The sequence below is a fragment of the Loxodonta africana genome, chromosome 4 (assembly GCF_030014295.1).
Source record: "Loxodonta africana isolate mLoxAfr1 chromosome 4, mLoxAfr1.hap2, whole genome shotgun sequence".
NCBI classification, from domain to species: domain Eukaryota; kingdom Metazoa; phylum Chordata; class Mammalia; order Proboscidea; family Elephantidae; genus Loxodonta; species Loxodonta africana.
Window position 1 is genome coordinate 82,758,452 of NC_087345.1, and position 72,089 is coordinate 82,830,540.

At 36.0% G+C, this 72,089-nt stretch overlaps 5 protein-coding genes across 5 annotated transcripts; 3 read left to right on the forward strand and 2 right to left on the reverse strand.

The window, feature by feature from the left end:
* The first annotated feature begins 5,882 nt into the window (after positions 1 to 5,882).
* On the forward strand, positions 5,883 to 6,821 carry LOC111749375 (olfactory receptor 6C70-like). The gene has a single exon (XM_023542715.2). It carries the CDS (start codon positions 5,883 to 5,885, stop codon positions 6,819 to 6,821), a length of 939 nt encoding a protein of 312 aa, XP_023398483.2.
* A 4,248-nt stretch (positions 6,822 to 11,069) lies between these two features.
* LOC100658639 (olfactory receptor 6C2) lies at positions 11,070 to 12,115 on the reverse strand. The gene has a single exon (XM_003405087.3). The coding sequence runs from the start codon at positions 12,048 to 12,050 to the stop codon at positions 11,070 to 11,072; it is 981 nt and encodes a 326-aa protein (XP_003405135.3). The 5' UTR covers positions 12,051 to 12,115.
* A 21,173-nt stretch (positions 12,116 to 33,288) lies between these two features.
* Positions 33,289 to 34,418, reverse strand: LOC100662443 (olfactory receptor 6C74-like). Its single transcript, XM_003405525.3, has one exon. It carries the CDS (start codon positions 34,249 to 34,251, stop codon positions 33,289 to 33,291), a length of 963 nt encoding a protein of 320 aa, XP_003405573.3. The 5' UTR covers positions 34,252 to 34,418.
* Positions 34,419 to 45,410: 10,992 nt separating this feature from the next.
* Positions 45,411 to 46,351, forward strand: LOC135231304 (olfactory receptor 6C76-like). Its single transcript, XM_064285138.1, is given in 2 exon segments — positions 45,411 to 45,495; positions 45,498 to 46,351. Coding segments are annotated over 2 exon segments (939 nt in total).
* A 6,244-nt stretch (positions 46,352 to 52,595) lies between these two features.
* LOC135231364 (olfactory receptor 6C70-like) lies at positions 52,596 to 53,244 on the forward strand. Its single transcript, XM_064285234.1, has one exon. The coding sequence runs from the start codon at positions 52,612 to 52,614 to the stop codon at positions 53,242 to 53,244; it is 633 nt and encodes a 210-aa protein (XP_064141304.1). The 5' UTR covers positions 52,596 to 52,611.
* The last annotated feature ends 18,845 nt before the right edge of the window (positions 53,245 to 72,089 follow it).

The following is a 72,089-nucleotide window of genomic DNA, read 5'->3' on the forward strand; positions in this document are numbered from 1 at the left end:
TAATTTATTAGAGTGTTGACAATTTTTAAGCTTCTAGTATAAAATCCAGCCAGAAATTTATTGAAACATGCTTTAGTTCATAAAATTTCTTCTAATATATACGGTTACTAGAAATACTTAGTCATCCATGATGGGAATGATCATTATGGAGAAAAGATTATTTATTTTGCACCAAGCATGATCTGTCTTCCTTCCTCCCGCTTTCCCTCCCTTCCTTCCTCGGTTCCTTCTTTCTTCCCTCCCTCTTTTTGTCTCTCTTCTTCCCTTCCTTCCTCTTCCTTTCTTTGTTCTTCATCAATTTACTATAATGGAGCAAAGAACATCTAAGAATATGCTTCCCAACCAAATACCCAATAACTTATACATACCTATGTGTAGCTCTTACATTTCAGTCACCTGGCAGTGTTCAGAGATATTTAATGTTTTATATTTTCTGTTTATCATTCCATTGTATACACACACACACGCCTCATTCTCCCCATCTCTGTCTCTATCTGTATTGTATGGTATATGCAGAAGTATTGTATATATGGTAGCAAATTTATATTGCCCTCTAGGATATGCTTTTTGGACTTAATATTATATTTCTAGGAGTCCTTGAGTGATGAAAATGGTAATGTGCTCATCTGCTTAACTGAAAGATTGGAGGTTGGAAGCGTCTACCCAGGGGTGTCTTGAAAGAAAGGCCTCACAGTCTACTTCTGGAACATCAGTCATTGAAATCCCTACAGAGCACAGTTCTACTCTGACACTCATGGAATGACTAAGAGCTGGAAATGACTCAAAGGCAACTGGTCTAGTACTGGTATTATATATCTCAGGTTTATTTATATTACATGTGTAGATATAGTTTTAACATTTTTGTTGCTGTGCAATAGCGCATTGCAACTGAATATACCACAGTTCATTTACTTATTCTTTATTTTAGTGTTTTATCTAGTAAATTTGCATCTACATTACAAATGAAATTTACCTTTCAAGTTATTTGTGCTTCCTTTCTAAGGTTACCTTTTTGGACATAGCCCTGGTGGTGTAGTGGTTAAGTGCTACGGCTGCTAACCAAGACGTCAGCAGTTTGAATCTGCGAGGTGCTCCTTGGAAACTCTGTGGGGGCAGTTCTACTCTGTCTTATAGGGTCGCTACGAGTTGGAATTGACTCGATGGCAGTGGGTTCGGTTTTTTTATTTGGGTTTTAGTACCATTTAAGAAGCCCTGGTGGTACAGTGGTTAAGCACGTGGGTGCTAACCAAAATGTAAGTGGTTCAAACCCACGAGTTGCTCCAGGGAGAAAGACGTGGCAGTCTGTTTTCATGAAGATTACAGCCTTGGAAACCCTGTAGTGCAGTTCTACTTGTCCTATAGGGTTGCTAAGAGTCAAATTTGACTCAAAGGACAATGGTTTTGGGTTTTTATTAGTAACCTTTAATCTTTTTATGTAATTTACATATTTAAACAAAATTAAAATTATTTACTCATAGAATATACTATTTAGCTTGTGAGAAGCCATTTAGACGGTTTTGAATTTATTGAAGCAGAAACATAGTAGTTGACCACTCTTAGTGTTCTCTGTAGTTATTTTTTTGTTTATGTTGTATAAATGCTAATTTATGGTTAGCTATTTACTCAGAAATTTTTTACTTTATTTCACATTTTCTAAATTCATTACCATAAAGGTGACCAGAGTATGCCCTTATAATTTTATTTTGTTTCAAAATGGTGGCTTTATTATTTTTCTCCCAAAAAAGTATTTCTTTTTTTAGAATTAATGGAAGTTTGTCTCTTTTATTAATCTTTTTTCAAATAATACAAACTTCTAAAATTACTAGAAATCTTGCTTTTACTACACAAAGAGTTATTATTAGAGCACTGCATTAGGAATTTGCTAGCAAAAGTTGTAAATCAGCTGACTCAACCATGTTTGCGTGCTACAGTAACTGATTTTTCTAGGAATTTAAAACAGACTTGCATACATTTTATAAACAACATCATTAAATTTTTAAAATTACAACTGAACCTGGATGATGAGATCAATTAGAAGAGCACTAATTCAGCATAAAGCACCCTGTAATTTAAGTAAATTTGAAAAGTTGTACTACAATTATTAAGCTAATGGAAAATAAAAACTAGCACTACAGTTTTATAATTTCAATTTATTAATAGTATTTTTTAAAACAAAATAATTGTGAAAACATTTCTTATAATTCTGCCCTACAACTGCTTTCCTTCACTGTATCTTAAAAGCAAATCTGAAGAAAATTTATTCAGCCTTTTGATTTTCCAAATCTTAGAAAGTGATTCAAACTCAATACTTGTTGGATACTGCAATTTGTACATAGAAAGTTACATTTAACTTCAAAAATGTGTTCTTTTGTAAGTTACATAACTTATTTCCTAATAAAAAGGGGTGTCTTTCACACTATCCCAAGGTTTCTACTGGCCTGAGCAGAGTGCAGTGATTAAGGAGCCCTTGTCACACCCATGGAGCCATGGGTGCTACAAACAGCTTTCGGCTGCTAACCGAAAGGTTGGAAATTCGAGTCCACCCAAGGGTGCCTTGGAAGGAAGGCCTGGTGACCTATTTCCAAATAATCAGCCATTGAAAACCCTATGCAGCACAGCTCTACTCTGACCAACCTGAGTCACCATGAAAGGAATCAATTCTACGGCAACTGTTTTGCCCTAACTGTTTGAAGCTTGGAAAAGCAAAAGAAGCTCTGACTACATTTATAGAGTTTTTTTGTACTATTTTCTTTACTAGTTATTAAGCAATAACCACGGAGAACCATGTGAATGTGGAAATTATTAAACAATATCATTACTATCACACATAAGTAAAATTTTGCTGAAGATAATTCAAAAGTAGCTGCAGCAGTATGTAGACAGGAAACTGCCAGAAATTCAAGCCAGATTCAGAAAAGGACATGGAACCAGGGATATCATTGCTGATGTTAGATGGGTCTTGGCTGAAAGCAGAGAATACCAGAAAAATGTTTGCCTATGTTTTATTGATGATGCAAAGTCATTCCACTGTGTGGATCATAACAAATTATGGATAACATTTGCAAACATTGCAAAAAACAGCTCATTGTGCTCATGAGGAACCTGTACACAGATCAAGAGGCAGTTGTTCGAACAGAACAAGGGGATACTGCATGGTTTAAAGTCAAGAAAGGTGTGTGTCAGTGTTGTATCCTTTCACCATGCCTATTCAATCCATATGTGGAGCAAATAATCCAAAAATCTGGGCTATATGAAGAAAAACGGAGCATTAAGATTGGTCGAAGACTCATTAACAACCTGCATTATGCAAATGACACAACATTGCTTGCTGAAAATGAAGAGGATTTAAAGAACTTACTGATGAAGATCAAAGACCACATCCTTCAGTATAGACCACACCTCAACAAAAAGAAAACAAAATTCCTCACAACTGGATCAATAAGCAACAAGATTAATGGAGAAAAGATTAAAGTTGTAAAGAATTTCATTTTATTTGGATCCACAATCAACAGCCATGGAAGCAGCAGTCAAGAAATCAAAAGATGCATTGTGCTGGGGAAATCTGCTGCAAAGGACTTCTTTAAAGTGTTGAAAAGCAGAGACATCACCTTGAAGACTAAGGTGAGCTTGATTCAAGCCATGGTGTTTTCAATCACTTCATATGCATGCAACAGCTTGGAGATGAATAAGAAAGACCAGAGAAGAAATGATGCCTTTGAATTATGGTGTTGGTGAAGAATATTCACTATACCATGAACTGCCAAAAGAATGAACAAAACTGTCTCAGAAGAAGTACAACAAGAATGCTCCTTAGAAACAAGGATGGTGAGACTATGTCTCACATATTTTGGACTTGTTATCAAAAGGAATGAGTCCCTGTAGAAGGACATCATGCTTGGCAAAGTAGAGGGTCAGTGAAAAAAGAAGACCCTCAATGAAATAGACTAACACAGTGTCTGCAACAATGGGCTCAAGTATAACGATGATTGTGAGGATGGCACAGGAATGGACAGTGTTTCGTTCTGTTGTATGTATGGTTGTTATGAGTCGGAACCCACTGGAGGGAAGCTAACAACAATAGCTATGAAGACACTGATAATTTCTATACACATCTCATTTAATCCTTATAACTGAGGTTGAAAAAATTTTCCTCCTTTTTATAGATGGAAAACTGAAACATAAGGAAATCAAAAACCAAACCAAACCCATTGTCATCAATTCAATTCTGACTCACAGCAACTGTATAAGACAGAGTAGAAATAGGTCGCATAGGGTTTCCAAGGAGTGGCTGTGGATTTGAACTGCTGACTTTTTGTTTAGCAGCCAACCGCTTAACCACTGTGCCAAGGAAGTTAAGTAATTTTTCAAAGACCATATAACCATCAAGTGATGCAGTGAAAATTCCAGAAAGGTTTCTGCTTTGGGATTCTAAACTTCTAGCTTCCTAGCCATTTTCTCTCTGTTATATTTTTTGCTACAGTTTAAGACTATTAATTATTAAACAATAAAAGTCCTGCCCAATCTTTGATCTGAACAGTACATTGCCCGTGGTGTCAGTATCCATTCCTACGGTCTTTCTTCTAAGATCCATAACTAGATTTTAGTGGATTAGCAGCTTTAAGCCCAATATCTAATTTCTAACAGTTTCCAACTGTGGCTATACTTCTGCTCTATTGAGACAACGTCTTACTTTTGTTCACTGTTTTTACTATTGAAAGTCCCAGACTATAGTGCATGAAAACCTACTATTACAAACATAAAACTCAATTAGAATACAGTTTTTCCATCACTATTGTCACAGACTTCTTACACCAATACTTCCTAGGAATAACAGTCACTGATTAGATGTATGAGTGATTGTTGAGGACATGAAGGTGTAGGCAATGTGGTAAGAAAACAAAGATTTTTCATCCTTATGGAGCTGCATGTGAATATTAAGTACAGGTTTTGGATACCCATCACTGGGCAGAGACTGTCAAGAGATGCAATGCATTTTCTGTAGGCTCCCTTTTATCCTTGTGGTCTTAGTTACAGTGGCAGAATGTTTAAGTTATAAACAGGGTTTTTTTTTTCTTTTTTTTTTTTTTTGTAGATGTGGCTATAAAAACCCAAAACAAAGCTGTTGCCATCGAGATGATGCCATCGAGATAATTCCTACTCATAATAACCCTACAGGAAGGAGTAGAACTGCCTCATAGGTTTTCTAGTGAGCGGCTAGTGGATTTGAACTGCTGACCTTTTGGTTAGCAGCGGAGCTCCTGTGCCGCCAGGGCTCCAATGTAACTATATCTGATTAATAATCAGTTTATTTTTTTCCCCAGATTCAGTCAGTGCTTGTTCTTTTGTGGTATTACATTGCCTTTTCACCATTTCTGCCTTCATAAAGTACAACATTGTGCAGTTGTAGGAGGCTACAGATGAAGTCCTAAAAATGTCACTTTAATATAAAATCTAAGCTTCAGAATTTAATTGTAGGTCTCAATTTATCAAATAGGCAATGTTTTATTTTGATAAACGTAAGAGCTTAAAAACGAATTAATTACTTTTGACTCCTGAACCCAGCATTTTAATTAATTTATGATCTGGCCGAATTTGGAATTATATACAATTGATCGGAAGTTTGTAAGAGAAGAAAAAAAAAAAATCATCTATCCCTGGTTTTGTGGGTCAATGTCCAAAACTGGTTTCACTTCTACAGTTCATTTAAACTCTTAGTTTCTGTTGCAGAGCTTTGGATCATACATTCAACTTCCATGAAGTATTACATGGTAAACGGCCATGAATATGGGTCTTTTTATATATCTTTTTCTGGAGGTATACCTACTCATATAATTTCTGATTTTTGTACATTTTTATTTCTAGAATTTGATTGAAGTTTAAAAATGAAGAATCATACAAAGAACATAGAGTTTATTCCACTGAGACTGACAGATAATTCTCAGTTACAGATTGTCATTTTCTTGTTTCTACTTCTCAGTTACATGTTGAGCATGATAAGGAACCTAACCACCATTGCCCTCACTCTGCTGGATTCCCATCTCAAGATCCCAATGTATTTCTTCCTTTGTCCTTTCCCTTTCCTGGAAATCTCATTCGCAACTGTTTTCATCCTCAGATTCCTCATCACAACTGTAACCAGGGAAAAGAGCATTTCCTATAACGGTTGTATGCCTCTGTTGCTTTTTTATATGTTTTGGGGGGTTACAGAGTCTTTCCTTCTGGCTGCTGTGTCCTATGACCGCTACGTTGCCTACTGCAAACCCTTGCATTGTACATCCATCATGAGCAGCAGACTTTGTCATCAGCTTGCACTCAGCTCTTGGGTCACTGCATTCTTGGTCATTTTCCTGCCACCGTTTTTGTGTCTTCACTTGGATTGTTGTGCTTCCAATATCATTGACCCTTTCATTTGTGACATTTCTCCTATCTTCCAACTTTCTTGCTCAAACACACATTTACTAGAATCCATTGCTTTTTTAATAGCTCTGATTACAATCATTGTCACATTGGTATTAGTAATCATTTTTTACTCCTATATCATGAAGAAAATTGTAAAATTCCCTTCAGCTCAGCAAAAGAAAAAAGCCTTTTCCACCTGCTCTTCTCACATGATTGTTGTCTCCATCACTTATGCTGGTTGTATCTTCATCTACATAAAGCCAGCAGCAAATGAAAGAGTTACTTTAAGCAAAGGAGTAGCTGTGCTCAGTACTTCAGTTGCCCCTTTGTTGAACCCATTCATTTATACTTTGAGGAACCAGCAAGTAAAACAAGGCTTCAGGGCTGAATTCAAAAAGATATTTTCTACTTCAGACAAATAAGGTTATCTGTTTAAAGAAATTAACATGATGACATTAAAGAAACATTGAAAAAGAAACTGATGCTTCCAGTTTATGGAATTATATTTAATATTTAAGTCCTTGGATTATTTACGGTTACCTGATCATAGAAACTTTTTCCATTCTGTGCATCATGACTTTAACTTTCTCTTTCTCTATGAACTGTTTTAATATCAAATGCATGAGAGGTTTGATTGCATTAGGGAATATAAATACTTGGAGAGTACAAACCTGTTTTATAAATAATGAGTCTGTTTTGTTTAGAAACCATGTTCTTGGAAACTTAATAAATTTAATTTTGTCATCATAAACTGTGTTTAAAATGTACTAAGAGAGCATAATCTTCAAAAGAGTAATATAGAGAATTATTTTCTAAGAGATTTTTTTTGAAATGTCAACAGTCAACATAATAAGAATGCATAACTTCTTTAAAATGAACCATAAATTTCCTTTGTGTGATATTTAGTATTTATAGTGGATGTATTTTAAAGTTGCACAAAAAAACAAAATATGATTAGAACACAAGTAACTTATTCAACACACAATACTTTCAAAAATACGTGAAGTAAGTTTAATCTCTTTGAACATGCCAATGAGTATATTAAATACATGGGAATATATGAGTTTTATGACTTATACCATAATGATTGCTTTTTAATCTTGTACAAGAATGCCAAAGTCTTAAACTTTTAATGACTTGTTTAAAGATAAAATTATGTTTCATTCCTTCCAAAGTATGAGTATGAAATTATCTATTTTTTTAAACTTAAAGTGTTAGTTCTTAGAACACATAAATTCCACAACTTTATAGTTGTCCTATTGAATGTGCAGTATACAATCTTTTTTTTTTTTTCACTTTGGTACTGATTAAGCTACTAGCACAAGATTTTTCTCAAGTTGCATCAGTTGACTATGCCAACAGTTACCATACATTTCTTGAGCTAATGTTCCTGAAAATATTTGCCTATTAAATTTAATTGCCAACGGGAAAAGTAAACATGAATAGACCAGTGAAAGTCTATTATTAGGCTATTGATGGACTCTCTGGCCTTCAAGATAAATTGTAGGAAGTTGAAGGTTTTCAGGAAGGGCCACAGAAATTTAAAAAGATAAATGCAAGTTTGCCTAGGATAAGGTGAGGAGATAAATTTGTAGGGTAATGTGCTAGAGAAACTCCCCATATTGTTTCATCATCTGTACAGCCTCATTGAATAATAAAGCAGTATGCTCTGCCCTTCACCTTCACTTCTTTGGCAGAGCTCTTCTTCTAAATGATTGTACCACAACATGACCACCCATCCAACATGCTCTTAAAAATGACTTTGACACTTCCCTGAAGGAGAGGTGGAGTCTAAGTTTCCTTTCCTTAAATTTGGGCAGAAACCAGTAACATCTCTGATTAGTAGACTTCAAGTCTAGGTCTTAAAAAGACTACAATTCCTTTCTAGGTCCCTCTATTTGGAGATTTTTACACTTGGAACCCAGACACCATGTTGTGAAAAAGCCCAAATGAACCTATGAAGAGTCCCATAGAGGAATGAAGCTAGCCCTCAAACTTACAACCAGCATCAACTGCCAGATGTGTGAGTGAAAGTATCTTCAAGTAATTCAATCCTCTAGTGTTTAAATCTTCTGTATGAGGCTCCAGACATCCTTAAGTAGAGACAAGCCTTGCTGTACTCTGAATAAACTCCTGACAACAGAAAATGTGGGGCCAGTACATGGTTGCTTTAAGCCACAAAGTATTGAGGTAATTTTTAATGAAACCCTGTTAATCAGAATATGGCCAGAATATGATTAGAAACCGAAGGTACTGAAGGAAGAAGTCTAAACTGCACAAAAGGCATTGGCAAAAAACAAGTCTCCAGGAACTGGTTGAATACCAACTGAGATGTTTCAACAAAAGGGCACTGCACTGAAAGAACTCTCTCGTTGATGCCAAGAAATTTGAAGACAGCTACTTGGCAAATCAACTGGAAGTGATCCACATTTATGCCTATTCCCAAGGAACATGATCCAACCAAATACGAAAATTATTGAGCAACACCATTAATATCACACACAAGCAAATTTTTGCTGAAGATCATTCAAAAGTGGCTGTGGCAGTGCACCCATCAGGAACTGCCAGAAATTCAAGCCAGATTCAGAAGAGGATGTGGAACCAGGGATACCATTGCTAATGTCAGGTGGATGCTGGCTGAAAATAGAGAATACCAGAAAGATGTTTATCTGTGTTTCATTGATTATGCAAAAACATTCAACTGTGTGGGTAATAACAAATTACAGATAACATTGCAAAGAATGGGAATTTCAGAACACCTCATTGTGCTCATGAGGAACCTGTACATATATCAAGAGGCAGTCATTCGAACAGAACAAGGGGATGCTGAGTGGTTTAAAGTCAGGAAAGTAGTGCGTCAGAGTTCTCTTGTTTCACCAGGGATTATTTTAGTCATCTAGTCCTGCCATAACAGATATACCACAAGTGGATAGCTTCAACAAAGAGAAATTTATTCTCTCACAGTCTAGTAGGTTAAAAGTTCAAATTCAGGATGTCAGCTTCAGGGGAAGACCTTCTCTCTCTGTTCGCTCTGGAGGAAGGTCCTTGTCATCAATCTTTCCCTGGATTAGGAGCTTCTCCACACAGGAACCCCTGGTCTAAAGGACTAGCTGTTCTCCTGGCACTGCTTTCTTGGTCGTATAAGGTCCCCAACTCTCTGCTTGCTTCCCTTTGCTTTTACTTCTTGTAATATAAAAGGTGGTGCAGGGCACACCCGAGGGAAACTCTCTTTACATTGAATCAGGAATGTGAAATGAGAAAGGGTGTTACATCTCACCCTAATCCTCTTTAACCACAGACAGAGATTATGATTTATAATGCATAGGAAAACCACAAAATGGAGGACAACCACACAAAACTGGGAATCATGGCCTATCCAAGTTAACACTTATTTTGAGGGGACACAATCCGATCTGACAGGGACCTCAAACCACCAAGAAACAAGAACTAGAATTGTGTGTCCTTTGGACCTGGGGTCCCTGCACTGACAATCTCCTGCACCAGGGAAATTTGATGACAAAGACCTTCCCCTAGTGCTGACAGAGAAAGAAATCCTCCCCCTGGAGCTGGCACCATGAATTCAGACTTCTAGCCTTCTAAGCTGTGAGACAATACATTTCTCTTTGTTAAAGCCATTAAATATGTTTTAAAGTTGATGGAGAGTTGGCAATTACAATTTGATTTCATCCTGCTTCTCCCTTTTAATATATATACTGGAATAGAAAAGATTATGCTACATGAAATCTGTTACATAAATTGCAAACTGTTCAGTTAACTTTTTTCAACAATGTTAAAAAAGCAATTAAAAAAAGATATAAACTGACACACTGATAAACTAAGAGTTTATTATGGAAGACAGAGAGATCAGCCACCATCTCAGCTTACCCATCAACATTGATTCAATTCGAAATCACAGTCAGACCCTATAGAACCCTATAGGACAGAGTAGAACTGCACCACGGGGTTTCCAAGGAGCAGCTGGTGGATTAGAACTGCCAGCCTTTTGGTTGCCAGCAAAAGTCTTAACCACTATGGCACCAGGGTGCCACCATATTGGCTTATATACTTCCAATTACTGTATCTTTGCTCCCCACACCCACAATACTATCCATAGTGTTTCTGAGTAATCAGAATTGAAGAAATAAAAACATCTTTGCAATCGTCCTGTGGATATCTCCTTTCCCCTTTACACATCATCATTTTAACCTGCCTGGAATGCCTTATTTGGTTGAATTTATTTTTTAATATGTCTCTGTTGTTGTTTTTATTGATTATTTTAATTCTTGGATTTGTGATATAAGCTGATAAATTTGCATTAGAGGAAGCAACTAGTACTACTATTGCACAATTTATCTGGTATATGCTTTGTATACTTTTAAATATTATTTCCTTCTTTCTCTTGAGTATTGAATAAAAGAATAGGTCAGGAGTGAAAACCAACTTTAATATCTTGGAAATATAAAGATTCATAAAGAGGGAAAACATCACGTATGATATTAGTTTCGAAGAAGAAGGAGTAATTTGATTATGATGAGATAAAGATGTAATGTTAAAAGTCTTTGAGAAGGTTAATCTGATTAAATTACAGACAGGAAGCAATGAAATTAGGAGTTGTAGTAAAATATTTATGGGACATTATTCTTTCCTTTTACTCTGATTCATCAGATAGTTTACTTCTTTGACAGAAATGCAATCTTCTTTACAGAGTCATTGAAAGCTAGTTTCACTTGCTTGTTCCTCAGGGTGTAGATGAAGGGGTTCAACAAGGGAGCAACAGAAGTCGTGAGCACTGAAACTCCTTTATTGATGGCCACTTCTTCCTTCGCTGAAGGCTTGATGTAGATGAAGATGCAGCTTCCATAAGTGATGGAAACCACAATCATGTGGGATGAGCAGGTAGAAAAGGCCTTTTTTCTTTGCTGGACGGAAGGAAATCTTAGAATTGTCTTGATGATGTATGTGTAGGACAGAAAAACACACACTAGGGTGATAATGAGTGCAAATACAGCCACAAGTATAATCAGCTGCTCTAACAACCATGTGTCTGAGCATGAGATCTTTAGGAGGGGACCTGCATCACAACTAAAATGATCAATAGCACTGGAATCACAGAATTCCAGCTGGAGACCCAGGCTCAGGGGAGGGAGAATGATCATCAAGCCAGCTACCCAACAGCAGAGAACTAATAAGACACAGACCTTGTTGCTCATGATGGTCATGTAATGAAGGGGTTTACAGATGGCCACATAGCGGTCATAGGACATGGCTGCCAGGAGAAAAAATTCTGTTGCTCCAAAAAGAAAAACAAAAAATATTTGACTTGCACAAGCATTGTATGTAACAGTATTGTCCCCAGTTGATATGCTGTACAAGAATCTAGGAATACAGACAGTGGTGAATGAGACTTCTAAGAAGGAGAAATTTCTGAGAAAAAAGTACATAGGAGTTTTAAGGTGGGAGTCCACCAATGTGAGGGTAATAATAGTCAGGTTCCCTGTAACACTCAATATATAGGTGAAAAATAGAAAGGTAAAAAGCAGAGCTTTCATTTGTGGGTCATCTGTCAGTCCCAGCAGGATGAAAGTTGTTATAGCTGTGTGATTTCTCATTGTTGACTTTTGATGGCTACCCAATCTGTATGTAAAAATCATAGAGATTTTGTGAGGAGGTAGATATTTGGATTCTACAGTAAAGGGCCTTGCTTTTAAAAGTCAAGCAAATTTAAATATATTTATTTTCTCCCTTTTTTTTTTATCATAATCAATACTGCCACTATTCCAGTAGCCTTCCTGAATTATACATGTGGTAGGGGCAGCAGAGATTTTTCTTTAGGGTTCATCCTATTGTAAAAGAATCTAACTTTTTCTAAGATCATCCCTTGACCCTCAGAATTTATAAATGTAGCTCAATATCTGTAATTCAGTAAATAGATTGGATTTACAAAAGGCATGAGTAAAGATGATCACATTTCATGGATACTTAAGTCTTTTTGTCCAAGATAAACCCAGAATATAGAATATATAGTTGTAGGTAATAAAGAATGTGAATTCTCTTCAATTGTTAATATCAAAGGAGTATTTTAAGAATAAGATAAATTTCTCCTGGAAAAGAATCAAAAAACTATGACAACAGCAAAACATAACACTGGATCTTGAGACTTTACCTTGTCTCTTTATCCACTTCTGCTTGTATTCCTTATTCTTAAGACTATAAAAAAAAAAGAAACCAAACCTGTTGCCATCGAGTTGATTTCAACTCATGGCGATCCTATAGGACAGAGTAAAACTGTCCCATAGAGTTTCCAAGGAGCAACTGGTGGATTTGAACCACCGTAGCTCTTAACCATTATGCCACAAGGGTTTCCTCTTAACACTATATAAAAAAAAGTACCTATAAAAACAAACAAACAAACAAACAAAACTAATTGCCATTGAGCCAATTCTGACTCATAGTGACCCTACAAAACAGAGTAGAACTGTCTCATAAGGTTTCCAAGGAGCAGCTGGTGATTCAAACTGACAACCTTTTGGTTAACAGAGAAGTTCTTAACCTCTGCACAACCAAGGCTCCATACTACCTATAGATGGATTGATACATGACTATTTTACCTATAGTGTAAGAAAATGTCTTCACATATTTACAAAAAGGAATAGCCTCATATGCTTTCATCTTTTATTTCAGTTAATTGACACTGGTCCCTTTTCTCTGAAATCCTCTGAAGCTAAAACTATATATATATATATATATTCTTTCAGGCTGTGATTTTTTTCCATTTTGTTTTTTATTCCATTGAAAATACAGTAGTGTCTTTACCTTTTTATCTTATCCCTACTCAATTTAGTCTTTGAACCACTGTAAACTGACTCTCATTTCCAGTTCCAGCCCCTGCTCCTCCTACCATCTGAAGGATTTTGTTTTTCTTGAATTATCTTGCCTGGTGTCATGAATTGAATTGTGTCCCCCCAAAATATCTGTCAACTTGGCTAGTCCATGATTCCCAATATTGTGTGATTGTCCACCATTTTGTCATCTGATGTGATTTTCCTGTGTGTTGTAAATCCTATCACTATACTGTTAATGAGATGGATTAGCAGCAGTTATGTTGATGAGATCTACAAGATTAGACTGTGTCTTAAGACAATCTCTTTTGAGACATAAAAGAGAGAAGCGAGCAGAGAGACTGGGGGACCTCACACCACCAAGAAAGAAGCATTGGGAGCAGAGTGCATCCTTTGGACCTGAAGTTCCTGCACAAAGAAGCTCCTTGACCAGGGAAAGACTGATAACAAAGTCCTTTCCCCAGAACTGACAGAGAGAGAAAGTCTTCCCCTGGAGCCGATGCCATGAATTTGGACTTCTAGCCTACTAGATTGTGAGAGAATAAATTTCTCTTTGTTAAAACCATCCACATGTGGTATTTCTGTTATAGCAGTACTAGATGACTATGACACCTGGCATCCCCACAGAATTTTTTTTTCCTTTAAAGTTTAGTCATTTGTCAAATGGGTTCCATGCCATCATTCTCATTTTCTTCCTAACTCTGATCTTTTTTCAGTGACCTACACAGTCTCCTCTTTGTTCATCTATGAAATATTGAGGTTCTCAAGCATTCTATCTTCAGACCTCTCCTTTCTTGCTTTGTTTTTTTTGTACTTCTTAAGGAAACCTGGTGGTAGAGTGGGTAAGAGTTTGGGTGCCAACCAAAAGGTCAGCAGTTTGAATCCACCAGGCTCTCCTTGGAAACCCTGTGGGACAGTTCCCCTCTGTCCTATAGGGTCGCTATGACTTGGAATTGACTCAACGGCAACAGGTTTGGTTTTGGTTTACTCCATACTATTCAAGAATGATTTCGTCCTGTCTGGTTGATTAGATTATCATTTATATGATGGATTCCAGAGACCAGATCTTTTCTACTTAAAAATATTGCTAAGTGGACACCACCAATTCAATGTTCATAGCACCCTCGTATTCCACATTCTCAAAGTGAAATCATGCCTCCACCCCTCCCCTCCAAGCCTTCTCTTCCAGTGTTCACTATTTTTTGTTAAAGCGCCATGTCTTTTTTCACAAGGCTTGCAAGGCTCTTCATGGACAGGACCTTCTTTGATTTTCCTGCTTCATCATTTGGCAGTTCCTTACCTTTTTTCTTCATACTTTAAGTTCCACTAACACTGACTACTTGCAATTATTCGTATTTTCTGTTTGTTGTCTCCTCTTCACAGTTGAATTCTTCTATCCTTCTGTGACTGCCTGATGTCTGTTGGTCCTGGATGATTCCCCATAGGTATCAGTTCTTCAGGGAAGTCTTCATTTACCCACCGTGACTATGTGAGATTATGTACCTGTGTTCTCTTAAAGCACCTGTTGATTACCGTATTTTATAATTTATTGTATCATATTATAATTTGCAGTCTGTTTTATGTATATTTCTCCAAAGTAGACTCTATGTTTTATACATTCTTATATCTCCTATGTCTGACACACATGGGGACTTTAGTAAGTGTAACCTGAAAAAATGGAACAGAGTCTGCAGACACTCTTGTGCATATGCTATTGGTGAATCACAACTGCACTTATTATCACAACGATATAATTTAGAGAACAGACTAGAGTGCAAATTCACTGTTTTTTCAAGATAAAATTTACCTCAAGTATTCCACCTGGAGTTTGACCTTTTTCTATCCTTTGTACTTCCTAACACGATCTTTTCACCAAACTTTTAATTAAGCAGCCTTCTTTCTTTTTTTTCTCTTCAGCAAAACAATTATCACTTTTAATCTTTTTCCAGTCTTCAAATTTTATTGAGTAAGGGATGATATAGCTCCGCTTCTTTCAGAAGGCAAGGAGTCTCTCATTCTCCTAATTTACGCAGGTCTCATCTTCTCCAAACTTTTTCCACAGATGCAGGGTAGGTAAAATTTAGACAAAGGGGTCATTTGCCCTCATAGGCTTTGTTCTCATTAGTCCTTCACCTAAACTCCCAGCCTCTTTTTGCCTGACTACTTGACATATACTGGCTGTGTGCCCTGATCACATGGAGTGCTCTACTCTGACACTCTATTGTTTGCTCTTCAGAAAGCATGAAGCCCCTATGGAGCCTTCTCCTTCCTCCCTCCTATTAGAGCACATCTACTTAACTGTGTCAGGACTTGCTTTCACATGGCTATCAGAAAATATCAGGCAAAGTATTTTAAATGTAATGATTTCACCCAGTTTCTACTATGTGCCAGGTACAGGGATAGGCTATGTCTCATAAAACACAGTCAATTCATACTGAAATTTTCACTGTAGCACTTTATGTAATGTTTCTTCTCCTCCTTTTCCTTCTCTTTCTCCTCCTTCCCCTTTCCCTCCCCCAACCCCACCTTCAACCCCTGCGTGCTCTCCTTCCCTCTTCCTCCTCCTCCTTCTTCTTTTTCTTCCAGAAACAGTTGCATTGAGCTAAGAAATTTAGTGGGTGGCACTCTCTAAATTGGAATTATCAAGGATACTTATCACAAATATATGTTGCTGGGGCTTAGACAGACCTAATAATGTCTAGCCAGGCAGAGTGGAGTGCGATGGGTGCTGGACAAAAGAAAAAAAAAAAAACCTTGCCGCCATTGAGTCGATTCAGACTCATAGTGACCCTGTAGGGCAGAGTAGAACTGTCCCGTAGGGTTTCCAAGGAGCACCTGGTGGCTTTAAACTGCTGGCCTTTTTAGTTAGCAGGCATAGCCCTTAACCACTACACCACCAGGGTTTCCCAGATGGGTGCTGGTGGAGAAATATTTTTAATATTCATATTAATGTGTGGGAACCACCTTAGCTAATTAAGGAAGTTTGTTTCCCAACTCTGACACCACCACCTATATTCCCCATAAGTGCTGTCCCATCCCTTATATCATATAGCATAACGCAATCACTTAAGTTATATTTACGTTATAATTTCAGACACATAGGATTGTTGAGATATTAACTGACTTTTTTCCTTGCATTATGGGTCTTATTTTATTAATGTGATTTGTGGCCATTTTATGTATACTTCAGACTCTTTCTGCTTATGGAGCAATAACGGGTGCTAGTCCTCAACCAGCATTAATTGTTTGTAATGTTACCTATGAACATATGTCCTATCTAAAAACAGAGTCTCTAGAGTCCCTACTATTTCTCCATGATTGCGCGAGGTTATATCTCCCTGGAAGACACAAATTAGTCTGTTATATGAATGATCTTTCATTCAATTTGTTTTAAAATACTTCCTGCAAATAACACGTGTCCTCTGGGTCTGAAGAGAAAAAAAAAATTTTTTTTTTCTTTTTTTATGGATACGTGCCTTATAAAATGGCTTAAAGGATATTTGGAAATGCCCACCTTGGTTTAATGGAACCATCACAGGAAAATGGACACTTACATAGAAAAACTAATGAAAAATACCGTTAAGGGAAAGGGTCCAGGCCTGGCATAGCTACAGTGATGATGCTAAGGAAGTACACTGGCCAACATTGTACAGCTGCTGCTTGTTAGGTACTTACTTTATAATAAAACTCTGACAATTTTTCCGGAAATCCATAAATAACCCAAACTGTTGTCTGTAATGAACTTTCTACTCCCAAAGACTGCCTGTTAGCTAGCCTCGCACACTAATAAGCAGCTGATACAAGGAAAGGAAAACAATTCTTTGTTTGCAAACTTTTGAGATTTGCCATCTCCCCTCAATCATTTTTCGCTTATTCTAATTCTAATTTTGCCATTGTTAGATAAAATTAATGTATTGATGATTTCTCTGTTATATGAGTAAAATAATGTGTTTAAAATTTACAATACCTTTTTCTTTGGTTTTGGTTTATTAAGAACCAGTTCTCACCCAACTACTTCAGGGTCACAAAAGGTGAAACAAGAAAGATTATGAAGTAACAAAGAATTGGCACCCTCGGTATCATTTTCTAACTCCACCAAACACACTGGGCAAAAACTCTTACTGAAATACTTTGTCAGTTACGTGAAGTGCCTCAAGGAAAAAAAAAAAAATTCCGTTTCCTTACTCTTCAAAATACTCTCATTTAAGAGTAATTTCTCTCATTTGAGTATTAAGAGGGCATTTTTGCTGAACTAACAGCAACTCTGCTGGCATCGTGGTTAAGTGCTATGGCTGCTAGCCAAAAGGTTGGCAGTTTCAATTCACCAGGTCCTCTTTGGAAACTCTGTAGGGCAGTTCTACTCTGTCCTATAGAGTCACTATGAGTCAAAATCGGCTCAAAGACAATGTGTTTATAGCAACTCAGGAGGGAATGAATTATTTACTCTCTATTTTTTCTTCATAAAAGTAATATTTATAACGTAGAAAAGGATACGGGTTTATAATGTTGAAATTTTAAGCCGTGGACTATTTTTTTGGGAATACATTGCAGAGACTTGGAAGATAATATTATTGTATGTCCTTCACATTACAGTACATGGATGACTACTTATGAATGTATAAATATAGCCCTGGCAATGACCTCAGTCCCATCAAAAGTCTGCTGCATAGTTGAATAGTTTCATTAACTGTCTACTTCAATTTTTTGTATTAAATAATTGAAACTAGCTTAACTAACCACATTGCGGAAGAAAACACTAATAGATATTTCTTTCCCTTATCTCTCAAAAGAGAAATTCTTTCTCGTAGCTACCTTATGGTACTTACAGTTTTGATAATTTTTCATGGTTTCAGCTGGCAACTCCTTAATGTGTTAAGGGAGATAGGACTCAGCACAGGTCAAATATGATATACCTACACTTAATTTCCAGGCATCTCCTGGAGGGTCTGCAATTCTCACATCATATAAAGGATTTTCTTAGAGACTTTTCCTTATTTAAAGTTTTGGAATCACTTTCCTTTTTTCTGTGTCATGAAGGGAGGAAAGTCTAATGTAGGGGAGGAGACCATAAGAACTTCCTCTGGCTTTGAAAAAGCTGATGCTCTGATCGTTCGGAGCAGGGAGTTCACTTTCTTGCTCTAACAATAATGATATTTATGTTCTTCCGCTCAGTCTCCTGTAGGTGCACTGGGATCACCTGAATAAATAAAGTAAATTATCCTTGATGACCCAGGTTCAAAGTCACTAATGAGCCCTTGTATAATGAACGTTGGCAAAACAACAAAAATTGGCAACAGCAACACTGTCCGTTGAGACAGTAAGATGAAATAACAGCACCAGACAGAGGCCTGGCACCCATCATAACATGGAGGAAAAAAAAAAAAAAAAAAATTTTTTTTTTTTCTCCATGTAGAAGAAAACAAAAACCAAAGAAACACACACACAAGTCTGATTCAATTTCCTACTGTTTTTCTAAGGGTAGGGGTAAGAGAGATTTTTTTTTTTTTTTTTTACTTATATTTTGCTTAACTTATTTCTGTGTGATACAAAAAAAAAAAAAAGTTGCCAAGGAGTTGATTCTAACTCATGGTAATAATGTCCTGCACTTGACTACTAACTTAAAGATTAGCAATTTGAACCCACTCAGCGGTGCCACAGAAGGAAAGCCTAGAAATCTGTTTCTGTAAAGATTACAACCAAGATAGCACTATGGGGCTGTTCCACTCTGTAACACATGGGGTGCCATGAGTTTGTGATATAATAGCTGGTAAAATACCTATTGAATATGAAAATAAACATTGAGAAAAATTACTATGTATTCAGTGATATTGTTAAATGAATTTATATTTCATTAACCACAAGAGCAATTATCTACATTTGAAAAACAGGAGAACATGCATATATCAGACATATTATTTATTCTGCCTACAGGCAATGCTTCCTAGGAACGTGGCTACATGAACGACTTTCAAAAACTAATTGCACGACTAAGAACCATTGATTTAACATATTCTTGCTTTGACATATCTGCCTCTGAAATTTTGAAATCACTGTATTTAAAAGAAACATCTTGATTCAGTTGAGAATGTTTTCAGAACAGGTAAAATTAGATTTTGAAGGGCTAGTTAAAAGAAATGTTTCTTTTGGTCATTAAAAAGGGGAGATGAAAGTCACAGAGACCTGAAGATGAGATGATTGTTCAGAAGTTTGGAGAAACCTTGTATGGTCACTAGAGCTACTCTAGGGTTTTTGATTTGACAATAGTACTACAGTGCTCATGATTAATAAATTTGTCATGATTAAGAAAGACAGCTCCTGTGGTATAGAAAGCAGAAAAAAATGCCCTTGATGCCCAGTGCTTGGGTAAGTAAAGCTATCCTTTTCTTTATTGGTTTTATTACATCCTATTATAGTTTTGGAAACTCTGGTGGTAAAGTGGTTAAGAGCTATGGCTACTAACCAAAAAGTCAGCAGTTCATATCCACCAGGTGCTCCTTGGAAACCCTACAGGACAGTTCTACTCTGTCCTGTAGGGACGTTGTAAGTTGGAATGGACTCAATGGCAGTCGGGCTTTGTCATAGTTTTTGTGAATTTCTTTCTGTAGTTTTAATTTTATATTTTAATTAAGGCAATATATTTGTTTTTTATTATTATAAAAAATTTCATGTTTTTATACTTTCTGTACTGTAAAGTTTTAGTTATTAGGATTTATGTTGTGGAAGACAATGTATTTTAGGTGTAGACTGTTATTAGGCCAATAAGTACCGGTATTTTTATGCAAATAATGCAATCCTTCCGCTTTTGTTTGGCAACCATGCCCTCCCCCTGTGAGGTATTTTCAGAAACTCTGCAAACAAACCTGGAAGACAGGGGTTACTTGTGTAAGAATATGGTAAACAAATTTTTTATCTGACATATAGAAAGAAATCAAAACAGTGAATTTGATTAAGATTTTTAAAAATTATGACTTTATATATTGGACTTGGAATGATGAAAATGAATCATGTCAAGGTAGTAATATTATCCAGCTACAGAGAGGTTTAGTCCTATGCATTTTATTATTTTCTACTCACTCCCTTTTTTTCTTCCTTCCTTCCTTTGTTTCTTTCTTTCCTTCCTTCTTTCTTTCTACTGTTTTCTGTTTGTTTTTTTTCAGTAATGCCTTTCTAATGGGGAGGGGTGGTATCTCATTATAGTTTTGATTTGCACCTCTTTAAAGAAAACAAACCCTGGTGGCGTAGTGGTTAAGTGCTATGGCTGCTAACCAAAGTGTCGGCAGTTCGAATCCAGTTTGAATCTGCCAGGCGCTCCTTGGAAACTCTATGGGGCAGATCTACTCTGTCGTATCTGGTTGCTATGAGTCAGAATCGACTCGACAGCACTGGGTTTTAAAGGTTAATGACATCGAGCATCTTTTTTGTGCTTGTTGCTCATTTGAATATCTTAGCTGAAATGACTGTGTAAGTCCTTTGTTCATCTTTTGATTTTTATTACATTGCAGACATTTTTAAAAAATGTATTTTGGATATTAGACCCTTATCAGGTATACGGTTCCCCCAAATTTTCTTCTAATCAGTTGTCTTTTCCTTTTTTTGATAAAACTTTCTGATGAACAAAAGCATTCCATTTTTATCAGGTCCCATTTATCTATTTTGTCTTTTTGTTCATGCTTTTGTTGTCATATCTGATAGACTGTTGTTAAAAACTCAGCCCTACAACCAAGTCCCTATATATTTTCCTAAGAATTTTATGGTTTTTAATTTTCACATATAAGTCCTTTATCCATTTTGAATTTGTTTTCATGTACGGTGTAAGACACGGATCCTGATTCATTCTTCTGAATACTGAAATTCTATTTTCCCAGTACCATTTATTGAAGAGAATCTTCTTTCCCATTGAACGGACTTAGCATCCTTGTCAAAAATCTGTTGACAGTAGATCTATGAACTTGTTTCTGAAGTTTGGATTCTATTCCATTAGTCTGTATGTCTATTATTAGACCAGTACCATGTTGTTTTAATTACTTGGGCTTAGGAGGTAATTGTGTGTTTTTCAGAGTCTTGAATGAAAGTCTGAATAAGATAAAGAGTAATAGCATTTGGATTTGTAATGTAATGGCTTAATTGTTTGCTGTTATTTGTCAATTTTCCATTTGCAGACAAAATAATTTTTCTCACAATATACTTCTAAGGTTGTGGAAAGAGACTAAGCAAATAAATACTATTCTACCAGCCAACGCTTGACAAACCTATTTCAGAAATGATGTGTATTTCTAAGTAAGCCTCACTGTGATTAAAAGGGATTTTTCTGATCTTTACCTTGGCAATGCTGTACCTGTGAGAGTTGACCTTTGTGTATAAATCAGGTAAAAATCTGCTGCACAAATTATATGCCGCTGCATGCTGACAGGGGCCCTGGTGGAGCAGTGGTGGTGAGATTTTTTTTTATGGCAAGCTACAGATGCTAACCAAAAGGTCAGCAGTTGGAATCCATCAGCTGCTCCTCTGAAACCCTGTGGAGAAATTCTACTTTGTCCTTTAGGGTAGCTATGAGTCAGAATCAACTCAGTGGCAATGCATTTTTTGGTTAGGACACACTGATAAAAACAAACAAACACTGAAATCTGAGATTCTAAAACATTAAAGATTGGAGCCACAATGTGGAGAGTGTTAGAGCTTGAAAGCAAAGATAAATAAAAAAGAAAAAAGGCATGTTGTTTGAACAATTATTTTTAATACTCCATGTATTAGAAAAGAGCATACACACTTGGAGCAGACAGCTCAGATTGAAAAAATACAGAGCTGGGTCCATTTGTACAGTTTATGAAAGCAAAAAACAGAAACAGAATGCCTAATGAATATTAATCAGATGTACAAAAATAATAGGCATAAAATTTTTTCTGCTGATGTTGTTATTAGTCGTTTTTCAGTCAATTCCAACTCATGGTGACCCCATGTGTTACAGAGTAAAACCGTTCTATAGATTTTTCTTGTCTGTAATCTAAACAGGACCACATTACCAAGACTTTTCTTCTGCGGTACCACTGGGTAAGCTCAAACTTTAGGTTAGCAGTCAAACTACACAGCAAACAAAAATTACACCAAACACGGACAACTAAAAGCTGAGGAAGTGGGTAAGATGCTAAGCAAATAATGTCAGCTGTCTCCCTTCCAAACAAATCACGAAGATATCACAGAAGTGGAAAATGTGTGAAGGTATAAAGTATTAATATGGAATAAATAAAAATATCTGCAAAACCTAGGGGGTTGTGAGCAGGTATGAAGAAAAACTCTCTTGGGGCACAGAAGAGTATGGAAAAATGATTTAGTAACAGAAAATCTATCATTGGAATTAATCAAACTCAAGCAAAAAAGAAGAATAATCACACCATTACCCTAATAGATGGATAGATAGATAGATGGATGATAGATAGACAGACAGACAGATAGATAGATGATAGGTAGATGACAGAGAAAGAGAGAGAGACAGATGAAACATTTAACAAATTATATGGAAGTTGTATACTTTGGGTTATTTTTGCACATGTATTCATACAGTCTAAATTTCATTAAAATTAATAGGGAATACTTGCTAATTTGTAAAAACAAAGACCAACGGAATGAACAGATAAAATCTTTGTGGTCACCTGACTATTACTGTTGTACAATTTTTTTTTTTTTAAGAATCCTATGCCCATAACTAATGTTCTCCAAGTTACTCTGTAGATTACTTAGTGACTTTTGAACCAGGGTTGCCAAGAAATCTCTTTGTTCATTCAGTTGGTCCTATGCACTTAAAGACATTTAGAAGTTTACTGAAATGTCAATGTTATTAGGATAGATGCTGTGTAAAATGGTGGGGATAGTAGTAGCAGTGTAGTCAGAACCCGTCTAACTTCAGGGGGGATAACAACCAGGACCAGCCCAAAGCTGATTCCTATGAGGTAGAGGTCAGGCATATCTCCACTCTCCAACCTTTTTACAAATTGCAGTACCAGCCGTCCCTCTGGCAACACTCTCTACTTCTCTCCTGGTTTCAATAGTCCATGCAATGGCTGCACAGAAATTCACAGAGTACACTTACAGTTAAGTGGTTTATTAAGGAACAGGGTACAACTCAAGAATCAGGATCAGAAAGCATGTAGGCAACGTTTCCCTTCTTCAGTGCAAGACAGTACTCTTAGCTCCTCTCTGGGGTGCCCCCTCAGGGCAGGCTCCTCTAGGACCTGCCATCTCTAGCTCTCAGCTCTGCTTCTGGGTCCTTTCTGAACTTTTTGCTATCTTCAGTGCTACAGCCCTTGATCAGCATTATGAGTCTTTCAGGAGGTTTCTTGCCTACTCTCTCTGCTTCTTCTTTCTTCTTCTTCCTGCTGCTTCTCTTCTTGCTTTTTTTCTGTCTGACAAACTTCTCTAGGGTTGGCTGCATATATACACAAACTCCTTTTAAATTTCAAGGCATGGGCCTCTTACCAGGCCAGGAATTGACCAATACCCTCTCAGGAGGTATAGTAGGCACTGTTGGGCTACAACTCACCTCATTTGCATAGTTCGTTGACCAATTCCTGCAAAGTGCATATCAATCTGCAGCCCAGAACCAGACAAAAAGTCATGTTGTTTACAGCATGCTTAGGAAATGCTGATCAACCTGGACAAAAACAACATGCTCCCTATGGTAGAAAACTAGGGTAAAAGTAACTCCTCAGAGCTTGGGGGGAAAAAAAAATCTCTCAAACTGTTTTTCCAAAGAACCAAGGCAAAAGGCCACATAAAGGAATTCCCTTGACCACATGCTGTCTCTCTGCCCAGATAAATAAGAACACTTCATTTGACTCTCTTCCCTTTCCCATGATATTTTTTCACTTTAAAATACTATAATAAATTAGTCTATGAGTTTTAAAATGAAACTATTTTTTTTTTTTAATGAGGGCACTGTTGCATGGAACAACAGATGGAGACTACAAGGAGAGAGTTGTTTGTTTTCTGAGTTTGTGTGCGATTGCATAAGACAGCGCAACCAGGAGATTTCTCTATGTTTAATTGCCTTATATCTGTTGATCCAATGTCAGTCTCTCTTAAGTCAGCCTGTCTATCTCAGTTTTATTGCCCAGCTGTTAACTACATTAAAAACACTGAAAAAAACTACTATCTTAAAAGAACAGTAAGTACTATCTCTCACAATTTTGTTGTTAACTGGGTTAAGTTGAGCCCTGGTGGTGCAGTAGTTAAACCACTCAGCTGCTAACTGAAAGGTTGGTGGGTCAAATCCACCAGCCGCACCCTGGGAGAAAGATATGGCAATCTGCTTCAACAGAGATTTATAGATTTGGAAACCGTAAGGGGCAGTTCTGCTTGGTCCTATAGTGCCGGAATCAACTGGATGGCAGTGGGTTTGGCTTGTGTTCAGTTAGTCGGGTTTGGTTTGCGTTCAGTGAGATCCATCAAGTGCTGGCTAGAAATTTAGTCAACTGGAGTCTCTGCTTAATTGGAATACCTATAATGGCTCACTCACATGGCTGGAAGTTAGGGCCGTATTTTGCCTGGCAGCTCAGTTTGGGTTGTTGACTGGACTACTGCAACATCCTGCTTACAGCCAGGGTATATAGGTGAATTCTCTCACACAGTGGTGGCTGGTTTCTAAGAAGAATTTGAAATGCATGCAAGAAAATACAAATTTCTAAAAACCCCAGTGTATGCATTTGGTTACATCCACGACTTTCCGTTGGTCAAAACAAATGAAAAATCCAATCCAGATTAAAAAAGTAAGTAAATAGATTCCACCTTGCTGTGGGAAGATAGGCAAATAATTGGGGGCCATGTTAAATCCACCACAGTCTGAGAAAGCAGTATTTAAAATGAAAAGCACAGCTTCACATAATTATATCCTGGCTCCTCTGAAAAAAATCCCTACTCCCGGCACCCTCCGGAGTTTTCTCTTTGTCTCTGGTATTCAAAAGTTTCAATATTAAATGCCAGGTTGTGTTTTTCTTATTGTTATCCTGCTGGGTGGTCTTTTTAGATCTGTGGTTTTGTATCTGTCATTAATTTTAGAAAATTCCAATCTGTTGTTGCCTGGTCAATTCCTACTCATAGTGACCCTATAGGACAGAGTAGAACTGCCCTATATGGTTTCCAAGGAGCAGCTGGTGTATTCGAACAGGCAACCTCTTGGTTAGCAGCCTGAACTCTTAACCACTGCACCACCAGGGCTCCAGTTTCCAAGGAGCGCCTTGTGGATTTGAACTGCTGACCCTTTGGTTAGCAGCTGTAGCACTTAACCACTACACCACCAGGGTTTCCCTTTACAAAATTAAAAAAAAATTTTTTCATTAATTCCTTAAATATTTCTCTTCTCCCATTGTCTCTTTCTTCTTGTGAGATCCCAATTACACATAACTTTTATCAATTGATATCATCTATAGCTCTTTCATGCCCTCGTATGTTTTCTTCTCTCACTCTTCTTTTTTCTATTTGTGTTTTGGTGTTGGTAATGTCCATTGGCCTCACTTCAAGCTCACTGGTTGTTCTTTGGCTGTGTTGAGCCTGCTGAAGAGCTCCAAGGAAGGCATTCTTTATCGCTGTGACTATGATTTTATTTCTAGCATTTCCACTTTGGCCTTATAGTTTTCATCTCTCTGCTGAATTTAAGTTTGTGATTCTGCATGTCATCTACCCTATCTATTAAAGCCTTTAACATATTAATCTTAGTTATTTAATTTTTCTGTCTGATATTTTAAATATCTGTGTAATTCCTGAGCCAAGTTCTGACATTTCTTTGTTTTAAACTGTTATATCTCACCTCTTATTTATACTTTTTGTGTACCTTATACTTTTTTGCTAAAAGATATTCATATTGTATAGAATAGTTGATCGTGAGGTAAATAATGTTTTATGCTTCATAATATAGACACCTATTAGGCCTTAAGTAAGGAAGCTGGTATTAATCTAGTCAGTATTTGACTGTGTTTGAAGTTTGTTGTTAATGGTTACTCTGAGTAACCACAGATTTCAGATTTCTTTAGTGATACTGTGTTTATTTTGCAGGCTAATCTGCCAGTTTTTCTCTGGCTGTCTGTTCACACTTTTTTGAACCTTCCTGTTTGTGTGTGTGTATGTGTGTGTGTGTGTGTTTCTCTTTGGGCTATTCCCAGAAAGCATCTGTCTTTTGAAGCTCTGCTGTCTGTGTTCCATTGTTACGTTGACTCAAAGCTTTGTAGCATGGTGCTGAAGGGGACGGGGGAAGAGGCATTTTCTGATGTACTAATTAAGCCTCAGTTTTAGGTTTTTTTTTTTTAGGCAGGTAACGTGTTTTAGCCAGATATAACACTAGCTTTAGCCTGTACTTCTCTTTCCCAAGGGTACAATTTTTCTCCCCTCTTCTTCTCGTACAACTGCATGGTTAACATCACTGCCTTCAGAAGACAATTTTGTGTCACTTCTCCAGTAAACTTAAGGCTCTTGTTCCTTAATGGAGATACAAAACATGGGTCCTACCAGTTTCCTGGGTGACTGCCATTCCTCTCCCATAGCAGCTATCCTCAAGCTATACTTTTGTTGCCTTTCCTTGAAGATTTGAATTTTATTCCTTAGAGGATATAGGAAAATGGGTGTAATAGGAGTTTCAGCAGTGGCCGTTTTTCCCTTCACCCAGCCAGCACACTGGGAATGTTTGCTTCTTCCTGATTTTTTCCATGAGAAACTGGTAAACTACCTGGAGAAACATCTAGGAGAGAGTGCAACTGCTCCTCTGTATACAACTCCTAGGTCTCCACACCCCTCTGCTAGTCCTCATTCAGCATTCAGCAATTTGTTAAAGATTTCTAGCTGAATGCTCGGTATTTTTACAGTTTTCTGTGGGGGTAGGGTGGTTTGTGCTATTTGGGTCCTCCCTGCTGAGATTTGTCTCTAGATTTAGGTTTAGTTGTTTGCCCAGTAACTTTAGTTCTTCCATAGCTTTGCAAAAAAAAAAAATTAATTTTCAGTTTTTCTAATTTTTTTTTTTTTTAATGTATGTGAGGGCAATGCTCCTTCCAACTCTTTACATCCACAGCTAATATAGTTTCTTGATTGTTTTTTAATCATTCTTAGTCATCTTAAGTAACATCTCCCAAGGTCATCTAACTAAAAATGTTTCAGTTTAAGGATGGTGTGCGTTCTTAGTGCTTTCTATCTCATGAGATTTCTTGCTCCCTTTCATTTCCCTGGGAAAGAATTCTTCATATTTATTTAAAGTTATTCAAGTGAAGTACTTGTGTTTGTATTATTGAATCAAACTTCTTTCAAGGAAAATCAGAGAAGTAATGAGAGAAAAAATTCTGATGATAATATTTTCTTCATTAGAGTGATTTATAGAAAAATAGAATAATATGCTGTTTATTAAATTGCATCATATATCTGATTGCACTGTTTTATGAATGTATTTATTTATTACCAATCAGTTATTAATTATCAGATCATTTCTACTTGTGGTTACACAGGCATATGTGTTTAATAAAATAAATAGTACAATTAAAAAGGATACATTTTGCACTGCATAATTTAGATCTCATTTAACATAATTATAATATTAAAATAAGAAATAGGCATTTCAATCATATCAAGTGCTTGCTTAAAACAAAAACAAGGGCATAATATATTTCTTTTATTTTTATTTATACAGCATTTTTTATGCTTTTGTTCAACACTGTATTTCCAGAATCAACCACTGTCATAATGTTTAATAAATATTTGTTGAATGAATAAATACATCATTCAATTTAATGCCAACACAAAGTTAGATGACTTTCACTGAACAAATATTTCATTATATACATTTGTAACTGATTTGTTTTAGCTTTCTTTAAGAATGAACTACAATTATTAATTTTACAGTATCCCTTATGATTATGCACCACAAATTTATTCTCATCTTGTGCTGTATTTTTATTGACATTTTATCAAGTGTTGTTATAAGTTGAAATGTGTCCCCCCAAAATGTGTGTCAACTTGGCTAGGCCATGATTCCCAGTATTGTGTGATTGTAATTTTTTTTTTTTATGATCTGATATTTTTATCCTAGGTGTTGTAAATCCTAACCTCTATGATGTTAATAAAGCAGGATTAGAGGCAGTTATGTTAATGAGGCAGGACACAATCTACAGGATCAGGTAATGTCTTGAGTCAATCTCTTTTGAGATATAAAAGAGAGAAGTGAGCAGAGACAGAGGGACTACAGACCACCAAGAAAGAAACCCTGGAAGTGGAACATTTCTTTTGGAACTGGAGTCCCTGTGCTTAGAAGCTCCTAGAACAGGGGAAGATTGGTAACAAAGACCTTCTTCCAGAATCAGGAGAGAGACAGAGAGAGAGAGAGAAAGCCATACCCTAGAGCTGAAGCCCTGAATTTGGAGTTCTAGCCTCGGAATTGACTTGACGGCAGTGGGTGGTTTGGGTTAGCCTCCTAGACTATGAAAGAATAAATGTCTGTTTGTTAAAGACATCCACTTGTGGTATTTCTGTTGTACCAGCACTAGACAACTAAGACAACTGTCAAGGACTAGTATTTGTAGTGAGTGGCAGTAAGGAATCAGTTATTTTTAAATAAGGCTAGAAATTCCAGGAAAGAAAAGCACCAAACCCATTGCTGTTGAGTCAATTCCAACTCATAGTGACCCTATAGGATAGAGTAGAACTCCCCATAGGGTTTCCAAGGAGCACCTGGTGAATTTGAAGTGCCAACCATTTAGTTAGAAGCTGAACTCTTAAACCCTAAGTCACCAGAGTTTCCCCAGGAAAGAAGAGTTTTAAATTGTAATGACTTTATCATTAAATTGGGTTATAAAACACAAGAAATGATTGGAAATGACTTTTGGGATTTCCATGATATTATTTTGCTTGATCCTTCAGTGACAAAACTGGCATATGTCTGCCTGTACTTTATAGAATTAACTCAAGAAAACATATATATATCTTCCAATATTGTTTCTGCTTGTCTTTAAATTAATCTTCAGTGAGTAATCACTAATATCATTGGGACTACCTTGTAAAACAGGCAGTGCATTATTTCCATTTCTGTCATTTCCCTGCTTGAACAGGGCCTCTGTAATCTCATACATGCAGGAGAAATATAGGCTTGAGTGTTTAGTGTGTGCATGGTAGCAAGAAAACTATCTAGAAATCACATCATGCCTTTGACATGCAGTTTGTTTTATTAAATTCCTGCTTAAATATGAGAGAAATTGTCTGCAGAAATAGTAACTTAGGAACCTTCAGTTAAAGATGACAAATTATACATCGTAGATTATTTCCTCTCCTAAAATTCAACAGCAAAGTGGTGTCAGTGATGTTAAGCATACCCAGATTGAAGAAAAGAGCAGGAATGAGGCTGGCATGGGACAAAATATTTCAGTAGCCTTTGAAATATGCAAAGATGGAGTAGTGTTATTTGCTGTAGTTATTTAGAAGAAGCTGGAGCTGTTTAGATTTGAAAAGGGGCCTAACTAATACTATCCTCTGAAGTCTCTATCTCTGTAATTATAGAATACACGTGGATAGGATACAAACACTCAGAACTATGAAACAAAAATTAAAGATTGCAGTGAATCTAATGCAATGGTTTTGAAATAGTCTACACTAACTAAAAGTGTATTTGTAATTAGAAAATAATCAAATCTAAACAAAGAAGCAGAAAATGACAATTATCCACAGCAACAAAGTGCTGAGTCACCTTCAGAAATTGAGTCCATCCCAAAATAACAGAAAGACAGTTGAAATCTTCCCTATTCTTTGTTCCTTAAAGCAGAGGCAGAGTTTTTCTTTTTTTTTAATTTATTAATTTTTTTACAAGTAGATTGACAGACATTTTTCTATCCTTATAAGTTCTGATATGTTATATAGTCAGACAGACATTTTCATACCTGATGATGTATCTCCAATAGATCAATATAGCCACATTCTTAAAAGGAAATGTAATGAAAGTGCATGTTGTGGTTATTTATTGATTTTTGATACATATAACGTACACATACAAGAGTACCTCAGGGAAAATGTTGGGTATATACCTTGTAGATAATTCTAAATTTTCATTGAGTCCTTTAATTAAGGGAATCAAGCCCAGGCAATGGGGATAGTAGAATGTGTCACACACACCCACACACGCACACATACAAATGTAGTAATGGAAGATGTATACAAAACTCTGCCTTAAAAGTGTATACCTTTAAAAACTTGGCTGTCACAAAAAAGAATAGTAAAACAATATGAAGAAAAATGGATGTAAATCCTATGAAAATTGAGAAGATGGAACATATATACAAAATAAAAATAAGCATACTCAAAAAAAGGAAGAAAAAGAACAGAATAGAAAAATGAAGATAAAAGAAAAGAAAAAGCTATTTCTGAAAAATCCCAAATCCCGAAAAAGGTTTAAGAAATTACTTAGTAAGTTCAATACCGTAAAAATAGTAAGAGCACTGAGCTTTGGTTAAGGGTGATAGAAAAAATTGGCAATGGATACTGGTGATGGTTGAACAAGATAAACTTAAGTAATGTCACTGAATTGTACATGTACAGAATGCTGAAATGGCCACTGTTTTGTTACATACATATTTACCACCAAAACAGTTTATTAAAAGAGAAATTTAAAGTCACGTAGAACAATCTCATACCGAAAAGAAAACAATTTTATAAAAAAAGAAAAGAAAGATTAATGATATAAAAAAGCTCTGTACGTAAATACACTAAAATAGAATTACAAGTCAAATTCATAAATACCTGTAAATCTAACGATGCAGGACCCCGAATCTGTGATTAGGAAGACAGACACAAGAAGTTCTATCAAAATTCAGAAGAATGGTTTTCAGAATGAAAAGAGAATAGTTGTGGAAAACAAATAATGCAGAGTTCAAAATATGGAAGACAAGTTTTACTCCAGAAGAGAAAATAAGGGATGGAATTAGAGAGAAAACACAGATAACTACCTGAAAGAATGATTTTTTAAAGCAAGATATTGTTACAAATTTAGATAGATAGATGATCGGTAAAGCAGTCCATAGATAGATGTATAAATTAAAGATATTTAGGAATCATGTTAAACTATGATATATGTTGTTAGATGCTGTAGAGTCGGTTCTCACTCATAGCAACGCTGTGTGAACAGAATGAAACACTGCCCTGTCCTGTGTCATCCTTATGATTGTTTTTATTCCCGAGTCCATTGTTGCAACCAGTGTCAGTCCACCTTGTTGAGGATCTTTCTCTTTTTTGTGACCCACTGCTTTACGAAACATGATGTCCTTCTCCAGGGACTGATCCCTTCTGATAACATATCCAAAGTATGTGAGATGAAGTCTTGGCAACCTCGCTTCTAAGGAGCATTCTGGTTGTACTTCTTCCAAGAAGGATTTTTTCTTCTTTTGGCAATCCATGGTGTTTTCAATATTTTCTCCAACACCATAATTCAAAGGGATGGATTCTTCTCAGGTCTTTGTTATTCACTGCCCAGCTTTCATATGAAAATGAGGCAATTGAAAACACCATGGCTTGGGTCAGGTACATTTTAGTCCTTAAAGTGGCATCTTTGCATTTTAACACTTTAAAGAGGTCTTTTGCAGCAGATTAATGATGTGTTATAATAATGAAACATAACAATTAAGGTAAATGTTATCAGACTGAATTGAAAAGTTAATTAAAGCAATCTATGATCTCAATTAAAATATAAAAAGTAGTACTTTGTAAATAGAGAAAATGCCTTACTGTCTGCATGAACCATAAACATAAAAACTGGCAATAACACTTACGATGAAATATATTAAAGAGTGATAAAAAACAAATACTGAAATATATACATAAAGATACCATAATTCGAGAGTTGCCATTTATTTATTTCACGAACATGATTTAACACCACTCTACCAGATAACACACTTGCTTTGCGAATGATGTGTTGAAACTCATATATTCATGATAAATGGAGAAAGTGTTGAAGTTGTCAGTGATTTCCTTTTACTTGTATCAACAATCAACGTCCATGGAAGAAGCGGTCAAGAAACAAAAGGATGTATTGCATTGGGCAAGTCTGCAGGAAAAGACCTCTTTAAAAGTGTTAGAAAGCAAAGAAATTTCAGGGAGAGAGAAGAGCATGTGTAAAGACACTCCAGTGAGGGAATGTATGGCATGTTGCAACATGTAAAACAGTTTTGCATTGGTTAAAATATTTGTTTTGAAAATCACAAGCATAGGTTTTATTTGCATCTGCTAGAATTATGCATAGCCAATCTTCTCTGCTGCCAAGGATGGCTTTGTAACTATTCAGGGTAGTTGCTATTTATCTCAAATTTTGCCAGATTAAACGATGCACCTACATTCACATAAAAAAGGCAGCAGTGCCCAGTTGTTACTTGCATAGAATCTGAATTTTAAAATATACAAATTTCAGATCTAGCGCTTACTTAAATTAGCTTCTGTTCCAAAGCAGTATTTCTTAATTGAAAAGCCCTTTTTGATTTACTTTTTTTTTTTTACATTAGCATAGAGATTGGGAGTATTTTTATTTTTTTATGATCAGGCATCATTAAGCCTGAACAACAATATAACTTAGGTCCATTATTATGTTTCTGGAAAAATCATTTATTTTTAATAAATATTGACATTTTGTGGTATAAGAATAAAAATATATTCTAGAGAGTTATAAAATCAAATAAACTAATAGGTAACAGTTTTAACAGTTAACAAATAGTCTACATTTCAGAAAAATATGGAGGTATTTGCCTTCCAAAATGAACTCATAGTGGAATATTTGGAGGGTGAACAAAATCAGAGAATTAAGTTAAAAGAAGAAAGTGATACAGCAATACCTAAGAGAACATCGTGGATACAGCTTACACCATCAAATGTAAAAAGTGAGGAGTAGATTGAACACACAGTGCCTATTTGTGGGTGACTTCAACCACTATCAGAATATAAAAATAAGGGTATGTATTAAAAGGGTAATCAATATGGGCTGTAATTTTAATAAACTTTCTATATCGAAAGATATTTAAACAAACAAAAAAAGCTTTTACAAAAGCCAAAGATATTATCTTAAGGCAATAAGGATAAGTTTTTTAATTATATCTTTCAGGGCTTGTTTCACCTGTTTGTTTCTTAGGGTATATATAAAAGGATTTAAGACAGGTACAATTGAAATGGTGAGTATTGCTACCCCCTTGTTGAAAGCTACCCTTTCCTCTGCAGAAGGCTTAATATACGTAAAAATGCAGCTGCCATAAAAGAGAGAGACAACAATCATGTGGGAGGAACAGGTGGAAAAAGCTTTCTTCCTCTGCTGGGCAGACGGGATCTTCAGAGTCGTTCTTATGATATATGTATAGGAGAGTATCACCAGAGCCAAAGTTATCAGGAGTGTGGCAATGGCTAAAATAAAACTTAACAATTCTATGACCCGTGTGTCTGTGCAGGAGAGTTTCAGGAGAGGAGAATAGTCACAGAAAAAGTGGTCAATAATGTTGGCATCACAGAACTCCAAACCCAGACTCATGATAAGCCTGGGAGAGATTGCTAACAACCCAGTCGACCAGGAGGTAACAACCAGCTGGGTGCAGACTCTGTTGCTCATGATTGTTGCATAGTGAAGGGGTTTGCAGATGGCCACATAGCGGTCATAGGACATGGTAGTCAACAGGAAAAATTCTGATGCACCCAAGAAGATGGCAAAAAATAATTGTGTCACACATGCATTATAGGAAATCGTTTTATCCATAGTCGTTATGCTGAATAAGCATCTAGGGATACAGACAGTCGTCAATGAGATTTCTAAGAATGAAAAATTCCGAAGGAAGAAATACATGGGTGTTTTGAGGTGGGAGTCCAGAAGAGTGAGCAGGATAATGGTCAGATTTCCAGTGATACTCAGTAAATATGTTAGAAACAGAAAAAGGAAAATTACAATTTGCCAGTTTGGGTCATCTGTTAGTCCCATAAGAATAAATGTTGTCACCATTGTAAGGTTTTTCATGGTTAAATTCCTTCTGAATTCCATCGAATCTGTGAAAAAAGTACAAAATTAATTCCTTGTAAAATGGCATAACTGAGTATAGATTTAAAACCAGTATGAAGAATCAAGGAACTCAATATGCATACGCTCTTTTATTCCTGTGATTTGAGCCATTTCATGAACCAGCCAGAACCCAGGATTGATTCTTCTTATTCCATCTCCTTCTCTGGAGGCTCATTTTATAATTCTCTGTTCAGATCTCCTTTATGTTGCAGATGGATGGATTTTTTTTTTTTTAATTGCTATAAGCATCTGTAAAATTTCTCTTGTTTAAAGTTTTGTCTAAGATCCTGAGAAGTAACTCCTGCAATATTACTGAATCCACAGGAAAATGTATTTATTTTAGGGTTTTTTTTTTTCTATGTCGATTTTATCTATTGTTAAAACAATCTTCTACTCAGTCTCTTCCAGTAAGATATATTTGCTCTACACTTTTATGTTTTAAACAGATAATCAGGCGTAGATTTTTGTAGTTATTCTTTCAAAAATGATTATGTTTTGATGATCCATTTCTGGTTAACATTTGGGTTCCTTGGGACACTACCAATAAGAACTTTCCATTGAATGAACGTTTATGAATTTTAGTATAATTGAATTATTTTTACTCAATTATTCAGTTGTTTCAACTTCATGAATAGCTTTATCAATGTAAGCTAAACTTCAACTTCAGTTTTATCAGCGTAAGAAATACTATTTTCTATAAAGCTTTTACTAAATAGAAAGGCGTATGCACCAGTCAAATTTGTAATAAGTACATTGAGAATTATTGCTATAGTGCTATTGCACTAAACTAATTCAGATCCCCTGTCAGATAAGTACATTGAAGTTTTAATCATGTGTTACACAAATAATCTTTGTTTCTAATTCAAAATGTAGTTGTTTAATTATGGTCACATATTTAGAACAGAATGGATTCTATGGTAAGTACTTTGTACACAAAACAACAACATATTGAAAATACCTGCTTTCCATGGATTCCTCAAGGGTTTGGTTTGCTGATACACTGTGACATTTTTCTTTTGTGTCATTACTCTAAAATGTAATAGGAATGATTGTGGCTGTAAAATATTTCTTTCTAACCCATATTTCTACTTTGCTTCTTCACTCACAGTGGATGTCTTCTGTACATGAAAAAGCAGGCACATTTAAAAACAAAATAGAAATATTGGTGGATCTCCTCATCTCTCTATTCAATCAGCACAGACATGGTTACACTTTCAAGCGTGTGTTTTTCTAATTTCCTTACAAATAAAAATAAATGTCTGACTTCAGACTAATTGGCTAACTTAAAATCTGAGCATCTAAGTTATTTATCCAGAATCAGAACAGTAGATTTTTAAATAAGAATTCTAGTCATTGACTAGTTTCTGATTCTGTCTTGAGGAAAAATTGTTTCGCCTCTGCATTACTATAGATTTATCTCTGTTTTTTAATAACAAAGAGGATATTTACTCAGAGCCAGTGTAGAGCTCTGGGGATTCTTTGGAGAAGATGCTAATTAACTATCTTCATCATTAACTCTAAAGACAAAATAAAAAATAAAAATGTTAATTAAGAGTCTAATTATAGGATCTACTGGAAACTTGAAACATTTATGTTAAAATGGACTCTAATTCCTAGAGTGGGGATTGAAAGGCATTATAAATAACGGTGAGTTTTTCAAAATACGTGAGCTTAGATTGCTCCAAAGAGGAAAAAAAAAAAAAACTGCAGATCTCTTGATCTCCTTTTCAGCAAGAAAATCAAGATAGTAATGTGGGCCAGTGCCTAATGACAACGTTGTCCATAACCTCCAATTCGTTGTATATTCTCCAGTTGGATCATCAAATATGCTTTTGAGTCCAAACATACTAATTTCCTACCCTTTCCACACAAACTCTCGTTTAAATTATTTATTTTAAAGTAATTTGACAGCAGGAAAACAGTGGCATAACTGACTTTTTAAAAGTACTTAATCATAAAATACATTTAATGAAATCTCTTCAGAGGAAAAAAAGGTATCTATAGTCTTTCCATAAGTCATCTAAACCATGACAGTTATTTTTACATTCATTATAATGCAAAATTGCAAAAAAAGATAAATCTTTCATATTTACTCTTTATTAATAGTCAAACTGTGTAAAAAATGATGAAAAAACAACTTGGTTTAAAACAGAAGAATGTGAAGGGATTTGCTACAGAGGGGGATACCAGTAATTATTAAGATATATATGTATTATATATAGGTATAGATAGACATAGATATGTATGTATGTATATGTCGTTGTTGTGGTTAGGGGCTATAGAGTTAATTCTGACTCAGTAACCCTATGTAAGGAGAACAAAATACTTCCTGGTCCTGCACTATCCCCACAATCATTGCTGTTTGATACCCATTGTTGCAGTCACTGTGTCAATCCATCTCTTGGAGGTTTTCCTCTTTCTTTGCAGACCTTCAACTTTACTAAGCACTATGTCCTTCTCCAGGGACCCATCCCCCCTGATAACGTGTCCCAAGTATGTGAGATAAAGTCTGGCAATCACAATCCTTGTGTCTTCTTCCAAGACAGATCTGTTTGTCATTTTCGCAATCCATGGTATATTCAATATTCTTCTCCAACACCTTAATTTAAAGGCATCAATTCTTCTTAGGTCTTTCTCATTCATTGCCCAGCTCCAATGCAAATGAGGTGATTGAAAACACCATGGCTTGGGTCAGGTGCATCTTAGTCCTTTAAGGCACACCTTTGGTTTTTAACACTTTAAAGAGGTATTTGGCAGTAGATTTGCCCAATGTAGTATGTTGTTTGATTTCTTGACTGCTGCTTCTATGGATGTTGATTGTGGATTCAAGTAATATTACATATATATATATATATATATATATATATATGAGAGAAAGAAAGAGAGAGAGTTCATTTTTGGGGAGAATTAATTATATTTTAGAAAATGTCTGAAGTATAAAACAATCTTGCAAGAAAAATATTTCTCTTTTATAGAGTAATATATCATCTTCACAATGGCCTTTGAAAACAGAGGAGAAGGCATACTTGTTAGAGTTTGGTAAGGGAAACAATGTTACTACGAGTAATATGGAATAAAACAATTTTTAGGAAAATAAATCTACTACGCCATGCAAAGTTGTGGAACTGAGGAGGAAATATATCAAAGAATGTTGCCTCTGTTTCTAGAGGTGTTTTTGAAATGGTTTTAGGAAGCAGAGCAGACAGTTCAGAAGAAGGCTGGATAAGAAGGAAAAATAAATAAATCAGTAAATCTTGTTTTTAAAGAAAACATACATGTACAAGCAATGAAGAATAGAGAGAGCTGAGAGCCATGATATGGTTAATTATGAAAATGGTGAAATAAGCTTGAAGTCAAATCCCTCTATAAAGTCATTTGCCACTGTGGACTGTCAGGTATAAAAAACAAATCCCGGTCTCAACCCACCTGGAGCAAAGGAAAATGAAGAACACCAAGGTCACACGACAACTAAGAACCCAAGAGACAGAAAGGCCCACATGAACCAGAGACTTATATCATCCTGAGACCAGAAGAACTAGTTGGTGCCCGGCCACAATCGATGACTGCCCTGACAGGGAGCACAACAGAGAACTCCTGAGGGAGCAGGAGATCAGTGGGATGCAGACCCCAAATTCTCATAAAAAGACCATACTTAATGGTCTGACTGCGACTAGAGGAATCCCGGCGGCAATGCTCCCCAGACCTTCTGTTGGCACAGGACAGGAACCATCCCCGAAGACAACTCATCAGACATGAAAGGGACGGGTCAGCGGGGGCGGGAGAGAGATGCTGATGAAGAGTGAGCTAATTAAATCAGGTGGACACTTGAGAGTGTGTTGGCAACTCTTGACTGGAGGGAGGCGGGGGTGGGAAGATAGAGAGAGAGGGAAGCTGGCAAAATTGTCACGAAACGAGAGACTGAAAGAGCTGACTCAATAAGGGGAGAGCAAGCAGGAGAAGGGAGTAAGATGTATGTAAACTTACATGTGACAGACTGATTTGATTTGTAATCGTTCACTTGAAGCTTAATAAAAGTTAATTAAAAAAAAAAAAATCCCATTGCTACTGAGTCAATTCTGACTCATAGAGATCCTATAGGACAGAGTAGAACTGCCACATAATATTTCCAAACCTGTAATCTCATGGAATCTGACTGCCACATCTTTCTTCCATGGAGCTGCTTGTGGGTTCGAACCATCTACCTTCTGGTTAGCAGCCAAATACTTAAACCCTGCATCACCAGGGCTCTTGGTCACTCATGTATCAGACAAAAAAATAAAAAAAGTTTCTCCTGTTTGCTAATTTTGCCATGGTGCCCCTTTTTCAATTCCCTAGGCTCCATTATGAAAATTGGGGTGCCATAAACTCAAGTGTTTCCACAAATCTAAAAGCAACAGATTGCCTAGAAGAGCAAGTAAGATTTCACATAGCTCAAGCCTTCAGCATAACTGTTGTTGTTGTTATTGTTTTGTGCATGGTGATATCATGTATTATAGAATAGAACTGCTCCATAGGGTTTTCTTGGCTATCATCTTTATGGGAGAAAATCTCTAGACCTTTTCTTCTGGTGCTGTTGGATGGGTTTGAACTGCCAACCTTTTGGTTACCAGCCAAATAAAGGCATTTTGCATGGCCCAGGGACCATCAGCATAATTAGAAGACTAGGCAATTCATTTCCAAGTGCACATCAGTAACTCATATAGCAATTCTCCAAAGTGGAGAGTCTTATATGTCACACAGAACAATAAATAAATAAATAAATAAAAATTGATAAGGTCAAGGATGGGTCACCTACGAAGGACAAAAAAAGAAAAAAAAACTTCTATCAAGTTTGGGAACAATGCTTTCATTAAATGGAAAAGTAATGGATTTGGTACATCAGATTACCAATTACTAGGAAGCCACAAAGGAAGGATTGAAAAACTTACAGGAGCTTAACTAGCTTTCTTTAAAAAAAAAATCACTTTTCAGGCAGAGAGAGGTGTCTTGTACACTAGTTTTCTATGTTACGTAAAGCAGCACAGACTTTGTCTCATTTATTATGTCACAGCTTCTGTCAATTAGCAGCCTAGGTACTGTTTAGTTGGGTGTTCTGCAGAATTGCAATCAAGCTTTCAGGAAGGCTGCATCATCATCTGGAGGCTTGACTGGGGATGGGTCCACTTCCAAGTTTACTCAGGTTGTTGGCAGAATCGTTTTCCTTATGGCTGTAGAATTCATGGCAGCTTTCTTCTTCAAAGCCAGCAATGGGCAGAGAGGCTCTAGAGCAAGTTTGAGAGCAAGAGTTTTACACAACATAACAAAATCACAAGGGTGATATGACATCATCTTTCCCTATTGTATTTTTAAAAGAAAGTCCTGGGTTCTGCCCACACTAATGGGTTGGATATTATACATGAGCATGAACTCCAAGTTTGGAGATCATGAAAATAACTTAAAGTCTGTCTGACACATCTTGTAAAAGGAAATTTCCCTGGAAACTGGGTAGTTAAAGGGAAAGACAAGTGGGTGAAATACGGAAACACAACATTTACAAAACATCAGGAAAAAATAAAAACAAAATGTATTTTTTGATTAAAAAAAATACTGTTTTTCACAGCACCAACAGAAGAAAGTTCTTTTGATATAAGAATCGGCCCAAATCACCTAATCACAAACCCCATAGAATTACTCTGACAAGTCCAGGAAAATACAAGGGACATAATTCTAAGGAGAAAAATAAACGTGTTTTTATTAGATGCTATAAAGTCGGTTCGGACCCTATGTTAAACAGAGCTAAATGCTGCCCAGTCCTGCACCATCCTGACATCCTTTGCTATGTTTGAGCCCATTGTTGCAGCCACTGTGTCCATCCATTTCCTTGAAGGCCTTCCTTTCTTTCACTGACCCTTACCTTACCAAGCATGACGTCCTTCTCCAAGGGCTTGTCCCTCCTGATACCAAGTCCAAAGTACTTCAGACAAAGTGTCACCATCCTTGCTTCTAGGGAACATTCTGACTGTACTTCTTCCAAGACAAATTTGTTCCTTCTTTTGGTAGTCCATGGTATGTTCAATATTCTTTGCCAACACTGCAATTCAAAGGCATCAGTTCTTCTTTGGTCTTCCTTATTCACAGTCCGGCTTTTGCATACACATGAGGCAATTGAAAACGCCATGGTTTTAAGAAGACATCTTTGCTTTTCAGCACCTTAAAGAGGTCTTTTGCAGCAGATTTGCTAAATGCAATGCCTCGTTTGATTTCTTGACTCTTTTTTATTTCCGTAGGGGTTGATTGTGGATCAAGGTAAAATGAAATCCTTGAGAACTTTAATCTTCTGCCTGTTTATCATGATATTGCTTATTGGTCCAGTTATGAGGATTTTTATTTTCTTTATATTGAGGTGTAATCCATACTGAAGGTTGTAGTCTTTGATGTTTATCAGTAAGTGCTTCAAGTTCTTTTCACTTTCAGCAAGCAAGGTTGTGTCATCTGCATAGCACAGGTTGTTAATGAGTCTTCCCCTAATCCTAATGCCCCATTCTTCTTCATATAGTCCAGCTTCTTGGATTATTTGCTCAGCAAATAGATTGAATATGTATAATGAAAGGATTAAACCTTGACACACACGTTTCCTGACTTTAAATCAATATCGCCTTGTTCTGTTCAAAGGATTGCCTCTTCATCTGTGCACAGATTCCTCATGAACACAATTAAGTATTCTAGGATTCCCGCTTTTCTCAATGTCATTCATAATTTCTTATGATCCACACTGTTGAACACCTTTGCAGACATAGTCAATAGAACACAAGTAAACATCTTTTTGGTATTCTCTGCTTCAGCCAGGATCCATCTGACATCGGCAATGATATTCCTTGTTCCACATCCTCTTCTGAATCCGGCCTGAACTTCTGGCAGTTTTCTGTCGATGTAGTGCTACAACTGCTTTTCAATGATCATCGGCAAAATTTTACTTGTGTGTGATATTAATGATATTGTTCGATAATTTCTGCATTTGGTTGGATCACCTTTCTTTGGAATAGGCATAAATATGGATCTCTTCCAGTTGTTTGGCCAGGTAGCTGTCTTCAAATTTCTTGGCATAGATAAGTGAGCACTTTCAGCACTGCATCTGTCTGTTGAGACATCTCAATTGGTATTCCATCATTTCCTGGAACCTAGTTTGTTGCCAGTGTCTTCAGTGTAGCTTGGACTTCTTCCTTCATTACCATCGGTTATTGACCATACAGCACCTCCTGAAATCACTGAATGTCCACCAATTCTTTTTGGTACAGTAACTCTGTCTAATCTTTCTATCTTCTTTTGATGCTTCCTGCGTCGTTCAGTATTTTGCCCATGGAATCCTTCACTATTGCAACTCGAGGCTTGAATTTTTTCTTCAGTTCTTTCAGCTTGAGAAATGCTGAGTGTGTTCTTCCCTTTTGGCTTTCTAACTCCAGTCTCTACACATGTCATAATAATACTTAGCCTTCTCGAGCCACCCTTTGAAATCTTCTGTTCGGCTCTTTTACTTCATCATTTCTTCCATTTGTTTTAGCTCTGATGTTTAAGAACAAGTTTCAGAGTCTCTTCTGACATCTATCTTGGACTTCTCTTTCTTTCCTGACTTTTTAACGACCTCTTGTTTCTTCATGTATGATGTCTTTGATATCATTCCACAACTTGTCTGGTCTTTGGTCATTAGTGTTTAGTGGGTCAAATCTACTCTTGAGATGGTCTCTAAATACAGGTGGGATGTACTCAAGGTTGTACTTTGGCTTTGGTGGAATTGTTTTAATTTTTTTCGGATTCAAGTTGAACTTGCATATGAGCAATTTATGGTCTGTTTCACAGTTGGCCCCTGGCCTTGTTCTGACTAAAGTCATTGAGATTTCCGTTGTTTCTTACCACGGCTGTAGTCAATTTGATTCCTGCATTCTATCCAGTGAGGTCCACGTCACAATTTATGTTGTTGAAAAAGGCTATTGCAATGAAGAAGTCATTGGTCTTGCAAAATCCTGTCATGTGATCTCAGGCATCATTTCCATCACCAAGGCCATATTTTCCAACTATCAATCCTTCTTTTTTGTTTCCGACCTTTGCATTCCAATCACCAGTAAATACCAATGCATCCTGATTGCATGTTAGATCAATTTCAGACTGCGAAATTTGGTAACAATCTTCAGTTTCTTCATCTTTGGCCTTAGTGATTGGTGCTTAAATTTGAGTAATAGTCATATTAACTGGTCTTCCTTGTAGGCATATGGATATTATCCTATCATTGACAGCCCTGTACTTCAGGATAGATCTTGAAATGTTCTTTTTGACAATGAATGCAATGTCATCCTTCTTCAATTTGTCATTTTTGGCATAGTCAGCCATGTGATTGTCCAATTCAGAAATGGCCAACACCAGTCCATTTCAGCTCACTATCACCTAGGATATTGATGTTTAGGTATTCCATTTCATTTTTAACTATTTCCAGTTTTTCTGGATTCATACTTCATACATTCCAACTTCCTATTTTTAGTGGGTATTTGCAGCTATTTCTTCTCATTTTGAGTCATGCCTCATCAGCTAATGAAGGTTCAGAATGCTTTACTCCATCTGTGTCATTAAGGTTGACTCTACTTCAAGGAGGCAGCTCTTCCCAAGTCACATTTTGAGTGCTTTCCAATCTGAGGGGTTCATCTCCTGGCACTATGTCAGACAATGTTCCGATGCTATTCATAAGGTTTTCACTGGCCAATTCTTTTCAGAAATGAAGCACTGGGTCCTTCTTCCTAGTCTGTCTTAGGAAGGTCAACTGAAACCTATCTGCCATGGGTGACCCTGCTTGTATTTGAATACTGGTGGCTTAGCTTTCAGCATCACAGCAACACCCAAGCCTCCAAAGTATGACAAACTGACAGACGCGTGGGGGTTGCCTAGAATAGTCATTCAACATATTTTATTAACAAGATATTTGAGTAACCCCTTTTCTATACTTGTGTCCCTCTACCCCGTTATTTACTGCTATGTCATGTTTTCATGCAATTAAATGATCTAGAATGATTTTTCTAGTTAAAATGATATTGACTATATGAAATTCAAAATAATCTAAGTCTGTTATTACCTCATTTTTTAAAATTATACAATTCTCTGAAGTATAATGTTTAAAAATATCAGTTTCCAAGATTACTAATTAAAATTGTTCAACTTAAGGGTGCACTCATCAGCATTATCTCTCTCCAGGGACATTTCAGTTCTGTTTTATTGCAAGAATCCCCTGTGGCTTTTTTGAGAAAAATGGGTAAAACCATTCTGTTTGTGTTGAAAAGAATATTTAGAAAATCATCTTTATTTGGAAGGTAAAGAAAGAAGGAACATTTCAAAACCCATCTTTCTTGCACATGAGTTACTTAGAGCCAAGTAAAATATTATATTAGGTAGTTTTTTTGAATATCCATGCTTTAGGATTTTTCTATTTTTGGGGAAAGAAGAGATAGGTAATGTCTAGTGTTAGATTGTGCAACTTAGGCTAGTTCTTTACATTTCCAGGTTTTTTATTTCTCACCAGTTCTCATTCACAGGCCATGCCACTCACCTTTTCTCCATAGTTATTGTTTCTTTGTTCTCATTCATGGATTGAGCCCTGTATTCTATATTCAGTAAAATATTTCACTTAATAAATCAGCAAAGTACATAAGTCTTTCACCTCTATTTGCTTGCTCAATCATAACTATTTTCCTGAGCCTGGTAACAAGGTTCTAACATTTAACTTTTTTTTTTTTTTAATCTTACTCACATTCCACGAAAGCTGTATTTTTCATTCTGAATTCTTGCTCTGCAACTAGTTGCAAACTTAGGGCAAGGGTCCATTTTACATCTGCCCTGTTTCTTTACAAGTACGTCCAGCTTTATTCCTAAACAACAAATTAGTACCAAAAACATTGTGACTCAGTGGAAAGCTTGGCAAGCCTACCTGAGTTTCAGCCTTTTACTTAAGGTGGATGGACTACTTGTTTGACTGCCCCCAGAGCTTTTACCACTGATTTGGGACAATCAGGTTTTCACCACGTTACCAACCCTTTCCTGGATGTCAAGTTACAAAACCTCTTGGATACTCGGCTTCTGGTCTGGACATAGTATCTTCTACTGGCTACTGGGGCTATGTCATCTTTCTGTCTGGGTGTCTCCCTCTCCAGGATCAGGTTTTCTATTGGATGTATGGTACAGTGTGCCGTACTGTATTCCCACATTATTCCCTATCTCACTGCTTGTAACCAGGATTATCTTGTCATATTCCACCTGCATATCTTATGTGTGTTATTGTGTAAGAAAACCAGTCAGTAACAAGTTGGGAAGCCTATGAAGTGCTCTAGATGTAAAGCATCACTCTCAACTCTCAATTTCAGTAAATTAACAGAACATTTCAGTTTGGTCAGTCAAATCACTACCCCATGGGATTACATAATTGTTAAGTACATTCCCCATTTCTCATTAATTTTTTTTTATTTTTTAATCAGGGCAGAACTTAGTTCATTTAACTTTGACTGTCAGAATCTCTTCTAAAAAAGTGAAAAATTAATAGCTTTTTGAGAAAGAAAAAAAACTTTGAATTCTGGGTTTGTTTAGAATAACACAAATATTACTTTTAAAAGTCCTTATTGTTTTGTTAAGTTATTAATTCTGAATATAAATTGGCATTTAACAATTTAACAAAAAAGTAGAAAAAAATTTTAAATCAAAGTTTCAAATTATTTTCAAAGAAGTAATTAGAACATGGAGTCATTGGTAAAAGTATTTTAATAACAATGATACCAATATTTTACATTTTATAGTTTTCCACCTAGTTTCCCACACGTATAATTAAATTTTTAAAAGTTAGTGAATCCCCTTTGATAAGCATATTTATTATTCTTATATACATGTGTATATTAGACCTAACAATAACTCACAAAAGATTACATGTCTAGTGATCTATAAAGAAGACATAGATTCTCTTCATTCTGGTTCATGAATTTTTTCAGAATTCCTTAAAACTCAGTGTTAATTTATTATCTTGTTATAGGTCTTATATGTTTTTTACTGAACAGATGTGATTAAAAGACAACACTGAGCTCACTCAATTATTGTTTCCTGTATTCATTTATAGACCTAACAGAAGTCAACAACAAAAAATGAAAAATCAGTCATCTGTGAATGAATTCATTCTCCTGGGATTAACAAATGACACAGAGCTAAACATTTTAATTTTTCTTTTTCTTTTTTTACATATATACTGAGTATAACTGGAAACCTGACAATTATCACCCTTACTCTGATAGATTCCCACCTCAAAACTCCAATGTATTTCTTCCTTAGGAATTTTTCTTTCCTAGAAATCTCATTCACAACAGTTTGTATTCCTAGATTTCTGGTTAGCATTATAACAGGGGACATGACCATCTCCTATAATTCTTGCATGGCCCAGGTGTTTTTCCTCATACTCCTTGATTCAACAGAATTTTTCCTTTTGACAGTTATGTCGTATGATCATTATGTGGCCATCTGTAAGCCATTGTATTACACAACAATAATGAACAGCAGAGTCTGCATCCAGCTACTGATAAGCTCTTGGCTGGCTGGATTTCTTATTATCTTTCCACCTGTAATCTCGGGACTTCAACTGGATTTCTGCGACTCCAACATCATTGACCACTTTACCTGTGACTCCTCTCCTATGCTGCTGATTGCCTGCACGGACACAGCATTTCTAGAGCTCGAGGGGTTTCTCCTGGCAGTGGTCACTCTCGTGGTCACCTTAACATTCATGATTCTTTCCTATGCTTTAATCCTTAGGACAATTCTGAGAATCCCCTCTGCTGAGCAAAGAAAAAAGGCCTTTTCTACTTGTTCCTCACACATGATTGTTGTCTCCATTTCTTATGGAAGTTGCATTTTTATGTATGTCAAAACCTCAGCAAAAGAAGGGGTGGCTTTTACCAAGGGCATAGCTGTGCTCAATACCTCCGTTGCCCCAATGCTGAATCCTTTCATTTACTCTCTAAGGAACCAACAGGTAAAACAGGCCTTTAAGAACTTACTCGAAGGATGCTTCTTAAATAAATGTCAATCATGAGGAAATTCAAAGCCTCAACTTTAGATTGAACTTTATGCCTAATGCAATATTAACATTGTTCTGTTTCTCATCCATTACTGAATTCAACTTCCCTTTCTTTCAGGTTTTGTTCTCCATGTATCTAAGTTTTATTTCACTGGCTCAGCTATCATTTTACTTTTACATGCCCTGAAAATTTTCTGCATGGGAGTGATTTTTTGTCCTATACATGAGGATGACATTTAGGAAGGATGCCAGAATTTATTTGTAAACAATCATTGAAAAATTATTCCTCTGGACCACAAGCAAATCTAAATAAAAGTTATCATCAAACAATCCTGAAAACTTTTATTTATTTATTTTCTTGGTGCATAAGGGAGGAGTATTAGCATAAGTTCTTCTGTGGGGTAGTCTCCTATCTTTGTTGTGCCTCTATTTATCCTTATATCTCTATAATATTTGCTTTATATGTTTACATATACTATGAGGTGAATAGGTGTTGTATCATCATTGTGAATTGCACCCTTTAAGACTGTAAAGTATCTGGCTTAATACTTTTTTAGGGTAAATCCCAAAGTTACTTCAAGTGTGGCTTTGATACTTCCATCAAACCCCAGTGTACTCATCACGAAGCAAGTTTAATGAACTACAACTGGTTAGTGGTCTTTATTCTATTCAGGTCTTGAATTTACCAATCCTGAGCATGGAGTTCATTGGAAGCTCCCTTGAAAAAAGCCTGGCTTGAGTTTGGTATCCCAAAATGAAGTTTCCTCTTGTTTTATTATTATGGCAATTGAAACCCATATGATTTTTATATTTTAGAAAGTTCTCAAAATTTCTGGTACACTGATTTAAACCCTAAACTTTTTCCCAGGGCCAGCCTAAGCACATGCAGCCAATCCTATTCTGTTTTCTGATATGTCATAATAAAAATCTCTTTGTTATAGAGACTTTGTGAAAGTTGTTTCTCTATAACAGTGTGGAACTCAATGAAATAGAAAACAGAAGAATAAATAAGAAAATATTAATAAAACCAAAATTTGGCTCCTAAAGAAGATCATTAAAATTGATAAACTTCTGGTCAGACTGATCAGGGCAGATACAGAGAAAACACAAATTAGCAACATCAGCAATGCAACTGGACTATCACCGGTATGCTACAAATAATGGAAGAATAACAAGTAAATTTTTGAATGGCTTTACAAAAAATTTGTAAGTGGGGAAGAATAAGCAAATCTCCTAGGCAGAAGTATTCTAAATAACTTATATAGGTATTCTGTCCTCTGGCCGTAAGTGTGGGTTATGTATATTAACTTCCTTCCAAAGAATACAGTATGGAAAGAAGGGGTAAAAAAAAAAGAGTAATTTTACCGTGCAAAACATGAAACACACTACCTTAGCCAGGCAATGAAAGTCAGCATCAGCATTGATAAGCCATGCTAATAGTATTTGCCATAGATGTTATGTAATGAAAATGAAAATTTGCTCTTGCAATCGTCCACCCAAAAACCCATAACAAGTCTAGTCATGAGAAAAGCATCAGACAAGTCCCAGATGAGGAACATCCTACAACGCTTGATTGTAGTCCTCAAAACTGTCAAGGTCATCACAAACAAGGAAAGTTTGAGAAACTGTTGTAGTCAAAAAGAAGCCTAAGGAGACATGATGACTCAATGTAATGTAGAATCTTGAAAGGGGTCCTGGAAGAGTAAAAGGACATTAAGTAAAATCTAAGAAAATCTGAATAAAGTATGGGTTTTAGTTGATAATAATGTATTACCATTGATTGCAACATATGTACTATATTATTATAAATGTTAAGACTAGAGGAAGCTGTATGTGGAGTATATGGAGATTTTCTATGTTGCCATCACAATTTTTTCTGAATTCTTAAACTATTCTAAAATAAAAAAAAAGTTTATATCAAGAAAATCCTATAGAATATTTTTAAAATGCTACCAGAAATAATAAATGCTTTTCACGAGTTTGCAAAAGCACAAGATCAGTATACAAAACTCAGCCAATCAGTAATTGGAGTTTAAAATGCAAAGGTAGCATAAAAATATGAAATGCTTAGGTACATATCTGATGAATTTGATCAAGATCTTTACACTAAAATCTGCAAACAGCGCTGGCGGAAATTAAAGACCTAAATTATACAGAGATATTCCTTTGCACTTGTGTCAGTAATCAATAAACCATATGCATATGGGCTTATTTCTGAGCTCTCTATTCTGTAAGAATATATATGCTTCTTGAAATGGGACGCAGTGTACCCACAAAAAACATACTGGAAATTTCAGGGCAAAGGGCTGTATTAAGTTGTTGACTAAAATTAATCACCCTATACCTCAAATTTTTTTCTTTTTTAATTATAATTTATAAATACAATTAAATTATATTTTAAATAGATGTTAAATCAATATTTCCACTTGTATTTCATTAGTAAAACATTTCATAAGCTTATAATTTAATACTTTGGCCTAGGTATAGCCATCATATAAATACTATTAGAACAATATTTTTATTTAAACCTGAGAGTTTGTAGACATATTATGGAAATTCTTGACTTTGGTCATTGATAATTTAAGTTGATATATATTGAATTTAAAATAGTTGTTATGGTTAGCAGTTTCTTTAATATACTCTCTATATTGTTAATCATATACCCTGAATAAGTTTGTGTTTCCACTTTGTTTTAAACTTTATATCTCACAAAGTAACACTAAACATAATCTTAACACCTTTTTTCAGGGAGTGTCTAGAATCTTGTGAACATTAAATAATCCCAATTTCCATTTAATCTGAACTATTCAGAGTCTAATAGATCTCTTGAATGTAATAGCAACTCTTTTTTTTTGGTTTAAATATGTCTCAAAATAACTACTGTTAAGGGAATATAACAGATGTCTTCTCAGATCAAAGTTGCGAGTAACAGGATGACATGTGTGGGGAAATTGTTTGCATTGGAAAAGGGAAAGAGAGTCGAGATTTCACAAATGATGCAGCCTTTTAACACTCATCCATAAGCTGGGAAAACTATGTAAACAGCTGTCTTTATCATCCCGTATTCCCAGAACCTAAGGTTGAGCCCAACACATAATAAGCATCTAAAAGAGAATTACTGGATGAATACATGGTAGTGATTCTGATTATGATAAAGTTTCCTATGTTTTCGGTCAGTGGAGCTATGTAAAGCCTTAAAGACAATTCTAATATCTTTTATGATGTGATATAATGGAGCCTGCAACCCCAACGTAGAACATCACATGAATTCTTAAAATTTTCCCCGAGATTCGAGAAAAATCCACTTGTTCACAGCACTCTGCTGTTATTAATTGCCAGTGTAGTCTGTTGATACTCAGAAAGTATCAACTCCTATCGTATGGGTATTATTGCATTATTGAGTTCCTTCTCCTTGTGAACAGGAAGTTATGAAGATATAAATCCTATATCTTCTGCTCTGATTTCAGGCCGCTAGCCTCGCTATGAGTCAGAATTGACTCGACAGCAAAGGGTTTCGTCTTTTGGTTTTTTTCTCACCTAAATATTTTGTTCTTTATTATGTGCTATTTTGGAATAATGTCTAGAACTCAGTGTCTTGAGAACATCAGTTTCCTTGGTTTTCTTTTATTTATTCATTCAATCAACTCCCCTGAGCCTATTGTAAATAGAGAAGATAAAATATTGGCCATCTTAAATAATATTACCTCTGCAAAATCATATCATCTTGCCCAGTGAGCTTGGGAATGCATTTCATTTGTCTCCATTTCAACTACATGCAATTAAATATATATTTTTAAATATGCATACATTTTAATTTCAAATATCAGAATAATACTCCTTTAAATGACAATAGTTAGGGTACCAAAGAATCTCAGATTCTTAGAGAAATTTTGTTAGATATGTAGGAATAGGTTTATATATTCCTCTTGTAAGCATCAGAAAGGAGTTCTTGGAATTATTTTTTATTTTTTGGGGTTATCCATATATTGGATATAAGTTAAAAATGTAATAAAGGTAGAAGATTATGCGTAGGCTTTCAAAAGATCCCAAATCCTTTAAGTTTAAACAAATTAAAGGAGTCATTAGAAATGTCACACTAATTCAGCCATGTTTACCACAAAAGTGTGTCCTTTGAAGGTAAGTGTATGTGCTTTATACAAGTAATCTCAGTTATACACATTATGTTTTTATGATTTAAACCACACAATTATTATAAAATATATAAATGTAAGAAAATAAAAACTGTTAATTTCAATAGTTTCATGCAACAGTTTGGTTTATTATAGCAGGAATATTTTGTGATTCATAGGACTGCATGATATTTTGCACTCTTGTCTAAATATCTTAAACATTTGTAATATAATCATTATCAGGAAATCATGGAGCTGTTTTTGTACAAGATTCAGAAAAAAAATTATTTGATGTGTTTTAACAATTACCAGATGTACTTTATGTATTTAGTTTTGTACAAAATGAATTTTATACTTAGTGAAGGTTAACATCCACCTTTATAAGACAAGACAAAAAGCTGTATATCTTATATGTGCAAAGAGAACAGAAAATGGTAAGTAGGAATGCCTCTCTCCCAGTAATCTCGCAGGTAAAAATTTCTGGGAAAATGTCACATAGCGGAACAACAGAAGCTTTGACTACATTTTTATAGCTTTTATATGTACCATTTTCTTTAAGAGTTATTAAGTAGTAACTACGAAGACATTGATAAATGTCATACACATCTCATTTAATCCCTACGACTGGGTCAGAACAATTTACTTCCTTTTTGTAGATGGAAAACTAAAACATACTTTGGTTAGCAGCCATAGCTCTTAACTACTGTACCCCTGGGACATGACAGTACAGGAATGTGATAAGAAAACAGTGACTTTTCACGCTCATGAAACTGCAACTGGCGAGTAGGTACAGACTTCAGGTGCCTGTAACTGGGCACACATTGTGAAGAGATACAATATATTTTCTGTATTCTCTCTTGTGTTCTTGTGGTCTTGGTTACCTGTGGTGGTGCTAGTAGAATATCTAAATCATGAATAGTTTTTTTTTTTTTTTGTCAATATGTCTATATTTGCTTGGTAAATACTTTTTTTTTTCAATCCAAATTCAACTAATACTTTCTTGTGGTATTACACTCCTGTTTTGCCATTTCTATCTTCACAAGACATAAGATATGTGGAGTAGGCTAGAAATCTGAGTTACAGGATTTAATTGTGGGTCTTAATTTATCAAACTGGCTATGTTTTATTTTGGTAAAATTAATAGTTAAAAATGAATAAATTATCTCCGAAACCTGAATAATTTTATTTATCTACCATCTGAACAAATTTTGAATTAGGTACATTTGACATCCAACTTGTTAGAAAAAACATCAACTAAAACAGGTTTTGTAGGTCAATTTCCAAAACTGAGCTAACTTCTATGTTGTTGTAGTTATGTGCCATTGAGCCGGTCTGACTCATAGAGACCCTATGTACAACAGAATGAAACACTGCCTGGTTCGGTGCCATCCTCACAATCTTGCTGTTTGAGCTCATTTTTGCAGCCACTGTGTCAATCTGTCTCATTAAGAGTCTTCCTCTTTTTCACTCACCTTCTACTTTACCAAGACTGATGTCCCATTTCAGGGACTGGTCCCTCTTCAGGACATGTCCAGGGTTGTCAAATGAAGTCTTAGCATCCTTGCTCCTAAGGAGCAATCCAGCTGTACTTCTTTCAAGATAGATTTTTTTGTTCTTCTGGCAATATTCTTCTCCAACACCATATTTCAAAGGCATCAGTTATTTGTCAGTTTGCCTTATTCATTGTCCGGCTTTTGTATGCATATGAAACCATTGAAAATACCATGGCTTGGGTCAGTCCTCAAAGTGACATCTTTGCTTTTAAATTCTATAGTACATTTCAACTCTAAGTTAACAGTTTCTGTTGTTCTGCTTTGGATCATATCTTCAAATTCCATGGAGTATTTCATTGTAAATGGTCATGTTTATGAATATGAGTCCTTTAATATACCTTTTTCTGGAGATAAAACTACTCATATAATTTCTGATTTTTGTAATTTTTTTTTCCTGGAATTTGATTGAAAGCGTAAAAAAGAAATGAAGAATCATACAAGGAAGGTAGGGCTTATTCTACTGGGACTGACAGATAATTTTCAGTTACAGACTGTCATTTTCTTATTTCTATTTCTCAGTTACTTGTTGAGCATGATAGGAAACTTAACCATCATTGCCCTCACTCTGCTGGCTTCCCATCTCAAGACCCCAATGTATTTCTTCCTTCGTAATTTCTCTTTCCTGGAAATATCATTCACAACTGCTTGCATCCCCAGATTTCTAATCACCATTCTAAGCAAGGAAAAGACCATTTCCTATAACGGTTGTGCATTTCAGATGTTTTTTTATATCTTTTCTGGGGTTACAGAGTTTTTCCTTCTGGCTGCTGTGTCCTATGACCGCTACGTTGCCATCTGCAAACCCTTGCATTATACATCCATCGTGAGCAGCAGACTTTGTCACCAGCTTGTACTCAGCTCTTGGGTAACTGCCTTCTTGGTCATTTTCCCTCCACTCACTTTGGGTCTTAATCTGGATTTCTGTGCTTCCAATATCATTGACCATTTCATTTGTGACATTTCTCCTGTCCTGCAACTTTCTTGCTTAGACACACATTTACTAGAATTGATTGGTCTTTTAACAGCTCTGATGTCACTCATTGTCACCTTGTTATTAGTAATCATTTCTTACTCTTACATTATCAAGACAATTCTAAAATTCCCTTCAGCTCAGCAAAAGAAAAAAGCCTTTTCCACTTGCTCTTCACACATGATTGTTGTCTCCATCACTTATGGCTGTTGTACATTCATCTACATAAAACCATCAGCAAATGAGTTACTTTAAGCAAAGAAGTAGGTGTGCTCAGTACTTCAGTTGCCCCATTGTTGAACCCAGTCATTTATACTTTGAGGAACCAGCAAGTAAAACAAGCCTTCAGGGCTACATTCAAAAATGTATTCCCACTTCAGACAAATAAGGCTATCTACTGAAATAATTACTGAGAAGACATTACAGAAACATTGAACAAGAAATAGTTTAATTCTTCTGGTTCACGAAATTCTATTTAATTTTTTGGATTACTTTAGGTTACCTGATTTTAGAATCATTTCCATTCTATCTATTATGAATTTAACTTTCTGTTATTCAAGATGAAAGCCTTACATATTAGAAATACAAAATAGAAAAAAAACTGTATAAAATTGCAAAATTGTATCCTCATTTTAGGATAAAATTAATGGGAGGTTTGATCGTATTATAGAATATAAATCCTTGGAGTGTTGGACTTGTTTAATAGATAATGTTTCTTGTTTTATTTAAAGACCATGTTTTTGAAAATTATTAGATGAATTTAATTTTGTCATCATAAAACATACTTAAAATATTCCAATAGGGGGTAATCTTCAAAAATATAGAGAATTATTTTATAAGTGATTTTTTAAAAAATACTAATTGTCTACATAATAAGGAGGCATGATTTCCTTTGAAGTGAATCATATGTTTCCTTTATGTGATTTTAAGCATTTAGAGTGGGAAAATTCACATAACTGCAGAAAAAATAATATGTGATCTAATATACTAGTAATTGATTTAACACATAGTTTTTTTTAAGAACACATAAAGCAAGTTTAATCTCTTGCACATGCCAATGAATGCATTAAATAGAGAATATATCAGGAATTTTATGACTTCTATTATAATGACTGCTTTTTAATTTTGTACAAGCTTGTCATAGTAAATGCTATTGAACATAAATGTCTTAAAATTTAATGACTTGTTTAATGATAAAATTATGTTCCATTCCCTCCAAAGTATGGGTATGAAATTGTCTATTTTTTAATCTAAAGTGTCAGTTCCTGGAACACATAATTTACAGAACTTTATAATTGTCCTATTGAATGTGCGGTAAACCAATTGTTTTGCAGTTTGGTGCTGATTAAGCTATTAGCACAAGATTTTCTCAAGTTGTATCAGTTAGCTTTGCCAAGAGTTACCACACATTTCTCAAGTTAATATTCCTAAAAATATTTGCCTATTAAGCTTAGTTGCCAGTGGGAAAAGTAAACATGAATAGATCAAAGAATATCTATTATTAGAATACTGGTGGATTCTCTGATCTTTTCAAGATAAATTATAAGAAGCTGAAGGTTTTCAGGAAGGTTCATGCAAATTTAAAAAGACAGATGCAAGTCGGCCTAGAATAACTTGAGGAGATAAATTTGTAGAGTAATGTGCTAGAGAAACTTCCTATATTGTTTCATTATCTGCATAGCCTCATTGAATAAGAAACAAAGCAACATGCTCTGTCGTCCACCTTCACCTCTATGGCACATAGCTATTTTTCTAAATGATTGCACCACAACACTACTTTCCACCCAACATGCTTTTAGAAACTATTTTGACATTTCTCCCAAGACAGGTGGGGTCTAAGTTTCCTTTCCTTAAATTTTGGAAAAACTAGTAACTTCTTTAACCAGTAAAGTATTGCAGAAGACACGTTACGTGACTTCAAGTCTAGGTCATAAAAAAGCCACAACTCCCTTCTAAAAAAAAAAAACTCTATTTGAAGACTCTTACACTTGGAACCCAGCCACCATAATGTGAAAAAGCCCCAATCGGCCCTACATGGACACTACATGGAGAGTTGCTTATAGGCAGGAAGGTAGCCAAAAAAAAAAAAGACCTGACAAAAACATCAACCACCAGATATGTGAGTGAAGTTACCTTCAGATAATTCAAGCCTCTAGTGTCCAAATATCCATGCGAGTCTGTAGATATCATTAAGAAGAGACGTGCATTGCTGTACTCTGAAGAATTTCTGACAACAGAATCTGTGAGCCCAGTAAATGGTTGCTTTAAATCACAAAGTATTATGGTAATTTTTAATAAATAAATAATAATCAGAAAAACAGCCAGCACTTACCACCTTCCATTTCTCCTTATCTCTTCTGTAGTATCTGCATGTCTGATTATTTTTTAAAGGGAGATATCCTGGAAAATATTATTAGTTGCTGTTGACTGGGCTCCTACTGATGGAGACCTTATGCATTACAAAACAAATGTTGCCTGATCCTGTTCCATCTTCAAGATCATTGCTATGTTTGAGTCTATTGTTGTGCTTATCGTGCCAATCCATCTCATTGAGGATTTTCCTCATTTTCATTGACCTTCTTCTTTACCATGATGTCCTTTTGTAGCAATTGGTATTTCCTGATTATGCCCAAAGTAAATTAGCCAAAATCTCTCCATTCTTGTTTCTAAGGGACATTCTGATTGTTTCTTCTAAAAGTCATTTGTTTCTTCTTTTGGCAGTCCATGGTATATTCAGTGTTCTTCACCAACACCACAATTTGAATGTGTTAATTCTTCTTTCGTATTATTTGTCCAGCTTTCACATGCATATATGGTGACCGAAAGGACCATGACTTTCATCAGATGCGCCTTAGTTATGAAAGTGACATCTTTGTTTTTAAAAAAATTGAAAGAGGTCTTTTGCAACAGATTTTCCCTATGCAACACAACACATCATTTGATTTCTTGACTACTTTCCATGGACATTGATTATTGACACCAGTAGAACGAAATTATTGACAACTCCAATTTCTTCTTCAGGTATCATTATATTTTTTATATACAGACATACCAAATTTTATTGTGCTTGGCACTTTATTGGACTTCACAGATCTTGCAATTTTTACAAATTGTAGGTTTGTGGCAAAGTTGCATCAGATAAATCTATCTTACCATTTTTCCAACCGCATGTGCTAACTTCGTGTCTCTGTGTCACGTTTTGGTAATTTTTGCAATATTTCTAACTTTTTCATTATTGTTCTGTTATTGTGATCTGTGATCAGTGACCTTTGATGTTACTCTTGTAATTGTTCGGGGACACCACAAACTGCACCTGTATAAGAGTGTGAATTTAATTGATAGTTGCTGTTTGTGTTCTGGCTACTCCATTGATGATCCCTTCTCCCATCTCTCTCCCTTTCCTTGGACTTCCCTATTCCCTGAGACACAGCAATATTGAAATTGGGCCAATTAACAACCCTAAAATGGCTTCTAAGTGTGCAAGTGAAAGAGTTACATGTCTCTAACTTTAAATCAAAAGCCAAAAATGATTAAGCTTAGTAAGGAAGGCTTGTAAAAAGCCAAGACATGCCAAAAGCTCTTGTATCAAACTGTTGGCAAAGTTATGAAAGCAAAGAAAAAGTTCTTGAAGAAAATTAAAAGTGCTACTCTAATGAACACACAAATGATAAAAAATGAAACAGCCTTATTGCTGATATGGAGAAAATTTTAGTGGTCTGGATAGAAGATCAAACCAGACGACATTCCCTTAAGCCAAAGCCTAAACCAGAGCAAGACCCTAATTTTCTTCAATTCTATGAAAGCTAAGAGGGGTGAGGAAGCTGCAGAAGAAAAGTCTGAAGCCAGCAGAGGTTGGATCCTGAGGTTTAAGGAACTAAGCCACCTCCATCACATAAAAGTGCAAGGTGAGGCAGCAAGTGCTGATGCCGAAGCTGCAGCAAGTCATCCGGGAGGTCTCACTGAGAGAACTGAGGAGGGTGGCTACACTAAGCCACAGGTTTCCAATGTGGATGAAACAGCCTTGTATTGGAAGAAGATGCCATTTAGGACTTTCAAAGCTAAAGAAGAGATGTCATTGGCTGGCTTTTGAAGTTTTAAAGACAGGCTGACTCTCTTGTTAGGAACTAATGCACCTAGTGAGTTTAAGTTGAAGCCAATGCTCATTTACTATTCCAAAAACCTAGGACCCTTAAGAATTATGCTAAATCTACTCTGCTTGTGCTCTATAAATAGAACAACGAAGCCTAGATGGCAGCACATTTGTTTGCAATGTGCTTTATGGAATCTTTTAAGCCCACTGTTGTGAACGAGAGCTCAGAAAAAAGATTCCTTTCAAAAAAAATCACTGAGAGGTGGGGCCAAGATGGCGGAATATCCAGACATTTCCAGCGATCCCTCTTACAAGAAAGTACTGAAAAAACAAATGAAATGATCGTATTTATGACAAGTTAGGAGCCCTGAACATCAAAGAGAAAGTTAGAAAATGGACAGAGCGGCAAGCGGATGGAGAGATGGTTCAGAAGGGGAGAGGAGTTACCAGACCTGAATCACTAGGATCCCTCAGGCACCATTCCCTGCTGCAGGATGGAGGTAGCATTTGGGCACAGTTTCCTCAGAGAGAACCAGCCTGTCACACAGCCTACTCACACCTCCAGAAACAAAAAAGAACGGTACTCTCAGCAAAAGCTAAGTACTTGCGTATATTTTACGGTGCCCCCTGCCCCCAAGCTGGCTTCCGTGGCTGTTGATTTCCCTGGGCCTGAGATAGAAGCTGTTGAGTGATGTTATTAAGTAAAAGAAGACAACATTAAAACAATAAAGAGGGACTAAGAAACGTAGTCATAGATCTTCCATATGGAGAGGAAGACAAGGCAATATAAAAAAATAAAAGTTGGGTTTAAACTTAGAAAAATAGGAGTAAGTGTTAAGGTAACTACAAAGGAGACTACCTATCCTACTCATCAAAATAAAATCCAAGAAAAAAAAGAGACTCAGCAGAAACAAAATCAACAGCAATGAATAAGAGGAAAAGACTATGCATAAAGATAAATGACTCAGCACAAAAAATTAAGTGGGAAAAGAAACTGTCCACAATACACAAAAAAAAGACATCAGAATGACAGCACTAAACTCATACCTATACATAATTAACCTGAATGTAAATGACTAAATAAACCAATAAAGAGACACAGAGCGGCAAAAAGTATTAAAAAAAAAACACGATCCGTCTATATGCTGCCTACGAGAGACACACATTAGACTTAAAGATGCAAACAAAATAAAACTCAAAATACAGAAAAAATATATCAAGCAAATAACAATCAAAAAAGAGCAGGAGTGCCAATATTAATTTCTGACAAAATAGGCTTTAAAGTTAAATCCACCACAAATGGTAAGGAAGGACACTATATAATGATAAAAGGGACGATATACCAGGAGGATATAACCATATTAAATAGTTATGCACCCAATGACAGGGCTGCAAGATACATAAAACAAACTCTAACAGCATTGAAAAGTGAGATAGACAGGTCCACAATTATATTAGGAGACTTCAACACAACACTTTCGGTGAAGGACAGGACATCCAGAAAGAAATTCAATAAAGACATGGAAGATCGAAATGCCACAATCAAAAACTTGACCTCATAAGCATATACAGAACACTCCACCCGACAGCAGTCAAGTCTAACCTTATTTTCCAGTGTACATGGAACATTCTCTAGAATAAACCACATATTAGGTCATAAAGCAAGCCTTAGCAGAATCTAAAACATTGAAATACTACAAAACATCTTCTCTGACCATAAGCCATAAAAGTAGAAACAAAAACAGAAAGCAGGGAAAAGAAATCAAACACTTGGAAACTGAACAATGCCCTGCTCAAAAAAGACTGGGTTATAAAAAAAATAGAAGACATTAAATATGGAATAAAGAAATTCATAGAATCCAATGAGAATGAAAATACTTCCTATCAGAACCTTTGGGACACAGCTAAAACAGTGCGCAGAGGTCAATTTATATCAATAAATGCACACATACCAAAAGAAGAAAGAGCCAAAATCAAAGAATTATCCCTACGACTTGAACAAATAGAAAGAGAGCTACAAAAGAAATCTTCAGGCACCAAAAAAAAGCAAATAATAAAAGTTAGAGTAGAACTAAATGAAATAGAAAACAAAAACAATTGAAAGAGTTAACAAGACAAAAAGCTGGTTCTTTGAAAAAAAATTAACAAAATCGATAAACCATTGGGCGAACTGACAAAAGAAAAACAGGAGAGGAAGTAAATAACCTGAATAAGGAATAAGATGGGTGACACTACAACAGACCCAACTGAAATTAAAAGAATCATACCAGATTACTATGAAAAATTGTATTCTAATAGATTTGAAAACCTAGAAGAAATGGATGAATTCCTAGAAACACACTACCTACCTAAACTAACACAAACAGAGGTAGAACAACTAAATAGACCCATAACAAATGAAGAGATTGAAAAGGTGATCAAAATCTCCCAACCAAAAAATGCTCTGGCCCTGACGGCTTCACCACAGAATTGTACCAAACATTCAGAGAAGAGTTAACACCATTACTGCTAAGAGTGTTTCAGAGCATAGAAAAGGACAGAATACTCCCAAACTTATTCTATACAGCCAGCATATCCCTGATATCACAACCAGGTGAAGACACCTTTCATTATGAAAAAAGAATACAAACATACACTGCGAAAGGTAAGTAAAATAATGGCGTTGCTTTATTTTTCAATATTTAAGAATAACAACAAATACTGTTTATGTTACAAACAATAAGGGTGATTTAAAGATGACATTTGATTATATCACTTTGAATAAATCGTTAATCGTCTCTCATTTTGTCTTGCTTGAATTCAGTAATAAAAGAGCAAAAGTTTGATGTATGCACTTCCACCTGCACTTCTAATACTTCAGTGGTTGAAACCAGACACTGCACTGTATGAGTGTGGAGGGAATGCTGATTACCCTACGGTTCCTGAAAAGCACATGAGCAGCTCTAGGAGACGATCGGCCATAAAAAGATTGGGAGGTACATTTCCTGTAGAACTAACTTCACAATTGTAATACATTTTAAAAAGTAAAGATTTCGTTCTTTCAAAGTGCTGATCAACACTTGTGTGCAATGACAGCTTATCACTGTTACCAAAAACTGCTGATTGTCAGCTTTGCACCGACTGCAGAGCAAACTTCTGTTTCCTGGATTTGAGATTATTCTGATACTTCACTGAAGCTACAAGCACGTTCAATGCATTTTGAAGAATGAGGGAGAGGTTAGAACAAGGACATGTTACGAACATAAACAGTAACAAATGAAGATGAGATCAAAGAAGAATGTACTTAGATTGCCCTATGGGTATCTGAAATCCAACATTACCATCAACAACTTGGAGATAATTCACTGGAGAATTAGTGTATGAGGGAACAAAATATAATAAAAAATATGAAAGTTAGAAAACAGTTATTTAATAAAGGAATAAAATATGTTAATCTACATAATGAATGATTCCTTATTCATTTAGAGGGAATGGATGTAAGATATTCAATAATTAAAAAAGAAGAAAAGGAGAAACTTCAAGACAGGCAAAGACGTTGTTTAGCAAAACTGAATTAGTGGAAAAGAATGTATTTTAAATAGTGTAATTTAAAGTAGAAGGATAGTGTTTACTACATGATACAGTTTATTTTTTATCTCTGTTAGGTTTATGATCTGAGTTTTTTTGGAAATGGTTTAATGCTTTTGACATTGGGCAACAAATATTTGCTCAAGTTAAGAGCAAATGATCTGATAGACATAATAATTCGATGAAGCACATGTCTGAGTTTTTTTATTTCAAAACCTGACTCTAAAAGCACTAGTTTTCTGAACTCATAGTTATGTTCTTGCTACTATGAAGTAAAAAGAAACAAGCTGGAACTTGTTGTACTTTATCATTTCTATTGGATAAAATATTAAGAATTACCATTTTTATTATATGTATACATGCAAAAATTTAATACCTCACTGGAGGAATACTTTATCCTTAATTACAATTATTATTTTGCGTACACTTGCAGAAATTGTGCTTATTTATACGCCCCATAAGAAGACATTTACAAAATAGGATCAATTTGTACACTCCGCTTTGGAAATTTTGTATCTAAAATATATTTAAAATATTTTTCATGATAATTTTCATTAATGTGCCCCCTTCAAAATGTTATTAAACTTTATTTAAAATATTGTTTATTTTCAGATACTTAGATTGTTTTCTATTTTTCACTCTTTTCAACAATGCTGTGACGTACAGCTTACACTGAGATAGGTATTAACATTCTTAATAAATTTTTTATTATTTATTCTATTTTTTTCTCCTTTGTAAAGGCTATTGATATTATGTTTATATTCTGTTTGCATATGTTCAACAATCTTATTATTGTAAAAGTGCCAGTAATAATGTCAGTTTATTTTCTTGGGTAACAATCAGCATCGTGTAATTCTGATTTCAATTAAAACATGCTCACTCAGATAATCTTGCTATTTTTACAAACCATAGTATTGCTTTAATTAAGGAATCTGTATCAAAGTATAAATTATAACATAAATTAACATTTTCTAAAATATTGCTTTTCTCCTTTCAAATGTTAATAGGATTAAATAAAACTAAATTATTACTAATTTTGTATCAGCATTGCATCATTAAAGTTAAAAATGAAACTACTTGTCCTGCAATGCATATTCATTTATTAGAGAGTTCACAATTTTTTTTTTATTAACTTTTATTAAGCTTCAAGTGAACGTTTACAAATCAAGTCAGTCTGTCACATATAAGTTTATATACACCTTACTCAATACTCTCACTTGCTCTCCCCCTAATGAGTCAGCCCTTCCAGTCTCTCGTGACAATTTTGCCAGCTTCCAACTCTCTCTATCCTCCCATCCCCCCTCCAGACAGGAGATGCCAACACAGTCTCAAGTGTCCACCTGATACAAATAGCTCACTCTTCATCAACATTTCTCTCCTACCCACTGTCCAGTCCCTTTCATGTCTGATGAGTTTTCTTCAGGAATGGTTCCTGTCCTGGGCCAACAGAAGGTTTGGGGACCGTGACCGCCGGGATTCCTCTAGTCTCAGTCAGACCATTAAGTCTGGTCTTTTTGTGAGAATTTGGGGTCTGCATCCCACTGATCTCCTGCTCCCTCAGGGGTTCTCTGTTGTGCTCCCTGTCAGGGCAGTCATCAGTTGTGGCCGGGCACCAACTAGTTCTTCTGGTCTCAGGATGATGTAGGTCTCTGGTTCATGTGGCCCTTTCTGTCTCTTGGGCTCTTAGTTATCGTGTGACCTTGGTGTTCTTCATTCTCCTTTGATCCAGGTGGGTTGAGACCAATTGATGCATCTTAGATGGCCGCTTGTTAGCATTTAAGACCCCAGATGCCACATTTCAAAGTGGGATGCAGAATGTTTTCATAATAGAATTATTTTGCCAATTGATTTAGAAGTCCCCTTAAACCATGGTCTCCAAACCCCCACCGTTGCTCCGCTGACCTTTGAAGCATTCAGTTTATCCCGGAAATTTCTTTGCTTTTGGTCCAGTCCAGTTGAGCTCACCTTCCATGTATTGAGTATTGTCCTTCCCTTCACCTAAAGCAGTTCTTATCTACTAACTAATCAGTAAAAAACCCTCTCCCAACCTCCCTCCCTCCCCTCCTCGTAACCACAAAACTATGTGTTCTTCTCAGTTTATACTATTTCTCAAGATCTTATAATAGTGCTCTTATAAAATTTTTGTCCTTTTGCCTCTGACTAATTTCGCTCAGCATAATGGCTTCCAGGTTCCTCCATGTTATGAAATGTTTCGGAGATTCGTCACTGTTCTTTATCGATGCGTAGTATTCCATTGTGTGAACATACCACAATTTATTTACCCATTCATCCATTGATGGACACCTTGGTTGCTTCCAGCTTTTTGCTATTGTAAACAGAGCTGCAACAAACATGGGTGTGCATATATCTGTTTGTGTGAAGGCTCTTGTATCTCTAGGGTATATTCCGAGGGGTAGGATTTCTGGGTTGTATGGTAGTTCTATTTCTAACTGTTTGAGATAACGCCAGCTAGATTTCCAAAGTGGTTGTACCATTTTACATTTCCACCAGCAGTGTATAAGAGTTCCAATCTCTCCGCAGCCTCTCCAACATTTATTATTTTGTGTTTTTTGGATTAATGCCAGCCTTGTTGGAGTGAGATGGAATCTCATTGTAGTTTTAATTTGCATTTCTCTAATGGCTAATGATTGAGAGCATTTTCTTATGTATCTGTTAGCTGCCTGAATATCTTCTTTAGTGAACTGCGTGTTCATCTCCTTTGCCCACTTTGTGATTGGGTTGTTTGTCTTTTTGTGGTTGAATTTGACAGAATCATGTAGATTTTAGAGATCAGGCGCTGGTCGGAGATGTCATAGCTGAAAATTCTTTCCCAGTCTGTAGGTGGTCTTTTTACTCTTTTGGTGAAGTCTTTAGATGAGCGTAAGTGTTTGATTTTTAGGAGCTCCCAGTTCTCTGGTTTCTCTTTGTCATTTTTGGTAAGGTTTGTATTCTGTTTATTCCTTATATTAGGGCTGCTAAGGTTGTCCCTATTTTTCTTCCATGATCTTTATCGTTTTAGTCTTTATGTTTAGGTCTTTGATCCACTTGGAGTTAGGTTTTGTGCATGGTGTGAGGTATGGGTCCTGTTTCATTTTTTTGCAAATGGATATCCAGTTATACCAACACCATTTGTTAAAAAGACTGTCTTTTCCCCAATTAACTAACACTGGGCCTTTGTCAAATATCAGCTGCTCATACGTGGATGGATTTATATCTAGGTTCTCAATTCTGTTCCGTTGGTCTAAGTGTCTGTTGTTGTACCAGTACCAGGCTGTTTTGACTACTGTGGCTGTATAATAGGTTCTGAAATCAGGTAGAGTGAGGCCTCCCACTTTCTTCTTCTTTTTCAGTAATGCTTTGCTTATCCGAGGCTTCTTTCCCTTCCACATGAAGTTGGTGATTTGTTTCTCCATCACATTAAAAAATGTTGTTGGAATTTGGATCGGAGGTGCATTGTATATATAGATGGCTTTTGGTAGAATAGAGATTTTTACTATGTTAAGTCTTCCTATCCATGAGCAAGGTATGTTTTTCCACTTATGTAGGTCTCTTTTGGTTTCTTGCCCTAGTACTTTGTAGTTTCCTTTGTATAGGTCTTTTACATCTTTGGTAAGATTTATTCCTAGGTATTTTATCTTCTTGGGGACTACTGTGAGTGGTATTGACTTGGTTATTTCCTCTTCGATGTTCTTTTTGTTGATGTAGAGGAATCCAAGTGATTTTTGTATGTTTACCTTATAACCTTAGACTCTGCCAAACTCTTCTATTAGTTTCAGTAGTTTTCTGGAGGATTCCTTAGGGTTTTCTGTATATAATATCATGTCATCTGCAAATAGAGATAATTTTACTTCCTCCTTGCCAATCCGGATGCCCTTTATTTCTTTGTCTAGCCGAATTGCTCTGGCTAGGACCTCTAGCACAATGTTGAATAGGAGCAGTGATAAAGGGCATCCTTGCCTGGTTCCCGTTCTCAAGGGAAATGCTTTCAGGCTCTCTCCATTTAGAGTGATGTCGGCTGTTGGCTTTGTATAAAAAAGATGTCCTTTATTATGTTGAGGAATTTTCCTTCAATTCCTATTTTGGTGAGAGTTTTTATCATAAATGGGTGTTGGACTTTGTCAAATGCCTTTTCTGCATCAATTGATAAGATCATGTGGTTTTTGTCTTTTGTTTTGTTTATATGGTGGATTACATTAATGGTTTTTCTAGTATTAAACCAGCCTTGCATATCTGGTATAAATCCCACTTGGTCATGGTGGATTAGTTTTTTGATGTTGTTGAATTCTATTGGCTAGAATTTTGTTAAGGATTTTTGCATCTATGTTCATGAGGGATATAGGTCTGTAATTTTCTTTTTTTGTGATGTCTTTACCTGGTTTTGGTATCAGGGAGATGGTGGCTTCATAGAATGAGTTAGGTAGTATTTCATCATTTTCTATGCTTTGAAATACCTTTAGTAGTAGTGGTGTTAACTCTTCTCTGAAAGTTTGGTAGAACTCTGCAGTGAAGCCGTCCGGGCCAGGGCTCTTTTTTTTTTGTTGGGAGTTTTTGGATTACCGTTTCAATCTCTTTTTTTGTTATGGGTCTATTTAGTTGTTCTACTTCTGAATGTGTTAATTTAGGTAGGTAGTGTTTTTCCAGGAATTCATCCATTTCTTCTAGGTTTTCAATTTTGTTAGAGTACAATTTTTCGTAATAATCTGAAATGATTCTTTTAATTTCATTTGGTTCTGTTGTGATGTGGCCCTTCTCGTTTCTTATTCGGGTTATTTGTTTCCTTTCCTGTATTTCTTTAGTCAGTCTAGCCAATGGTTTATCAATTTTGTTAATTTTTTCAAAGAACCAGCTTTTGGCTTTGTTAATTCTTTCAACTGTTTTTCTGTTCTCTAGTTCGTTTAGTTCAGCTCTAATTTTTATTATTTGTTTTCTTCTGGTGCCTGATGGATTCTTTTGTTGCTCACTTTCTATTTGTTTAAGTTGTAGGGACAGTTCTCTGATTTTGGCTCTTTCTTCTTTTTGTATGTGTGCATTTATCGATATAAATTGGCCTCTGAGCACTGCTTTTACTATGTCCCAGAGGTTTTCATAGGAAGTTTTTCATTCTCGTTACATTCTATGAATTTCCTTATTCCCTCTTTAATGTCTTCTATAACCCAGTCTTTTTTCAGGAGGGTATTGTTCATTTTCCAAGTATTTGATTTCTTTTCCCTAATTTTTCTGTTATTGATTTCCACTTTTATGGCCTTGTGGTCCGAAAAGATGCTTTGTAATATTTCGATGTTTTGGATTCTGCAAAGGTTTGTTTTATGACTTAATATGTGGTCTATTCTAGAGAATGTTCCATGTGTGCTAGAAAAAAAAGTATACTTTGCAGCAGTTGGGTGGAGAGTTCTGTATAAGTCAATGAGGTCAAGTTGGTTGATTGTTGTAATTAGGTCTTCCATGTCTCTGAATGTCCTGTCCTTCTCCAAAAGTGGCGTGTTGAAGTCTCCTACTAGAATTGTGGAGGTGTCTACCTCACTTTTCAGTTCTGTTAAAATTTGATTTATGTACCTTGCAGCCCTGTCATTGGGTGCATAAATATTTAATATGGTTATATCTTCCTGGTCAATTGTCCCTTTTATCATTATGTAGTGTCCTTCTTTATCCTTTGTGGTGAATTTAAGTCTAAAGTCTATTTTGTCAGAAATTAATATTGCTACTCCTCTTCTTTTTTGCTTATTGTTTGCTTGATATATTTTTTTCCATCCTTTGAGTTTTAGTTTGTTTGTGTCTCTAAGTTCAAGGTGTGTCTCTTGTAGGCATCACATAGACGGATCGTGTTTCTTTATCCAGTCTGAGACTCTCTGTCTCTTTATTGGTGCATTTAGTTCATTTACATTCAGCGTAATTATAGATAAGTATGTGTTTAGTGTTGTCATTTTGATGCCTTTTTATGTGTGTTGTTGACAATTTCAATTTTCCACTTACTTTTTTGTGATGAGACGTTTTTCTTTGTAAATTGTGTGTTCCTCATTTTCATAGTATTTGACGTTATGTTTGCTGAGTTGTTACGTTTTTCTTGGTTTTTATTTTGAGTTATAGAGTTGTTATACCTCTTTGTGGTTACCTTAATATTTACCCCTATTTTTCTAAGTAAAAACCTAACTTGTATTGTCCTATATCGCCTTGTATCCCTCTCCATATGGCAGTTCTATGCCACCTGTGTTCAGTCCCTCTTTTTGATTTTTGTGATCTTTTACATACCGACTTCAATGATTCCCTGTTTTGAGCATTTTTTTTTTTTTTTTAATTAATCTTATTTTGTGTTTGTGATCTCCCTATTTGAGTTGATATCCGGATGTTCTGTTCTGTGACCTTGTGTTGTGCTGGTATCTGATATTATTGGTTTTCTGACCAAACAATTTCCTTTAGTATTTCTTGTAGCTTTGGTTTGGTTTTTGAAAATTCTCTAAACTTGTGTTTATCTGTAAATATCTTAATTTCGCCTTCATATTTGAGAGAGAGTTTTGCTGGATATATGATCCTTGGCTGGCAGCTTTTCTCCTTCAGTGCTCTGTATATGTCGTCCCATTTCCTTCTTGCCTGCATAGTTTCTGTTGAGTAGTCTGAACTTATTCTTATTGATTATCTCTTGTAGGAGACCTTTCTTTTATCCCTGGCTGCTTTTAAAATTTTCTCGTTATCTTTGGTTTTGGCAAGTTTGATGATAATAATCTTTGGTGATTTTCTTTTTGGATCAATCTTAAATGGGGTTCGATGAGCATCTTGGATAGATATCCTTTCATCTTTCATGATGTCAGGGAAGTTTTCTGTCAGGAGATCTTCAACTATACTCTCTGTGTTTTTTGTCCTCCCTCCCTGTTCTGGGACTCCAATCACACGCAAGTTATCCTTCTTGATAGAGTCCCACATGATTCTTAGGGTTTCTTCCTTTTTTTTTAATTCTTTTATCTGATTTTTTTTTCAGCTATGTTGGTGTTAATTCCCTGGTTCTCCAGATTTCCCACTCTGCATTCTAATTGCTCAAGTCTGCTCCTCTGACTTCCTATTGCATTGTCTAATTCTGTAATTTTATTTTTAATCCTTTGGATTTCTGAATGCTATCTCTCTATGGATTCTTGCAACTTATTAATTTTTCCACTATGTTCTTGAATAATCTTTTTGAGTTCTTCAACTGCTTTATCAGTGTGTTCCTTGGCTTTTTCTGCAGATTGCCTTATTTCATTTCTGAGGTCATCCCTGATGTCTTGAAGCATTCTGTAAATTAGTTTTTTATATTCTGTATCTGACAATCCCAGGATTGTAACTTCATTTGCGAAAGATTTTGATTCTTTTGTTTGGGGGGTTGTAGAAGCAGTCATGGTCTGCTTCTTTATGTGGTTTGATATTGACTGCTGTCTCTGAGCCATCTATAAGATATTGAAGTGATTTATTCTATATTTGCTCACTGAGTCTTATCTTGTTTTGTTTTCTTTCAATATACGTGGATGGGCTACTAGATTGTGCTGTCTTGAGTGTTGTAGCCCTTGACTTACTTATGACCTATTACCAGCTGGTTTGGGCTGTTACCGGATATATATGCCTGAGTCTAATAACTAGTCTTGAGTAGAACCTGATTTTGGGTCATCAAGTGTGTGATGCAGCCTATCGCCTATCCACCTTGAGAAGTAGTGGTGATAGTTGTGTGCACCAGATTCTAGTAGCAGCTGGGGTTCACACTCCAGGGGGGCAGGATGCTGACAGGCTACCCAAAGTGTCAGTGAGTTATGTGTGTCTCTATTCCTAAAGCACCTTGGTGGGTGGGCTGTACAGCTGTACCTTAGGCCTCCAATGCAAGTACCTCTACAGATTGGTAGGTGTCACCCTCCTTAGACCCCTAAGGCAGGAGGCTAGGTGGTCTGGGGACAGCTTCAGACCTCAGTTCCCTGTTGTAGGTTAATGAGGGCTTTGTTGAATGCACAGAGATATCAGACCTGGGAAACGTCTTTCCAGTATATTCGCTAAAAAAAAAAATGTTGTCAGATCCCTATCAGAAATGCCTTTGCATTATAATAGCCACCTTATTCCCTGTAGGGATGAAAGCTGGAGACTGTGGATCACATATGCTTGGCTAGAGCTGGTTCTGTGTTTCTGGTCCAATTAGGGAAGGATTTTTGGTCCCTGGGTTTTTTGTGGTTGCTTCTCTCAGGCCAGAAGAATGGGTTAGGGAAAGACCAAAAAAACAAAAAGGGGGGGGGGGAGAAAAACCGCGGAGCAGTTTTCCCTCTGGCTCAGGATATTCCAATGTTAATGAAGCCGCCTGGGAAGGGGAGGGGAGGGTTCAGAAAAACAGAAGAGAATAGCACCCTGGAATATAGACAAAGTTACTTTTCTTGCTTGGGATGACTATTTTATCTGAGATTCCCGAGGGGCGTGTCACCTATGTTTGCTGGCTGGGTACGGATTGCCCCCTGAGGGTCAGGCCCGCAGAAGGCACGGTCAGTTCCTCTGCTGCCAGTCCAAAGCCCAGTGTCAAGGCTCCCCTGCTGGGACGCTGTACTCCCGGCTCCAAAACCAGTCACTGCTGCCGGGCGACTTCTTCTCCTGCCAGCTGCGTCGCCATGCCACCTGCGCGGACCTGCTGGTCCCCCTCCCGAGGTCAGTTCAGGAGGTTAGGGCTGCGCCCCGTGTTTGTGCCATCACAGGATGTTGTGTTCAGCTTCCCTGCACCCAGTCCTAAGCCCAGCGCCAAGGTTACCTGACTGGGACGCTGGCTCCAGGCTTCGAAAACGGTCTCTGCTTCCCTGTAGTTGTTCCTTCTCCGTCTCTGTCACTCAGGCCAACTCTTTAAATCTGTGTTTGTTGGTTAGGGTTTGTAGATTGTCATGTATGTGATCAATTCATTTGTTTTTCTGAGTCTTTGTTGCAAGAGGGATCCGAGGTAGCATCTACCAAGTCAGCCATCTTGGCCGGAAGCCCCTCGAGTGTTCACAATTTTAAAGCTTCTAATATAAAATCGAGCCTGAAATGTATTGAAACGTGCTTTAGTTCATAAAATTTCTTCTTCTGATATATACAGTTACTAGAAATACTTTTTTTTTTTTTAGAAATACTTAGTCAGCCATGACGGGAATGATCATGATGGAGAAAATATTATTTATTTTGCGCCAAGCATGATCTGCCTTCCTTCCTCCCTTCTTCATTTCCTTTCTTCCTCCGTTCCTTCTTTCTTCCCTCCCTCTTTCTCTCTCTCTTCTTCCCTTCCTTCCTCTTCCTTTCCTTTTTCTTCATCAATTTATTTTAATGGAGCAAAGAACATCTAAGAATACACCTCCCAATCAAATACCCAATAATTTATACATACCATTGTGTATCTCTTACATTTCAATAACGTGTTATGCTATGTTATCAAAGATATTTAATATTCTATATTTCCTGTTTATCATTCCCTTGTATACACACATACACACACACACACAAACACACCTCATTCTCCCCCATCTCTATCTCTGTCTATTGTATTGTATATGCAATAGTATTGTATATATGATATCAACTTTATATCGCCTTCTGGGATATGCTTTTTGGACTTAATATTACATTTCTAGGTGTACTTGGCTGGTGCAAACGGTAATGTGCTCATCTGCTTAACTGAAAGATTGGAGGTTGGAAGCCTCTACTCAGGAGTGCCTGGAAAGAAAGGCCTGGCAGTCTACTTCTGAAAAACCAGTCATCCAAAACCCTACACAGCACAATTCTACTCTGACACACATGGGATCACCAAGAGTTGGAATCGACTCAAAGGCAACTGGCCTGGTACTGGTATTCCATATCTCAGGTTTATTTATATTGCATATGTAGATATAGTTTTTAACATTTTTTTTTGCTGTGCAATAGTGTATTGCAACTGAATATAACACAGTTCATTTACTTATTCTTTATTTTAATATTTTATCTAGTAAATTTGCATCTATATTAAAAATGACTGTTGTCTTTCAAGTTATTTGTGCTCCCTTTCTAAGGTTACCTATTTGGGCATAGCTAGTACCCTTTAAGGACCCCTGGTGGTGCAGTGGTTAAGCACTCTGGTGCTAACGAAAATGTAAGTGGTTTGAACCCACCAGTTGCTCCAGGGAGAAAGATGTGGCAGTCTGTTTTCATAAAGATTACAGCCTTGGAAACTCTGTGGGGTAGCTCTACTTGTCCTATAGGGTTGCTATGAGTCAGATTCGACTCAAACGACAATGGGTTTGGGTTTTTATTCGTACCCTTTAATCTTTTTATATGATTTAAGTATTTAAACAAAATTAAAATTATTTGCTCTTAGAATATATTATTTAGCCTGCTTAGAAGCCATTTAGGTAGTTTTGAATTTATTGAAGCAGAAACATGGATGTTTGACAATTCTTAGTGTTCTTTGTAGTTATTTTTTAGTTTATATTTCATAATTGCTAATTTATAGTTGGTAGAAACCCTGGTGGCATAGTGGTTAAATGCTACGGCTGCTAACCAAAGGGTTGGCAGTTTGAATCCGCCAGGTGCTCCCTGGAAACTCTATAGGGCAGTTCTAACCTGTCCTATAGGGTCTCTATGAGTCGGAATCAACTGAACAGCAATGGGTTTGGTTTGGTTTGGTTTTTGGTTTATTTGCTTAGAAATTTTTTACTTTATTCCTCCTTTTCTAAATTCTTTACCATAAAGGTGACCAGATTATGTCCTTATAATTGCATTTTGTTTCAAAAATGTTGGCTTTCTTATTTTTCTCATTTTTTCCCTCCAAAAAGAGTCTTTCTTTTTTTAGAATTAATGGAGGTTTGTCTCTTTAATTAATCTTTTTTAAAAATAATACAAACTTCTAAAAATACTAGAAATATTGTTCTTACTGCATAAAGAATTATTATTAGAACACCAAACAAAGATTTATTAGTGAAAGTTGTAAATTAGCTGAGTCAACTATGTTTGCATCCTAGCGAGTAACTGATTTTTATAGGAATTTGAAATAGGCTTGCATACATTTTATAAACAACGTCATTAAATTTTTAAGATTACAACTGAACCTGGATGATGAGATCAACTAGATGAGCACTAATTCAGCATAAAGCACCCTGTAATTTAAGTAAATTTGAAAAGTTGTTGTACAATTATTAAGCTAAAGGGAAACAAAAATTAGCACTTCAGTTTAATAATTTCAATTTATTAACAGTATTTTTGAAACAAAATAACTGTGAAAACATTTCCCATAATTCTTCCCTACAACTGCTTTTCTTCACTGTATCTTAAAAGCAAACTTGAAAGAAATTTATTCAGCCTTTTGCATGTCCAAATCTTAGAAAATGATTCAAGCTGTGTACTCATTGATTATTGCAATTTGTACATAGAAAGTTACATTTTACTACAAAAATGTGTTCTTTTGTAAGTTACATAACTTATTTCCTAATAAAAAGGAATATCTTTCACACTA

Bases quoted from the DNA above. Each gene is read 5' to 3' on its own strand.
- LOC135231364 (XM_064285234.1), top strand. From the start codon at position 52,612: ATGTATTTCTTCCTTCGTAATTTCTCTTTCCTGGAAATATCATTCACA.
- LOC100662443 (XM_003405525.3), bottom strand. From the start codon at position 34,251: ATGGAATTCAGAAGGAATTTAACCATGAAAAACCTTACAATGGTGACA.
- LOC111749375 (XM_023542715.2), top strand. From the start codon at position 5,883: ATGAAGAATCATACAAAGAACATAGAGTTTATTCCACTGAGACTGACA.
- LOC100658639 (XM_003405087.3), bottom strand. From the start codon at position 12,050: ATGATTTTTACATACAGATTGGGTAGCCATCAAAAGTCAACAATGAGA.